General features: G+C 52.8%; 1 protein-coding gene across 3 annotated transcripts; it reads right to left on the bottom strand.

Annotated features, from left to right (window-relative positions):
• Window positions 1-14,486: 14,486 nt before the first annotated feature.
• On the bottom strand, window positions 14,487-68,813 carry KIT (KIT proto-oncogene, receptor tyrosine kinase). 3 transcript variants are annotated; one of them, XM_038769208.1, is made up of 21 exons: window positions 68,735-68,813; window positions 47,680-47,919; window positions 46,070-46,351; window positions 44,392-44,528; window positions 39,295-39,460; window positions 35,835-36,024; window positions 32,961-33,076; window positions 25,292-25,406; window positions 24,209-24,396; window positions 23,221-23,327; window positions 22,989-23,115; window positions 22,615-22,719; window positions 22,400-22,510; window positions 21,803-21,953; window positions 21,016-21,104; window positions 20,778-20,905; window positions 19,655-19,777; window positions 18,166-18,277; window positions 17,970-18,069; window positions 17,663-17,768; window positions 14,487-15,128 (listed from the first exon to the last, which is right to left on the bottom strand). In XM_038769208.1, exons 1-21 carry the CDS (start codon window positions 68,799-68,801, stop codon window positions 14,997-14,999), a joined length of 2,892 nt encoding a protein of 963 aa, XP_038625136.1. In that variant the 5' UTR covers window positions 68,802-68,813; the 3' UTR covers window positions 14,487-14,996. The 3 variants fall into 3 exon arrangements, with proteins under 3 accessions (XP_038625136.1, XP_038625137.1, XP_038625138.1); XM_038769209.1 differs by having other exon boundaries at window positions 24,221-24,396; XM_038769210.1 differs by lacking the exon at window positions 14,487-15,128 and adding an exon at window positions 16,093-16,250.
• Between the last annotated feature and the right edge of the window lie 2,298 nt (window positions 68,814-71,111).

Here is a 71,111-nt window from a genome sequence, read left to right as displayed (position 1 = left end):
TTTCCCTGGCTCTCGGTTGTGCCCTCATCCGTAAAATGAGGAGAACGGCCCTGCTCTGGACCGGAAGCCTCCTGTGGCACTGGGGCAGTCTCTGATCTGATATCCTTGTTATCTGATAACCAAGGAGCAGTGTGGCTCAGTGGAAAGAGCGTGGGCTTGGGAGTCCGAGGTCATGAGTTCAAATCCCGGCTCTGCCGCTTGTCAGCTGTGTGACTTTGGGCTTGTCACTTAACTTCTCTGTGCCACAGTTACCTCATCTGGAAAATGGGGATTAAGATTGTGAGCCCCACATGGGACAACCTGATCACCTTTTATCCCCCCGCCAGCGCTTAGAACAGTGCTTTGCACATAGTAAACACGTAACAAATACCAAAATTATTATTATTATTATGGTATGTACCCCAGCATTCATTCATTCAGTCATATTTATTGAGCACTTACAATGTGCAGAGCACTGTACTAAGTGCTTGGGAAAGTATAATACAACAAAAGAGACAATCCTTGCCCACAGTGAGAGCACCCTCATCAATACCATCACTATTATTATTAATAATAATAATAACTGTGGTATTTGTTAAGCCCCTACTGTGAGCCAGGTAATGTACAAAGTGCTGGGGAGAATCCAAGCAAATTGGGTTACAGTCCCACATGGGGCACACGATCTTAATTCCCATTTTACAGATGAGGTAACCGAGGCCCAGAGACTTGAAGTGACTTGCCCAAAGTCACACAGCAGACAAGTGGCAGAGCCGGGATTAGAACCCAGGTTCTTCTGGCCCGTGCTCTATCCACTAGGCCACAGTGCTTCTCTACCATTATTATTACCGCCGTTTCCGATCGCCCCATCCCGACCCCTTCGGTTGGCTGGCCCGGGAGCTTTGTGTAGGACCCCAGGGGATCAAGCAGGGAAGAAGAATTGGCCTTGGTGCCAGCTTGGGACTTTCTGGGTACTGACTACCAACTAAAGCAGTCCACTGGTCCACCCCACCTCTCTCCTTTCCTTCAATGCCACCATCTCCATCTGATTCCACCGGCCTACCGGTGGCCGAGGAGAGAGGCCCACCGAGCTCAGTACTGCCCTGCAACCGGGGGGCTGGATGCTGAGCCCCCAATTAACCTCTCGATCAATAGTATTGGGTCCATACCTGTAATTTATTTATATTAATGCCTGTCTCCCCCTGTAGACTTTAAGCTCCTTGTGAGCAGGGAATGTGTCTGTTTATTGTTATACTGTAATAATAGTAATAATGATGATGATGGTATTTGTTAAGCGCTTATTATGTGCCGAGCACTGTTCTAAGTGCTGGGAAAGATACAAGGTTATCAAGTTGTCCCGCCTGGGGCTCACAGTCTGAATCCCCATTTTACAGATGAGGTAACGGAGACACGGAGAAGTTAAGTGACTTGCTCCCAAGTGCTTAGTACAGTGCTCTGCACACAGTGAGTGCTCAATTCATTCATTCAATCGTATTTATTGAGTGCTTACTGTGTGCAGAGCACTGTACTAGTCAATCAATCAATCGTATTTATTGAGCGCTTACTTTGTGCAGAGCACTGTACTAAGTGCTTGGGAAGTACAAGTTGGCAACATATAAATAAATATGCTCAATAAATATGCTCAATAAATATGATTAAATGAGTGAGTGCTTACCGAGCACAGTACTAAGGGCTGGGAAGAGCATACACACAAAAAAAGCTGGATGTGTAATGAGCTGCCTTCTTTGCTTCCTTGGAACCAGGGAACTCTAGTCTGGCCAAGCCCCACCTCCCCCATCCCTAACCCTTTTCCCCCTTCTATGCCTCGTGGCAACGAACCTCTGCCTTGGTCCCCTGCCTGACGGGGCTGGAGAGGTGCCCAGAAGTCTCGGGGCTGCTGGCTGTCAGAACGGCGAAGCCCTCGGTAACCCCGGAGTCATAGATCATCTCATTTTCCCATCTGACCACAGCGTGCTCTCTTTCTCTTGGGAAAAGCCTGGGTTTTTCTCAGCAGTCGTCACTCAGCATGGCCTACAGGGTAGACCGCAGACTTGGGAGTCAGAAGGACCTACGTTCTAATCTTGACTCCGCCACTTGTCTGCCAAGTGACTTTGAGCAAGTCGCTTCACTTCCCTGTGCCTCAGTTACCTCGTCTGTAAATGGAGATTAAGACTGCGAGCCCCCTGTGGGACGGGACCTGTGTCCATCCAGATTAGCTTGCGCTTAGAGCAGTGCTTGAAACATAATAAGTGCTTAGCATACCATCATCATCACCCACTGTCCCTTTCCCCTTTGGCAGCCAGGATTGCGGACTTGTCATGTCCAGACCCCCATGGATCTCCCCACTGCCTCCCCAGGTGAGGAGTGTTCGGGTGACACTCTAAACTCCCCTCTAGACTCAAGGCACATCACCCCTCCCCTCCACGCTGCAGCCCAGACCAGATGGGATCCACATCCCGGTGGCCTTACAGGAAGCCCGGTTTCGGCCTGCCCTGGGGAGGGTGCATTCTGCTTGGCGGCTTACAGTCAGTGGATTGAGAAAGGGCTTTGGATGGCGGGGACCCGTTCCTTGGCTCCAAGGAAGCAGAGCAGTGGGTTTCGTGTCCCGCTTTTTTGTGTGTGTGCTCTTCCCAGCACTTAGTACAGTGTTCGATAGGCATGCAATAAATACTATCGATAATTTAATCAACTGGGGTCTCAGCCTCCAGCCCCCCGGCTGCCGGGCAGAACCAAGCCCGGTGAGCCTGTCCCCTCGGCCACCGGTTGGCCAGTGAGAGGAGTTGGGGATGGGGACACTGAAGGAAATGTCACAGCTGGGGAGACAAGACGGCTCAGACTGTGTCCACACAGGAGGAGGCAGAGGGATTCGGGCCTGGGCGCAAAGGCTATGTGATGTGTGTTTATCAATATGTACCCAAGTGCTTGCGGGGAACGTTTGGGCGATGCAGCCGGGGGCGGTGGGCTATTAATCAGGGAAGGCTGCCTGGAGGAGGTGGGATTTCAGCTTCAGGTGTGGGAAGTGCTGTGGACTGACTGGTGGTTGTGGAGAGGAGGGGATTCCAGGGTGGGGCAGAGGGCGTGAATCAGGGTCACCGAAGTGTCTGTGGGATCCTGAATTCTGCAGCTAATGCGACTCTGTAGTAATAACCTCTGTCTTGGTCCCTGCCCCCCGGGGCGTCTGCTTGGACTGAACCACTGAGGGTCACGATCTCCCCCAGAACCGGCCAGTGGGGTCACATAGCTGCCAGTCCAACCTTCTGGGCCTCTGGGGTTTCTGACGGCTAGTGAGCGCCTGAGTTATTCATGAGACAGACATTTCATCCTCCTGAGTTTGATCGGTCCCTGTTCATCTCAGGCCTTCCAGCCGGCCCTGGGAGACTCACACCTCCTCGGTGGCCAAGTGGGCACTGTGGGCCAATACCGGGCCCTGGGAAGTCATGGCCACTGGCTGGGCATAATAACTGTGGTGTTTGTTCAACACTGTGTGCCAGGCATTGGGCTAAGCGCTGGGTAGATACAAGCAAATTGGGTTGGACACAGTCCCTGTCCCACAAGGGGCTCACAGCCTTAATCCCCATGTTACAGATGAAGGAACTGAGGCCCAAAGAAATGAAGTGACTTGCCCAAGGTCACACAGCAGAGAAGCTGGGATTAGAACCCAAGTCCTTCTGACTCCAGTCCTGTGCTCTATCCATTAGGCCACACTGGTTCTCTACATCAAAGGGATCCCGTCGGCCACTGCACCCCCAACTCTCACCGCACGCTTCCTCCAGACGAAGGCAGAGGGGAGAGACCCAGATACCAGGGAGCAATGACTGACCCCCACCGGACCTATCTGCCTCTCAGGCTCACCCGAGGCCAAGAAGCAGCATGGCCTAGTGGTTAGAGCACAGGTCTGGGCATAGAGCAGTGGAATTTGCTGAGGGGTGCCGGGGAAGCCCCCCTCCCCCCCAGATGGGGGACGGCCTGCTGGGGCAGGGGGAGGAAGTGTAGATTATTGTGGGCTGGGAACGTATCTGTTTATTGTTTTATTGTGCTCTCCCAAGTGCTTAGTACAGTGCTCTTCATATAGTGAGCACTCAATAAATACATAGGAATGAATGAAAGGTGGAAAGGTTGGGAGCGGGAGAAGTCCCAGCAGCCACTACTGTCTCTAAGCCAACAGGTGCCATGGCTTCCTCGTCCCCCAAGGCTCCCCAACCTGCATAAGGAACGGCAGCTCTCTCTCTAATCACACCGCCACCTGTTTCTTGTGGGACAAATATTCTACTAGTCCTAGTGTACTCTCCAAGGGCTTAGTACACTTCGTTGCACACAGCACGTGCTCAAATACTATTGATGGATTAATGATAGTATTTATGAAATAATAATAATAATAATGTTGGTATTTGTTAAGTGCTTACTATGTGCAAAGCACTGTTCTAAGTGCTGGGGCAGATACAAGGTAATCAGGTTGTCCCACGAGGGGCTCACAGTCTTCATCCCCATTTTACAGATGAGGGAACTGAGGCCCAGAGAAGTGAAGTGACTTGCCCAAAGTCACACAGCTGACAAGTGGCGGAGCCGGGATTTGAACCCATGGACTCTGACTCCAAAGCCCGGGCTCTTTCTACTGAGCCATGCTGCTTCCACAATGCTTTCTCTATATAATGCTTTATATAATGCATAATAATAATATATTATTATATATTCTATATAAATATATATGTATAAATATATTTACAATATATATTTATACATATATATTTATATAGAATATATAATAATATAATATATAATAATATATAATTTATATAATTATAAATGCTTTCTCTATATAAAAGGACCATGATAAATGCACGATAACCAAACAGGCCCTCTCCCATGTGGGGTTTACTCCCTGAGGGGGAGGGAGCACAGGAATGTGAGCCTCAGTTTCCTCAGCTGTAAAATGGGGATGAGAGATTAATGACTTGCCACCCAGGACTCCTGACTTCCTGAGGTGTGCTCCACCCCTACGCTACACACTGCCTCCCCAGAGATGCTTAGTGTTCCCTGAGAACGGGATTGTGTCTCCACACCTCTTCATTACTTCCCTCTTTGTCTCCCTTTGGAATTGTCTGTGGCTGGCTGTCTCTGTCTCAGGTGCAAGTGGCACAGTGGGAGCTGGCAAGGGGGCAGAGGGTGATGCTGCCGGGAAATGAGGGGGTGGCGGAGAGGTGGGAGGGCCACCAGGGAGAACCAGAGCTGGGAATTAGGGCCGGAGTCAGGGAAAGGAGCTGAGCCCGGGCTCAGCCATCTGAGAGGAGAAGGGGAAGGGAAGAAGTCATTTGGGGTTTGCTGAGGGGCGGCGGGGAAACCGAGGCTTAGAGAGATAGAGGGAGGGGTAGATGCTGAACAGAGAAGGCTGGGGAGCTTCTCAGCTGGGCCCCCCAAGTTCTGTATTTCTGCTCCTCTGCCCAGACTCTGTCCCCTATGCCATATTACTTCCCTAATGGATAGAGCACGGGCCTCAGAGTCAGAAGGTCATGGGTTCTAATCCTGCCTGTGCTGGTCTGATGTGTGACCTTGAGCAAGTCACTTCACTTCTCGGACCCTCAGTTCCCTCATCTGTAAAGTGAGGATTGAGACTGTGAGCACCACGTGTCCAACCTGATTTGCTTGACCCACCCCAGTGCTTAGTACAGTGCCTGGCACATAATAAATGCTTAACAAATACCATAATTATTATTATTAGAGTAGGCCTTTGTGGAGAGTGAGCATGTGTGTGTGTGGAGTGTGTGTGTGTAGAGTGACTTTGTCGGGGTGGGTGGGGGCCAGGAATCTATGTGTGGGTCTGTGTGTGCCCATATAAATGTGTCTAAGTTTGGGTGGAGAGCCTTGTGCGGCGTCTGACTCTCTGTGCGAGACCAAGGAAGAGCTAAAGAGGACATGGCTGGAAGTTTGGGGATTGTAGGAAAGACTGGAAATGGAAAAATCTTCCCTCCAGACCCAAAGCCTTCTGGTCCTGCTCTCTCCAGCTGCTCCCTCTGGGACCACCCATTCCCTGGCCCCTTTCTAGGCCCAGTCGCTCCCCTCCTGCTAACTCTTCCCTCTCTTTCCCTGCTGCCTCTTGGATATTCTCCAGAGACAGACAGATGGACAGACTGATGGGGCTGGGCTGTAATGTCTTTAATAAGGAGGGTACAGATCGCTATCCTGCACCCTAAGGGTACGCAGGAGAGAAGGAGGGGGAAGGGGAAGTGGACGGCTGTAGGACAAAGGCCTGCATTTATCAGGGTTGAACCGGCCCCAGGGGTTCCACAGGGAATGTGGAACCCAAAGCCAAGCATCTTTTAGACTGTGAGCCCACTGTTGGGTAGGGACTGTCTCTATTTGTTGCCAACTTGTACTTCCCAAGCGCTTAGTACAGTGCTCTGCACACAGTAAGCGCTCAATAAATACGATTGATTGATTGATTGGGCCCTGGGCGGTGGCAATATTGTAGTTCACCTCATCACAGCACTAAGACCTGACAGGAGTCCACTGATGGATGGGTGGGCTGGATACTCATTAGAGGCTCGGCTTCGGCAGAAGTACGATGGGAGACCATGTGAGCGCATTTGGGCTCTCGAATGAGCTTTCTCTGTAAACACCCTGGAAGATTTGCCTCCTTAATGGTACATGTTAAAGTGCTTACTATGTGCCAGGCACTGTACTAAGCTCCTTGTCATTAAAAAATTCAATGGTGACAACAAAATAATCCAGATACACTCAACTATTCGGTGGGAGAAAGAATATTTTTCTAAAGAATTTGTCTATGAAATTGTTTAACATTCTTCCAGTTGGCTTTTCCTCATTTTTGCCTCTGATATTGGATCAATCAGTTGTATTCATTGAGCATTTACTCTGTGCAGAGCCTTGTATTAAGCACTTGGGAGAATACGATACAATATAATTAGCAGACGCTTCCCTGCCCGTAACAAGCTAACAGTCTAGACAGGGCATTGTAATATTGTAATATCTTTATGATCACTCTAGAAAACCCACAGTATTAGTGAGTGCCTAATGGGTGCAGGGTGCTGTATTGGTTGCCTGTGGCTCCAGGGAATTGTGCTGGATGCCTAGTGGATTTTGGCTCTGTGCTGGGTGCCTATTGGGTGCAGGCTCTGTGCTGGGAGCCTACTTGTGCAGGACGCTGTGCTGACAGCCTGTCCTAATAATAATAATAATAATGGTATTTGTTAAGTGCTTAGTGCCAGGCACTGTTCTAAGTGCTGGGGTAGGTACAAGGTAATCAGGTTGGCGCAGTCCCTTTTCCAAATGGGGCTCCTAGTCTTGATCACCATGTTACAGATGAGGCCCAGAGAAGTGAAGTGATTTGCCCAAGGTCACACAGCAGACAAGTGATGGAACCGGGATTAGAACCCTGGTCCTTCTGACTCCTGTGCTTCATCTATTAGGCTATGCTGCTTCTCTGATGACCAAAGAGTCATCAGCCTCACCGAGACCATTGGGTCACGCACCCACACTTTGCGGGACTCCTGGTCACCTCCAGCGCGTGCCTGGGATCTTCGAGGCCTCTGGTGGTCTTGGTGGTGTGGGGGAGAGGAAAGCCTCCCAAAGTCCTGCTTCAGCCCCACCCCTCTTCCTGGAGCCAAGGGCCATGGGGTTAGCCTGTCCCCAGGCTGGCCCCTTTGGGCACAGGGACCAAGCCCAGATTCAGTTATGCCCCGGTCAGTATTGAATTCTTTCTTCAGAGGCCCTTGTGCAATGTGGCATTGTGCAATTGTGAACAGTCGGGGCCCCCGGCGGGCACGGAAGCAAGGCCCTACCTTAGATAAGGGGGGGCTTTGAGGAGTGACAGCAGGGTGGGGTGGGGGGCGCTGGGCAAGGGAAGGCCCGAGCTGGGAGCGGCGGGTTCCTCCTCCGACGGCCGCACCAGAACCCTGCTTCCTGAGCATCTGTTGTCGTGGCGGGCCGGGAGAACGCCTCCTGCTTCCTCTGCCCATGGGTGCTGGGCAGACAGCAGAGACACTGGGCCATAGGAGGGGCAGGAGGGGAGGCAGGGAGGGGGCAGGCGATGCCTCACCCATTCCCACCATGTGGAAGAATCATACTAACGAGGCAGTAAGACCCAAGCCCAGCCCCACACCCTCATAGGTCCTCTCCCGTGTAGGGGCTGTTTGTCCGCCTGGATGTCTGGGGCTTTGATCCCCTACACCCGGCCTCTCTTCACCTTGGTTCCCGCCGCCGAGTGCCACACCTCAAACGTGGCACCCCCATTTGTGGGGACCCAGGTGGGGGGGGGGGGGCATCGAAGTGAGGGAGAGACACACACATAACACCCAACACACACGTAAACACCCCCCACACACACACTCACACACCCCCAGCCCCCTCCTCACACAAACCTTCCCCTCTCTCACACACACACACACACACCTTCTCACATTCACACACACACACACAAACACACCCTCACACATATTCACCCTTGGCAGTGCAAACCTTCCCCTCATACACACACACACACTCCCGCAAGCACACATCCTCACACTCACACACCCTCACGTTCACACACACACTAACATATTCTTACACATATTCACACTTGGCAGTGCCAGCCTTGGGGTGGAATTTTTTTAAAAAATCCCAAGCATGTTCTCTAAGAAAGCAAACTATCTAGAAATGATTGGCGATGTTTTTCCTTTCATGAAAAAAAAAATTGGACTGAATCCTAGAACTTACAAAAGCGACACCAGAAAGCTCGTTTCTTGGCAGCCTTCTTTCAGGGAGAGAGCAGGACTCTGGGGGACGACAGGGAGCCGGGTTTTCCAGTTCTCCACATCCGTGTGATCGCGCCAGAGCACTGTTCTGAGCACTTGGGAGAGTGAACGCTGCGTGCCGAGCACTATACTAAGCACTTGGGAGAGTACAATTCAATAGAGTTGGAAGACACGTTCCCTGCCCACAGTGAACTTCAGTAGTTAGTAGGTAGGATCGATGCTCTCAAGAGGCTTACAGTCCAGTACGGAAGGCAGATAGTAGTGCATATTGCAAACAGGAAGAAGTAACTAAATCTATAACATCTGTAAATAAGTGGTAAAGGTGGTTGTGAATATCTAAGACCTAGGTATTGCCCAAGGGTTGAGGAAGGAGTTGTTGGGTGGGAGGGAGAAGGGTACATAATAAAAGTTGGGAGATTAGAAATGAATCATCACCAGGGTATCCATCCAGGGCTACAACACCCAATGTTCTTTAGGAGCGATGAGGCAAATTGGAAAGAGGAGGGTCTGGGACGGCAATGGAGGTGGTGGTGGGCGGTCAGACTGTTTCCCTTGTTTGGGGTGCTTGAGATCTGGGGAGGCTGGGCACCCACATTTTTGTCTCAAGATATGATCCTGTTTCCCCAGTGCGTTTGTCAAATGCTCAGGGTAATGATTTCTCTGATTATCATGTTGGCATGGAGAGAATTATCAATCCATCAGTGGTACTTATTGAATATACTTACTCTGTGTGGGGCACTGTACTAAACTCTTGGGAGAGTACATTACAATACAGTTGGCAGACATGACCCCTGCCCTCAAGGAGTTTATAGCCTCGTGGAATTCAGAGGAAGGTCTTGCTAGACCTCTCAGCTTCCATCGACACTGTAGACCACTCCATTCTCCTTGAAACTGTATCAAACCTTGGCTTCACTGACACTGTCCTCTCTTGGCTCTCCTCCTATCTCTCTGACTGCTCCTTCTCAGTTTCTTTTGCTGGCTCCTCCTCTGCCTCCCACCCTCTGACAGTTGGGGGGAGTCCCTCAAGTTTCAGTTCTAGGACCCCTTCTATACCTACTTCCTTGGAGAACTCATTCACTCCCATGGCTTAAACTACCACCTCGATGCAGATGATCCCCAAATCTACATCTCCAGCCCTGACCTCTCTCCTTCCCTGCAATCTCATATTTCCTTCTGTCTTCAGGACATCACTACCTGGATGTCCTGCAGATACCTCAAACTAAACATATCCCAAGCTGATCTTATCTTCCCACCCAAACCTTGTCCTCCCTGTTCTTCCATCACTGCAGACAATACCACTATCTCAGAAGTCCATAACCTTGACACCATTCTCAACTCACCTCTTTCATTCCGCCCATATATTCAGTCTGTCACCTAATCCTGTCCATTCTACCTTCCCCATATTGATAAAATCTGCCCTTTCCTCTCCATCCAAATCATCACACTGATCCAAGCACTTATTTTATCCTGTCTTTACTGCATCTGCCTCCTCACTGACCTCCCAGCCTCCTGTCTCTCCCCACTCAAGTCCATACTCTGCTGCACAGATCATTTCCCTAAAAAAAAAGTTCACTCCATGTCTCGCCACTCCTCAAGAACCTCTAATGGCTGCCCATCCACCTCCGCATCAAACAGAAACTCCTTGCCATTGGCTTTAAAGCACTTAATCAGCTCGCCCCAACCTACCTCGCTTCACTGATGTACTACAGCCCAGCCTGCACAGTTCACTCCTATAGCGCAAGCTTACTCACTGTGCCTCGATCTCATCTGCTTTGCACATAGTAAGCGCTTAATAAATGCCATCATTATTATTATCTGCCTCTCCGACTCCTTTCCCACATCATCCTCCTAGCCTGGAACTCCCTTCCCCTCCATATATACGAGACCACCTCTCTCTCCCCCTTCAAAGCCATCTCCTCCAAGAGGCCTTCCCTGATTAAGCCCTCTTTACCCTGGTTCTTTCTGCGTCTCTGTATCTGTGACCTTTGGGCATTTGATATTTGCCCCACAGCACGTATACATGTCATTTATATATTGTAAATGATTTATTTATGTTAATGTCTGTCTTTCACTCTAGTCTGCAAACTCATTACGGGCAGAGAATGTGTCTGCACATTCTATTGTACTCTCCCGAGTTCTTAATACAGCACTCTGCACATAGTAAGCACTCAATCAATTCCATTGATTGATGATTTAGTTCAGGTGCTCTGCTGGACACCTACTGTGTGCAAAGTGCTGCGCTAAGCCCTTGAGAGGGTGCTATTGGCATAATCCCTACCCTTGAGGGGCTTGCACTCTAACAGGGGAGACAGACAAACTGAATTACAGGTAGGAGGAAGTGCTCAAATAGTAGAGTGGCCCGAATCCCAGTCCCTAGTTTCCTGCTTGGCCCCTTCCTCCCATTCCCAACCCAGCCCCTCTGTGCTTCCCCACCTCTCCCTCCCCTCCATGCCATCCTGTGCTCCTCCAACCCCGTCCCACCCCTCCCAGGCCTCCGGACAGGTGGGGAGATGGAAACCGGATGAGACAAAAGGACTTTGCAAACCTAGGCGCCAACAATCAGTCAGTCAATCGGATTTATTGAGCGTTTACTGTATGCAGAGTACTGTACTAAGGGCTTGGGAGAGGACGATATAACGATAAACAGACACATTCCCTGCTCAGGATGGGCTTACAGTCTAGAGGGGAAGTGGACAGCTGACCAGTGGGGGCCAGGGCCGGGGATGGATGGGCGAATGGTCCACCTGATGTCAGGACAAAACGTATCAAATTTACTGTTGGGTCATTTCTCCAAGGTGACCGTGTCGGCCACCAACCAGGCAAGGTCAGAGTGGCCTAGAGGAAAGAACCCAAGCCTGGGAAGCAGGAGCCCCAGGTAGAGAAGCGGCATGGCCTAGCGGATAGAGCATGGGCTTCGGAGGCAGAAGGTCCTGGGTTCTAATCCCAGCTTTGCCACTTATCTGCTGTGTGTGGTCTTAGGCAAAGTCCCTTATCTGTGCCTCAATTCCCTCATTTGTAAAATGGTGATTAAGACTGTGAGCCCTACGTGGATTATCTTGTATCTACACCAATGCTTAGGACAGTGCCTGGCATATAGTAAGTGCTTAACAAATATTATTATTCCTGTTAACTCAGCCCTGAACTGCTGTATGACCTTGGGCAAGTCACTGAATCTCTCTGGGCCTTAGTTTCCTCATCTGTGAAATGGGGATTCAATATCAGTTCTTCCTCCTCGTTAGATCATGAGCTCCATGTGGAGCACTGAACGTGGCCTGTTGGTGCACAGAGCTTGGCCTGTAGTAAGTGCTTAAACTCCTCAGTTATTGCTATTAAGTGTTATTCGGAAGGTTCAGGTGGGAATCGCTCCCGTCAATAGGAAAGGCGCGTTTCCCGAGGGACGGATTGTGTCAGCGCTTCTCTCTCCTATACCGCCAACCGCGTGGTCAGACCTGTGGTCAGCCTAGGGCCGTGGCAGGCAGCACCTATCTGAGCCCCATCTTATGAAGATCCAAGGTCCTTCTGGTGACCCTGGGGGCCTGTGGTGTGGGCTGACCAGCTCCTCAGACCCCAAGCCCCTCAGCGGGAGGGACCACAAATAGCTGGCATCTGCAGCAGAGCGCTCAGCGCAATGGAGGGGGAGGATGGAGTCGCCCAAGTGGAGTGATGGACGGGTCTCAATCCAGGATGGAGACCCTGGGCAGAGGAACCAATTCTGGTACAATCCCCACCTCCCTCCCCCAGCCTTTCTTCCAGAAGGCCATGGGGCCTGTAGCTGACCTCTTGTCCCCTTGTGGAGCTTGAGCCCTGAGTCAGGTCATGTGTCCTACTGTCTACTGAGTCACCGGGCTGGGTGCCGCCTTCCCCAATTCCCCAACAATCAGACATCTGGGTCATCTGAGCGCCCTGCCAGTGCCTTTGAGCGGTAATCAGACTGGTGTTTATTGAGCGTCTGCTGGGTGCAGTATACTGTACTAAGTACTTGGGAAGGTCAGTGATGTGACCTATTCCCAGCCCACGGAAGTGGAATATAGAGGAATGTAAGTAACTGAATGGCATAGATACAAAAGTGCTGAGTTTGTCTAAAAATAATGTAAGTGCTGGAGTGCCCTGCGGGGCCAGAAACAAATCTGGGAAGGCCTGTTGGAGAAGGTGGGATTTCAGGACAGCTCTGAAGGTGGGGGAATGCTGGGGCCTGCTGAGGTTGGAGGGGTGGGAGAGGGAGGGCTCTGGGCTGGGGAACTAGATAGGCAAGGAGAGATGAGGGCAACAGGTGAAGAAAGGAGACAAGTGAGGTGGGGTGAATTGGTGATGAGTCCTGAAGCCAAGGGAGGGGAGGATCCTTGCTTGATGTTGGGGCACCTGGGGGCCAGTAGAGGAGGGGCCTAGTGGGAGCTGATCCTTGTATTGACAGCAGACGGTGCGGGCTGGAGAGGGGAGAAGCTGGACGCAAGGCATCCAGCAAACAGGCTGATGATTCCAGTAATCAAGCAGTGAGGACCAGAGCTTGGACTAGTGTGGTAACTGTTTGGAAGGAGCAGATCTGGGAGATATTTAGGCCGGCAGGATTGACGGGAGAGTTGAAGGTCTGAGAGGAGAAACGTGGCCTAGCAGAAAGAGCCCAAACCTGGGAGAGGTCTGATCCAAGTTGGCTGCTGGGGTACCTTAGGCGACTGACAGCTTCTCTGTGCTTGTTTCCTCATCTGCAAAATGGGGACTCAGTACCTGTTCTTCCTCCTACTTAGACTGTGAGCCCCATGTAGGCCAGGGACTGTGTCCAACCGGATTATCTTGTATCTACCCCAGCTTTAGTACAGTGCTTGGCACAGAGTTGGCCCTTATATACCTCGATTATTATTACTACGGTGCCAGCATGCGATCTAGGTCGCCGGCTTCTGAGACGGTGAGGCCGGTGGGGTTATCGGCTGAGACCGGGCACTGTCGACAATTTGAGTTTGAGGTGCGGCCAGGTGGAGTGTCCTGTGGACTGACAGGTCATAGGTGAGAGGTCAGGGTAGCGGATTTAGGGGTCGCATCACGTCCTAAACCTACTTTTCGTGTTGGAAATTCCCCTCCCAGCAATGGCCACAGAGCTGGGAGCAGCCTTTAATTCTGAGTATTTACATTTTTATTAGAATGCTTCGGATCAGTCCGCTGCTGGACCGGGGAGGAGGGCGGGTCAGCAATGCCAGATACCCACACTGCCAAAACCCGTGCCACTTACACATATCCATAAACAAAGTTCCTACCAATATAAAAAAATAAGTTCTCCACATCCATGGGCTTGGGAATATTCCAAAGGCATTATTGCTACATTTCAATATTTACAGACACACCACAGAACAATTTTTAACATCCAGCCACTGACTGCAAAGTAACTTTCGATTTCCGAAAGGAAAAAAATAAAAAGAATTTACAAAAATATAAACTTTGGAGCAGGGCCAAGTCCCAGCTCCTTTCCGCGACTACGTACCTGTCCACTCTGGTTGGGGGGGGGACTGATGGCACTGGGGCAGTCAAATGTCACCAGCTCTTCTGTGCAGGGAGGGCACCCGGGCTGCTTGGGTCACGGGCCTGACCAATGTACAGACTCCCTTTTTTCCCAACGGTGCAGTGGTGGTGGGGGTGGGGGTGGTGGTAGGAGAAGGGGCACTGAGGGCCCGCTGGCACCCTGGTGGGAGCTTCTCAAGCTTGGGCAGGGGTCCCCGTGGCAGAGGAGCATGGATCCCTCCCCCCCCCCCCCCCCCCCCCCCAACCCTGGTGGTCCGTGGGGGCCACTGGACAGACACAAGACTGAGGCCCAGGGACTAGGCCTTCCACTACCATGGGCAGAGGCTTCACTGCATCCGGTGATCATCTCTGGGCAATGGGCAGGTGCGGGGAGGGAAGTGGGCAACAGTGGGCTAGGGCCCAGTACCCCAGAGTAACCCACTTCCCCACCCTAAACCGTTTGTCCGAGCCGCGGGGGCTGAGGGGCTGCTCCGACCCTGGGCTTCTTGGCTTGTGCTCAGAAGGGGTGTGGGTGGCCCAGGGCTCGGAGCCTGGCACCACCCCCTGCCCAGGTGATGTGGCAGAGAGGAGCCCGAGACCTGGAGGAAGGGCGAGTGGTGGCCCCGGGCCCGAATCATGCGGAAGAATCAAGCTCGGCTGAGGAAGCGGGAGGGACGGGCCCCGGAACCGGGAGATGGAGGGAGTGCTCAGTTAGGGGCTGCGGAACCTGGTCGGCTGGAGAAGGGGGGAGGGGGGCTCCGCCTACCACCCGGCCCCCTCAGCCCCTCACGCTTCGTCGTGGACCAGGAGCGGTTGGGTGGATGACGCGCTGCTGCCCACGGAGTTGATCCTCACCGAGTGGTCCACTGGGGCCAGGCTCTGGCTGGGGGGTGCAGACGGGCACAGGTTGCAGTAAAGCTGGAGAGAGCAAGGGGTGGGTCAGCGGGTGGGTGGGTGGGCGGGCTCCTGGAGCACACGGTAGGTCTTGGCATTCAGGGGGCTGCTGGCTGTGGCCAGGGGGACCGAACCGAGGGAGTGCTTGGGTCAAGGCTCTGCCTGACCCTGCCTCCCCAGGGGTGCCCAACTTTCACTGTGGGACAACCCTCCCTCACGAGGTCCCACTCGGGCATGGGGCGGGGCTGGCAAGGCGTGTTTCCAGGGTACTTGAAGAGTCTCCCATACTGATCCCATTTTGGTATCGTCTGCTCTGTGACCTTGGGCAAGTCACTTCATTTCTCTGTACCTCAGGTACCCCATCTATAAAATGGGGATTAAGACCGTGAGCCCCATATGGGACATGGCCTGTGTCCAACCTGATTAACTTGTTTCTACACCAGTACTTAGTACCGTGCCTAGCACATAGTAAGCACTTAACAAATACCACCAAAAAAAACTATTCTCCCCATTGTGCAGAGGAGGAAACCATCCTAGAGAAGTTAATGCATTCGACTTAGGTTGCTCAGCAGGTTGGGACTAAAACTCAGTTCCCTGCCCCATGCTCTTTCCACTAGGCCACAACTCAGCAGTCCGCAGGCTTTCCGACACTGGACAGGAAAGATGAAGGGGTGTCCACTGCAGAGACGGCCCACCCACTGGATGATGGACACAGAGCCCCAAGGGAATGCTCCATATCCCGGCAGAGAAGCTGCGCAGGACAGATACGATAGGAACCGGACAGGATTATGGACACCACGGTAAAAACTGGAATGGAGGGGGGGGAGACTGGGGTGTTGGATAATCTGTGTTGGGTAAGTCAGAGGCAATGAAAAGTGTGTACCGTTCAGTGTGAGGAAATACAGGGACAGAGAGGGAAGAATTAAGATGGGGGGGTGGGGGGGACAATCAGGGGTTTTGGATGGTCCTCCCTGGGAATCTGGTGGTGAGAGTCAGAGCTATTGGATGGTCCATGCTGGTTCCTGGGGGAGAGTCAGGACTGGAGAGAGAAGAGTCAGAGATGTTGGACGGTCTGTGCTGGGTCCCTGGGAAGAGTCAGGGATGAAGAGGGGAGAATCGGGGTGTTGGATGGTCTGTGCTTGATCCCTAGAGGGAGAGTCAGATCAGAAGGCAGAATCAGGGCGATGGAAGATTCCCGCTGGTTCTAGAAAGGAATGTCTGGAGCGTTAGCAGAGTCAGGAAGGGAGAGAGGAGAGTTTGAAGTGGTGAACGATCCAAGATGGGTAATTTGGGGGTAAGTCAGGGATGGGGAGGGGACAGTCAAGGGTGTTGAATGGTTGAGGCAGAGACAGAGAGGACGAGTTGAAGGGTGATAAGCGGTCTGTGTTAGGTCACAGGAGAGTGGAGAGTCAGGGGTAGAGAAGAGCATGGTAAAGGTGTTGGAAGGTCCAGTCAGATTATCTGGAAGGAGAGTCAGGGTCTGTGCTAAGTTACTGGAGGAGAGTTAGGAATGGAGCGGGGGAGAGTCAGGAGGGTTGAGTGGTCCATGCTGGGTCACTGGGGGAGAGTTAGATGTGCTGGATGGTCCAGTCTGGTTATCTGGAGCTGAGTCAGGCTCTGTGCTGGGTCACTGGGAAGGTAGCCAGAGATAGAGAAGAGTTAGAGGTGTTGGACAAGTCTATGCTGGGTCACTACGGGGGTGTTTCAGGGATGAAGAAAGATGCATACTTTTCAGTGGGTGGAAAATCATGGACAAGAGAGAGAAGTGTTGAGACAGTGTGGGGAGTCAGTAATATTGAATGGTCCGTGCCTGTTCCTGTGGGGAGAGTCAGGGATGGAGAGCAGTTAGGGATGTTGGATGGTCCATGCTGTGAACTGAAGAAACAGGCAGAAATGGCGAAGGGAGACATCTCTGTTGCATTGTACTCTCCCAAGCACTTAGTACCATGTTCTGCACTCAGTACACACTCAAATACCATTAAGTGATTGAGGCTATTGAAAGGGCTGGTCTGAGTCAAAAGAGAGTCAGGAAAGGGGAGGTGAGTATTTGGTCCGTCTGGAAAGGGGTCACATCAATCAATTCTGTTTTACTGTACTTTCCCAAGTGCTTAGTACAGTGTTCTGTACACAGTACGTGCTCAATAAACAGCATTGATTGATTGACTTTGTGTTGGGTCACTTGGAGAATAGCCAGGGATGGAGACCAAGAAGAGAATCAGGAATGTTGGATGGCCCATGTCTGTCACTGGAAAGTCAGGGACGTCAAGAGGAGAGTCAAGAATGGAGTGAAAGAGGGGAGATGGACGGTCCATTACATGTCACTGGAGGAAGAGTCAGCGATGGAAATGCAAAGTAGGGGTTTGGGATGGTCCAGGCTTGGGTCACCAGAGTGAGAATCAGGGATGGGGAGGGGAACAGTTCGAAGTGTTTGATGGTCCAGTCCAGGTCCCTTCAGGGAGAGTCAGAGATGGAGAGGAGAGTTACGGGGGTTGGATGGTCCCTGTTGGGTCACTAAAGAGAGATGATGAGGGGAGAGGTGGGCGCCGCAGACTACTCACATTGATGGCGCTGTCTGACAGCTGCTGTTCAAGGAGCTGGACGATCTGCTTAAACGTTGGTCTCTGCAGGGGATCGGCATCCCAGCAACTCTTCATGATGTCGTACCTGTACGCGGCGTGGGGTTAGGGTGGGCCAGGCGGCGGTCTAGAACCGAACCCAGTAGAACCCACCCGCCTCTCAGCCCCTGACGCGGTGCTCGGGGACAGAAGGCAACAAGGAAAATCCGGATCGGGGAACTGGGCCCAGGGAAAGGAGAGCAACCACCTCAAGGAATTCTGAGAGGGATCGGCTGCCTCCCGCCCTTACATTTCCACTGGTGCCCATTCGGGACTCAGCATCCGGTAGCCTTCCTTGATCATGCGGTAGAACTTGGAGTCCACAGGCATTCCTGGGTAGGGGCTGCTTCCTGCGGGACAGAAACGGCGCCCGTGGGCTTCTCACGGTCGGGCCCGGATGTGGAGGGAGGCCCCCGCCCACCCACCCATGCTCCTTCCAGCCATACCGAGAGAGAAAAGCTCCCAGAGCAGGATGCCATAGGACCACACGTCACTCTCGAACGTGTACACGCAGCCGAAGATGCTCTCGGGAGCCATCCACTTGACCGGGAGCCGGGCCTGGCGGGAAGACTGAGTGTGGGTAAAGTTCGCCCAGAGCCGGACCAGACACAAAGGCTCCCACAACCCCATGCTGTGGGGGACCAAGATGCACCATCTCCTGCTGCCTCCGAGTCCCTTGGGTACCCTCTAAGTTGAAGCAGAAGGGAAGGGGGCAGAAGTTAGCCCTGTCCCACAGATCAATTCTCCCTAATGGTGACCACACAGAACAGACGGTGGGAGGAGAGGGAAGGACCGATGCTGTCAAAGGCTGGCAAACCCAGGCTAGAAGGCCAGCTTCATTTAGCCATTTAGCAGGCACTTACTGTTGACAAATCCTGGACTGAGCACTTGGGGCCAGATTGGAGAGATTCCCCCATCCCATCCCAAGGTGTACTCAGTAGGTATTTGGGTGCAGATCTTAGTGTGGAAGGTAACAGAGTGCAGGAGATAAATACCTGGGTTCTAGTACAAGCTCTGACACAGATCAACACATCTTCCCACTCCTCCAATATCTCCCAGGGTGGCAGGGACCTCCAGACCATCTCTCTCCCTCCACTTATCAACTCTCTCCTTCCACTACACCCCAGCTCACACTCTCCACTCCTCCCTGTTCTCACCTCTCATGCAGGCAACCTCGCATGGACTGAGCTCTCCCTCCCACCAGGAACTCCCTCCCGCTTCACAACCACCAGACCCCAGCTCTGCGTCATCTTCAAGGCCCAGCTGAGATCACATTTCCTGGGGTCCAGGAAGACTTCCCTGATTGATTTCTAATCATCCTTGCTTCTACCCCCAACAACTGCTACTTCCAGCAGAGGAGCTGGGGAAAGCAGCTAAGCACTTATCTACTTTGGTGGTTCAGCTGTCAGTGAGTACCTGTCTTAAACACCCTATTAAACAAACACCAACTCATGACCATACCCATTTACCTTCTTTCGTGTAATTTAATGTCTCTCTCCCCTATTAGACTGTAAACTTCTACAGAGCAGGGATTGTCTCCCAAGTGCCAAGTATAGTGCTCTCTGCTCCCAGAAGGCGCACAATCAAATAATATTAATTGATTATCTCAGTGTCACTTAAATGCTGAGCCCACTTCCTCTTTGTGAAGGGGAAATGAAGCTGGGGAAGTGAGCACGCTTGCTCAGAGCCCTGGTGCAGAGCACTGTGCTAAGCATTTGGGAGAGTACCACAGATACTAAAATAAAATGGGTAGGGGGTGGCCACTGATTTAAAGCTAACATATGTAACTGTTATGAGGGTGGGAGGGGATTAAGCAGCCTAATGCTTCTAGTTCCCAAGGACATTCGATCCTTCTCCCTCGGTTACCACCTGCTCCCTGAAGCATATCAATCAGGAAGCCTGGAAAGACCAGGGCCAGGCCAGAGGGGTACTCACGTTGCCTTTGACGACGTAGTTGGAGTCGTTCTTGATGTCCCTGGCCAGGCCGAAGTCGCAGATTTTGGTTATCCGGCCGTGAGTGAGGAGAATGTTTCTGGCGGCCAAGTCTCTGTGAATGCACTGGAGGGGAGGAAAAGGGGGAAAGACATCAAGATCACTTTCTGCTGCCCGCTCCCCATCCCCAGATCGCCTGGGGATGGAGATCAATCGGTGTAGACTAGGCAGAGTCGGGGATGCAGCGTGCAACTGACCACTCACCACCCTGCCTGCCGCCCCAGCTACGGCCCACCTTCCGGCTTGTCGTACTCTCCCAAGTGCTTAGCATAGTGTGTCGCACCTACCGAGCACTTGGTGAAAGCACCTTGATCATCATCACTGTAATTCATGAAAATAAAGGCAATTTTTGAACCCAGTGGGTAGTGTCACTGAGGCTATTTTGCAGTTCGGTACGTATGTGGCAGGAGAAGGTAGTTCCCTAGCACCCCTGGTTCGTTACCATCACTGACTTTCCCACCTAAAACTATGGTCCAAGTGTGGTGTTCTCGCTACGTTTTCAGTCTCCCATCATCAGTGCCAATGGAAAAGTGGTATGGCCTGATGGAAGGAGCCTGGTCCTAAGAGTCAGAGGACTGGGTTCTGATCCTGGCTTTGCCTCTTGCGTGACCTTGGGCAAGTCACTGAACCTTTCTGTGCCTCCATTTCTTTGACATTTGTTGAGCACCCCTTGGGTTATATGCACTGTACCCACCGCTTGGGAAGGTTCAACAGAAAGTAGTCACATTCTGCCTTAGACCATGAGTCCCTTGTGGAACAGGGATTCAGTCCATCCTGATGAACTTGTATCTACCCCAGCGATCAGTACAGTGCTTGGAATATAGTGAACACTTAAATACCACAATCAGTCACTCATTAATTTTTTTACTGACATGTCCATCTCCCCTCCCCACTCTCTCTGAAGCCAAATCATCCCTGGTCAAATGCGGACCGCCCCCCGGGCCTCACTCACCTCAGGTCTTTGATGAGACCCAATAAGGTGACTCTCCAAATGGCCCATCCTATCTATCCGGCTGGCCCCACCCCCTGCCCTCCCCCAAATGGCGGTGCCACTGTCACCACTCACATTCTTTGAGGCGAGGAAGCTCATGCCCTTAGCCACTTGGTAAGAGAAGCTCAGCAGGTCCTCGATGTCCAGCGCCAACTCGTCGTCCTCCATGATGGCGGCGCCATCCTCCCTCTCAGCGTAGGAGCCTGTGGCAAGCGAGCAGAAAAGGAGATTTCCCCATCAGATTCCAGGGCTGCCCGGCCCGCAATGCCCTGGCCCAAGGAGCTCCCAGGGGCGGGTCCGGCGGGGTACCCACCGGCTCCCGCTGACCGTCTCTTGCCGGCCTTGGTCGGGACGACGTACGGAACACCCGGCTTCATGTCCATGTATTCGTCTGCGCCATCGCTGCAGGGGGTTTAGATCGTGGGGCAGAGTCAGTCGCTCATGGGACATGCCCAGCTCCAGGCTGACTGCCAGGGCGGGTAGGAGATAATCTGGTCAGACCCAAACCCCATCCTAACGTGGGATTCACAATCTAAGGGGGAGGGACAGCTGGGATGTCCATCTTGCACAGCAAGGATGGTCCGCGTGGCCACAGTCCCCCCCCCAGTCCTGGTCAAACGGAGTCTGATGACTCCAAGTGGTGACACCGGAGCTTCGGGCAGAACTCAGGAGAAAGCATGTCCGACTGGAAAAGACCAAACTCCACTGAACCATCCACCTCAAGGCAGAAACAACTTTCTGGGAATTGCTGTGATTTTTTTTTTAAATGTATTAAGCGCTTACTGTGTGCCAGGCCTAATTTACTCAGGTTGGACATAGTCCATGTCCCACATGGGGGTCACAGTTTTAATCCCCATTTTAAAGATGAGCTAACTGGCACTAGAATTGACTTGTCCGAGGTCACACAGCAAAGTGGAAGAGTTGGTATTAGAACCCACGTCATTCTTTCAGGGCCAGGCTCTATCCACTAGGCCACATCGCACATGTGATTCTCACATAAGCGACAGGACAGATGGAGCCATCTACCCGATGGAACTTCCCTGGCTCCGATCCAACCACCAACCCCTGCCCCCCTACCTTAGCCCCGATCCCATGCTCACCCCAGGACCTCCGCTGAGTGCAGAAGATTCTTATAGAGTGTCAGGTCCCCTTGAGCTTCGTGCTTGGAGCAGATAAATGAGTCCCGCTTTCTTCTCAGAAAATTCAGAAGGTCGCCATAGCAACAGTATTCCGTAATGACCAAGGTGGGTCCTGAGGACACAGAAACGGGGGTGGAGAGGGTCAGCGAAGGGCCACCGGACCGGGACAAGAGTCACTCTCTTGTCATCTGAGTAGCCCAGCCGTACAGCATTGGCCCTTTACTGGGCAGGAACCGGAGCTTTAGGCCCGGGGCAAATAGCCTGGGCTCCAGGCTCTGGGTTCTTTGGGCAAGGGTTCTGCTCTTTACACACAGAAAAGAGCACACACTCACATACACACACTGCTACTGCTCCTGAGATGTGGAAGGCCTACCTTCCGCTCAGCCCACAAGCACCGATTAGGCCGGCAGGTAGCCCTGCCCTAGGGCCCCTTCCCCCCCGCCGGGCAGGCATCGGACAAGGCCACAAGAGACACAGCATGGAACCCCACACGACAAACTTCCTTCTGTCGGGTCGGCCCTGTCGGGTCGGCCCCCGCCTGCCCCTTGCCCATCTGACCTCCGACAGTGCAGGCCCCGAGGAGATTGACGATGTTCACGTGGTTCCCGAGATAGCTGAGGACCTTGAGTTCGGACATCAGGGCCTCCCGCTCCGTCAGGTGGGCGCTGGCTGGAATCAGAGGTGGGTCATGTCAGTGGGTCTGGGGGAGGCCGGTGCACCCCCTCGGCCCTGCCTGCCCCCACCCTTCCTCGGCCCCCTCACAAGGAACTCACGTTTGAGCATCTTGACCGCCACGGTCATGGCCGCGTCCGACTTGAACAGGCCGTATGCCGTCGCCTCCACCACTTTGCCGAAAGCACCGGCTCCGAGGGTCTTCCCTGAAACCCATCGGCCACGGTCAGAGGAGACCCCGGGCTCCTCTTCTCAAAGGTCCACACCCTGTCCTGTCCCCCCAACCCCTCCCTGAGCCCAACCCAACCCGGTCACCCTGGCTGACGGGGTTCTGGGATGGGAACGGCGACCTTGGGAAGGTGTGGAAGCCGCCCCGAATCCCCACCCCACCAGGCCCCGGCTAAAACAAAGCTCCCGGTGTGGCAGGTGAGGACGGGGGGCGGTGGTCCCATGGAAAGCCCCGTCTTCAGCTCACCAAAACTCAGCCTGTTTCTGGGGAACTCCCATTTGTGGTCGTAAGGAAGCTGTGTAGGGTCTATGTACACGTAGCTGTTTCCATTGATCTCCTCCACCACTTTCCACTGGACTTCATACATGGGTTTCTGGGTGGGGAAAAAGGAGGCATCGACATCAGTCCAGGCCACCCGCTTCCACCTCCGTCCCACCGGCCTGCAGCCGGCCGTTTCATCCCTCCGTCCAGCCGTTACCTTAAAATACTTGTAGAGAAGAATCGAGATGATGAGGCTCAAGAGCGTAGCGGTGGACACGAGGCCGATGAATAGCGGCGTGAACAGGGAGTGGGTGCTGATTTGCTCTGGGAGGAGATCAAGCAAGGGCAGGGTCGGGATTTCGACATACAAAATGCTCCTGATGAATCCACTCTTTCTGACTCTTCCGCCTACTGGGGCCACCTGGGGACTACTTGGGGGTGGGGGGCGTGCGGCCAGTAACCAGAGCGGGGCTATCCGTCAAGCGCTCAGGGGGAGCCAAGCACTGTCCCGAGCGCTAAAAATAGTTACTGGACCTTGCTTACAATCTGGACTAAATGCTGTGCTAAGGGCTGGGGCAGGAACGAGTCAAAGAGGTTGGACAGAGCTCATGGTCAATTTCGAGACCCCTCTCTCCCGCTGGGGAAAGCTATGAGAAAGCAAAATCGGGCCGTGATGCAGCTTGTGTCCCCTCTAGACTGTAAGCTCACTGCGGGCAGCTAACGTGACTATCAACTCTGTTATACTGCACTCTCCCAAGCGCTTAGTAAAGCACTCTGCACACGGCAAGCGCTCAATAAATAATACGATGGATTGATGTGGCCAGTGTGGTGCCCGTCCTCTGACGGATTGATGCGGTGCCCATCTTCCCCGTCCCCCAAGGCCTGGAGCCCACCCGCACTTGGTCACAGAGGAGAGGGGGCAACTGAAGGTTGGCTCTCAAGAGTGGCAAAGAGACTCTAACCTCCCCTCCACCCTCCAACCAGCCCCCCGCCCCCATCCCCCCGGCACCCCTCCCCACAGCCCCCCACCGCAGCCCGCGGCAGCATGAGATGAGGTTGGATGGAGCAGAGGTGTGTCAGGTTACCGGAGATGAGATGGTCCCGGATGGCAGGGGCTCATGGGATGCGCTCGCATTCCGGCCGGGCACGGAGCGGGGCCGAAGGCCCAGGGAACCCCCGAAAATGGCATCAAAAAGGGAATATACCTTGACTGTTACCTTTAATAGCAAAGCTAAAATAGGCGGAGGTCCGGCCGACGCCGTTGGAGGCCTTACACTCCACCGTGCCGTTGTTCCTCAGGGCGCTGGGGTCCACCGTGCTCTCCACCACCACCTTCCCGAACCGGGACGGGCTCTTCACGCGCACATCAACAGGGGGGATGGACGCCAAGCACCTGTGGAACCAATGGCCCGGATGGTTGCTGGACTAGGGGGTGGCACGGACCCCCTCGTGTTCAGACTCCTCCAGAGTTTGGGGTGGGGCTCTTGGAAGTCACGTCCTTTCGCCCGGTCATCATCATCTGCACGGGCCACTGGCACACACCGGGCTTCTGGCAGGGCCCCCCATGCTAGAGCCGACAGGGACTGGCACCATGAAGAAGTCCGCCCGGTCCCGGGAGCCCTCGGGGCCCAGAGCTCAACATTGTTAATGGCAAGGACCACTGGGTGCCGGGAGCTACGATTCAGGTGCTACATGCTGGACTGGGCATCCCGGGACGCTCATGAGCACTGGGCATTGGACTGAGTAACCAGATGAAAGCACTAGGAACAGGTCCCTCTCCCTGGTATTGTCGCCCCTGGGAGGGGTGTGGGGCTGCTGGAAGAACCAGGAGACTGCCATTTAGATGCTCCCGCAGCCAGCAATGAAGGTGACCCAATGAGGACCTCCCTCTCCAGCCCCCCAGACATCTCCAGTCGCACCTTGGTCTAAAGTAAGGGCCCCCCCTGGAAAGTTGGCATTCAGAAATCACAGAGCCCTCTCCCCGCCAACTCTCAGCTCACTTTACCCCCCACGGTACCAGTTAGCTACAAAGGCCACACTACAAATAACCTCTATGAACACACCCACCGCATCCAGAGAAAGACCGACGGATGCGTTTTCTGAAAGCCAAATGGCCTGGCGGGCACCTATCTGGGGGTAGGATGGTGGCCGCCTCCTTCTCCGCAAGGCCAAGGAGAGACCTGAGCCGAGCCGGAGAAGAGCGGGCTGGGAAACCAGTCCTGCCCATGCCACCGTGCCATCCTGCCATCATTCCCCTGCTCTCATCCCGGCAGCGGTGGCGGTCTCACCTCTGTTCAGCCCCGGGGCAGAAATACCAGTCGATGGTGGGGGCGGGGAACCCAGAGGCGGTGCACTGCAGAGTGCCATTCACTAGCCTGTCCGTCGTCAGGATCTCCGGCTTCGCTGAGGACACACAGACAGACGCGTTCCATCCCAGCATTTAATACAGTGCCTGGCACATAGTAAGTGCTTAACAAATATCATTATTATTATTTTTATGGCCATCTGCCAATCCCTTCTTCCTTCCCTCTGCCCGGGGTAGTTACTGAGAGCCTCTAGGGACCAGAGCACCAGGCTGGGCACCCACAAGGAGCCGAGAAACAGTCGGTAAGAGGAGATGATTCGGTCCTAGCTCCCGAGGGGCTGATGCTCTAATGGAGGCGCTGAGTGGGCAGCGGATAGTCTGTTTGTTTGTTTAATGATGCTTATTCTGGGTCATCATCATCATCACCAATCGTATTTATTGAGCACTTACTATGTGCAGAGCACTGTACTAAGCGCTTGGGAAGTACAAATTTGCAACATATAGAGACAGTCCCTACCCAACAGTGGGCTCACAGTCTAAAAGGGGGAGACAGAGAACAAAACCAAACATACTAACAAAATAAAATAGAATAGATATGTACAAGTAAAATAAATAGAGTAATAAATATGTACAAACATATATACATATATACAGGTGCTGTGGGGAAGGGAAGGAGGTAAGATGGGGGGGATGGAGAGGGGGACGAGGGGGAGAGGAAGGAAGGGGCTCAGTCTGGGAAGGCCTCCTGGAGGAGGTGAGCTCTCAGCAGGGTCAGACACTGTTCTAAGCACTGGGGTAGGTACAAGTCAAATAGGTCAGATGCAGTCCCTGTCCCACATGGGGCTCGTAACCTTTAGTAGGAGGGAGAAGAGGTACTGAATCCCCATTTTACAACTGAGGCAACTGCGGCCCAGAGAAGTGTCTTGCCCAAGGTCACACGGCAAGCAGTTGGCAGAGCCGGGATTAAAACCCAGGTCCTCTGACTCCCACTTTCCACTAGGCTTTGCTGCTTCTGCTGAGCTGTCCCTGTTTCGGGCGCGCCTCCCGGGGCACAGCTCCGAGGGGGGCCCAGAGAGAGGGCCATCTTCCTCCTATCCACACCTCCCAGGACCCCAAGCGCTCCCTCCCCACCCCACTCAGTCAGGGCCGCGGCACCCCGTGGGCAGAGGAATCGCTCGCTCTCATTACCAGGGCCTCATCGCGGGTGATTTATTACTGGAGCGGTCGCGCTGCAGGGAGAGAGCTATAAATAGCATCCATGCCGGAGAGGACGGGGGAAATTACATGGGGCAGCAATTTAGAAATAATTCATTATTTAGCATTTCCTGAAATTGTTCCCGGGCATGCGCCTGCCCACCCCCAGCCCTGCTAAGAATCGGTCTCGGGTGGGCGGCTGAGTCTCCCCGTGGTCCCACGCTTTGGGGAGCATGTGGAGGGGAACCCCGGCCGATGGAAAGCCCGTGGGCTCTATGGCACGGGTGGGGGGATCAGGAGCTCAGTCGGGCATCCATGAAATGAAGCTCCCCACAGCCTGCCCCGGGCAACTTTTATGGACTGCCTCAACCAACCAGTCAATCGGTGCTATTTACTGAGCACTTCCTACGAGCAGAACACTATACTGAGCGCTTGGGACAGCCCAGTAGAGTAAGTAGGCCCTTGAGGAGTTTCAGTTTGAGCAATAGTCTCACCAAAGGGGTGCTGCCTCGGGGGTCGGAAGGGCGCCCTGTCAGGGTGTCCCCAGCCCTCCTTTCGTGGTTGGGGGTCGGGCTGGGCCTAGGCTCCCGTTCACCTCACTGGGAAGAGCCCAGTAGGTGGAAGGGATATGTAAACCTTGGGCAAGTCACTGGGATTCTCTAAGCTTTAGTTTCCCCATCTGTAAAATGGGGGTGAGAAAATGCTACAAGGCAGGGTGGGTGGCTGAGTCCCGTGAGGGGCCCGAGCTGACCACCTGGGGACTTGAAGCAGCGTAGCCTAGTGGATAGAGCCCGGGCCTGGGTTCTAATTCTGACTCTGCCACTTGTCTGCATTTTCACTTCACTTGTCTGTGCCTCAGTTCCCTCATCTGCAAAATGGGGATTAAGACCGTAAGCGCTATGTGGGACAGGGACTGTGTCCAACCTGATGATCTTGTATCTACCCCAGCGCTTAGAACAGTGCCTGGCACACACTAAGTGCTTAAAAAATACCATCATTATTATTATTATTACTTGTTCCGGCACCCCAGCCCAGCCAGCAATCAGGGGTCGATGCCCGGACCACAGCGGGCCTGGGCACTAGGCACTGTCCTGGGCGCTTGGGAGAGTTCAACGGGAGCAGGACACTAACTTCTAGCCTTCAAGGAGCTTGCAAGCAAACCAGGGGAGACAGAGTGAAACTACCAACAGAGAGTGAAAGCTGGAGGACGGACAAAGAGGGGAAAGCAGGGAGCAGCACGCTCACATCAGGACAGACCACCGAAAGTGGAGAAGGCGGCGGTGGGACCAGTGGTGAGTGAAAGGGGCTTAAAGGGGAGCGGGTCTAAGCAAGGGGGGCCTTGGGCCAACTCGATCCCAACTATCTCGTCGCTGACCCACGTCCTACCTCTGGCCTGGACCGCCTTCCCTCCTCACATCCGACAGACGACGACTCTCCCCGCCTTCAAAGCCTTATCGAAGGTCCGCCTCCTCCAAGAGGCCTTCCCTCTTCTCCCTCTCCTTCTGCATCACCCTGACTTGCTCCCTTCACTCAGCCCCACCAGATTTATGTACATATCTGTAATTTATTTATTTATTTATAGTAACGTCTGCCTCCCCATCTAGACTGTAGGCTCACTGTGGACAGGTAATGTGTCTGTTATATTGCTATACTATACTCTCCTAGGCATTTAGTACAGTGCTCTGCATACAGTAAGTGCTCAGTAAATACGATTGACTGACTGACCACGGTGAGTCACCGCTCACCCTTCCCCCAGTCTGGACTGGCCACCTGTGACCCACCGTGCTTTGCGGCCATTTATTATTAATAACAACAATAATAACAGTATTTGTTAAATGCTTACTCTGTGCCAGGCACTGTACTAAGCGCTGGGATAGATACAAGGCAATTGGGTGGGACACAGTCCCTGTCCCACGTAAGGCTCGTAATTCTAATCCCCATTTTACTGATGAGGAAACTGACGCACAGAAGTAAAGTGACTTGTCCAAGGTCACACAGCAGACAAGTGGCAAAGCCTATCCCTGCTTCGAGGTGTGTCGCAGGATAGAGCCAGGCTTGGGTCCTGCAGCCCCCACTGTTTGCCACCCACCTGTGGTCCTCACCCAGCAGGACTGGGGGGTGGAAGGGGCAGGATCATGTCTACAGGATCCGGATGAGCTGGGCACAGCACTTTTCTGCCTCTCTAGCAGCGTGGCCTAGTGGAAAAAGCCCATGCCCAGGAGTCAGAGGTCCTGGGTTCTAATCCCAGCTCTGCCACATGTCTGCTGTATGACCTTGGACAAGTCACTTAACTTCTCTGAGCCTCAGTTACCTCATCTGTAAAATGGGGATTAAGACTGTGAGCCCCACGTGGGACAACCTCATCCCCTTGTATCCCCCCAGCGCTTAGAACAGTGCTTCACACATAGTAAGCACTTAAATGCCATTCTATTATTATTTGCCTTCTAGATGACCATGGACAACTTCTTTAGACCTTCAATCTTCTCATCTCTAAAATGGGGGTTCAATACTTGTTCAAGCCGGTGAGCCCCGTGGGGGACAGGGACTACATCCCACATGATAATAATAATAATGATGGCATTTATTAAGCATTTACTATGTGCAAAGCACTGTTCTAAGCGCTGGGGAGGTTACAAGGTGATCAGGTTGTCCCACGGGGGGCTCACAGTCTTAATCCTCATTTTACAGATGAGGTAACTGAGGCACAGAGAAGTGAAGTGACTTGCCCAAAGTCACACAGCTGACAAGTGGCAGAGCCGGGACTTGAACCCATGACCTCTGACTCCAAAGCCCACGCTCTTTCCACTGAGCCACGCTGCTTACATGATTATCTTGTACTTTCCCCAGTGCTTAGTACAATGCTTGGCACAGGGTACACACTTGACATTTACCACAATTATTACTATTATTAACACCCCCGAGCCCCGCTCTCGATTGGAAAGTCAGGAATGCACCCAACCCCTCTCAGCAGCCCAAACCTTGCCATCCGCTTCCAAAAATAAGACCTTTCCGTGTGCAATCCTAGTTCCTGACCTTGAACGACGCCTGGACGGTGAGGTGGCCGGGAGGCAGTGTGGTCCAGTGGAAAGAGCAGGTGGACTGGGAGGCCAGAGAGTTGGCTTCTGTTTCCAGCTCCGCCACTGGCCTACTATGTGACCTTGGATGAATCACTTCACCTCTCTGCTTTCCCTCCCTCTTAGATGGTGAGTCCCCATGTAGTACAGGGGGTGCATCTGCTCGGATTTTATCGCATCTCCCCCAGTGCTTACAGCAGGAATCAGAGGGCCTGGGTCCTCGTCCTGGCTCTGCCACTTGTCTGCTGTGTGACTTGTCCGTATTTACTATTCTATTTATTTTATTTTGTTAATATGTTTTGTTTTGTTGTCTGTCTCCCCCTTCTAGACTGTGAGCCCGCTGTTGGGTGGGGACCGTCTCTGTAGGTTGCCAACTTGTACTTCCCAAGCAGTTAGTACAGTGCTCTGCACACAGTAAGTGCTCAATAAATCAATCATATTTATTGTATTGTAAATACGATTGAATGAATGAATGAATGACCTTGGGCAAAGTCAATTCACTTCTCTGTGCCTCTGTTACCTCATTTTTAAAGTAAGAACTAAGGCTATGAGCGTTTGTGAGACATGGGCTGTGTCCAACCCGATTATCTTATATCTACCCCAGCGCTTAGTACAGTGTGTGGCGTTTAGTAAGCGCTTAACAAATACTATTTGAGAAGCAGCGTGGCTTAGTGGAAAGAGCGCGGGCTTTGGAGTCAGAGGGCATGGGTTCAAATTCCGACTCTGCCAATTGTCAGCTGTGTGACTTTGGGCAAGTCACTTAACTTCTCCATGCCTCAGTTACCTCATCTGTAAAATGGGGATTAAGCCTGTGAGCCCCACGTGGGACAATCTGATCACCTTGTAAACTCCCCAGCGCTTAGAACAGTGTGTTGCACATAGTAAGCGCTTAATAAATACCACATTATTATATTATTATTATTTTTTTAAAAAAACCCATCGAGCCAAGGGAATCACGGTACAAATCCCAGGACATCCAGTGGCCCCATTTCTAAGATTATTTTTCCTACAAGAACAGTGTTTGGCACAACATTTAATAAATGCCATTATTATTATTACTACTACTTAGAGTGGGTGCCCCTGGTGGGACAGAGACTGTGTCTGACTTTTTTTTTTAAATGGTATTTTTTAAGCGCTTACTATGTGCCAGACTCCATTCTCCCAGGCCTGTGCCCTCTCCACTAGGCCACATTGCTTCTCCACAGCCCCTGCCCTCTTCTTCTTCATTCCCAGGTGACTTTGGCTGTTCTACTAACTCTCACTCTTACTGCTTGTCTCCTCCCCTTACACCATCAGTCCTTTGCTTGTGTTGTACTCTCTCAAAACAGTACAGTGCCCTGCATACAGCAAGTGCATACTTGGTACTTTCCACATGTACAGCACCGTACTGGGCGCCTGCCAGGTGCAGAGGGCTGTCCCTTGGGCAAAGCATCCCAAAGCATCTTCCTTCCCCCACTGAGGGAAGGAAGAGAAAGACTTAATCCTGCCCTTAAGATTACAGCCTTAGCGAGGAGACACAAAGATACTGATTGAAAATATCCAAAACAGAGAGGATGGATTTGGGTGAAACCTCTCTGACGCCCTCCAGTCTGAACCCCCCTTTTACTCCACAGACTCTCTCCTTGACACTCTCAAATCTGGACACGTCCTTTACACCACAGAAATTGCCCTAAGGTCACTAATTACCTTCTCTTCTTGCCAAATCCAACGGCCTCTACTCCATCCTAATCCTCCTCAGCCTCTCAGCTGCCTTCAATACTGTGGACTTCCCTCTTTTCCAACCTTGACTTCATTGACACCAGACCTCTCCTGGTTCTCCTCCTATCCTCCTGGCCGATCCTTCCCAATCTCCTTCACGGGCTCCTCCTCTGTCTCCCATCCCCTAACTGTGGGGCTCCCGCAAAGCTCAACTCTATTCTCCATCTACACCCACTTCCTTGGAGAACTCATTCGCTCACACAGCTTCAACTACCATTTGGGGAGGAAATGTGCCTTACCAACTCTGTTGTATTGTACTCTCCCAAGCGCTTAGTAGTGTTCTGCACACAGTAAGTGCTCAATAAATACCACTGACTGATTGATTGATTATTCTCAAATCTACATCTCCAGCCCTCTCTCCTTCTCTGCAGTCTCACATTTCCTCCTGCCTTCATGACATTTCCATTTGAATGCCTCACCGACACTTCAAAATTCAAACACAACTCCTCATTTTCCCACCCAAATCCTGTCCTTCCTTTTTCTTTCTGATCGCTGTAGACAGCACCGCTATCCTCCCTCTCTCTCAGGCCGGCGACTCCGGAGCCAATGTAGATGTTGGCTCCATCCCTACCGGACACTGGCCACCCTTGGACTGTAACCCCATTGGGTCCCGAAAATGGTACCTGAGGTCGAAACATCAGCAGAGGGAACCAATTTTCCCATTTGAACCCAGGGAGAAAAGGGAGACTGCTTCCTGGGGAAACCAAACCCTCCAGAATCGGGCCCAAGGGGTTCCACGGCTGACCTGCCGACTTTGACTTGACCGGAAGAGAAGTGGACGGTCTCTCCTCCCTGCTAACAATCAGGGGACGACTATTCTCTCTCCCCACCCTCTCCCAAGGCTCTCCCAACTTATCACCCCCCTGGTCAGACAGTCGTATTAAGTGCTTACTGTGTCCAGAGCATTGTACTAAGTGCTTGGTAGGGTACACAAGAACAGACACATTCCCTGCCCACAATGAGTTTACAGTCTAGAGGGGAGGAAAGACATTAATGTAAGTAAATAAAATGCAGCTTTGGACCTAAGTGCAGTGGGGCTGGGGGGGGAGGAGGATGAATAAAGGGAGCAAGTCAGGGGGACACAGAAGGAAGAGGGAGAAAAGGAAAGGAGGGCTTAGTCAGGGAAGGGCCTTCTACCGCCATCCCCACACCCCTCACCCAGCTCAACCCCGATGTGTTGTAACGCTAAAACAGGGGTCAACTTAGAAATGCTGTAAGCGGAGTCTGAGGTGACTTAGAACATCTCGGGCTGTGGGCGAGGTGAGGGGAGGGAGTTTCTGTTGCCCCATCCAATGCTAAAAATAGCTCAGGAGGAGCGAGAAGGCGGCTGATACTTGGAGACGCTGCAGGTACCAACATGCCCATTTTGCAGGCAGAGAAATTGAGGCCCTGGACTCTGTGGGATTTCTTTCATGGTCAGCTGAGGGGGTGGTGGTGGCAGGAACATTGTGAGTCTTGGACAAAGGAATGCTCTCAGGATCTTTGGAGTTCCTGTCCCCAGAGTCTGTCCTCTCCACCGAGATCCCAATCTCACGGGCACCCGTGCCCCACACAGTCCATCTCCATGAGAGTCCAATCCCACGGGCACCCGGACCACCCTGAGGGCCCCAGGGGCTTAGTACTCACTGTTCACGTAGACATGAAACACAGTCGAGGTGTTGACGTCAGAGTTAGCCACGAAAAACGTGTAGGTGCCTCCCTCCGTGCCCTTCAGCCTGGTGAGCGGCAGTTCACTCACGTACCTGCCGAGAGAGGAGCCCGCCGCTGCGTCACTGACTCAATCGAACTATGCCATTTATTGAGCACTTACTGCGCTCACTGCCATGTCACTTTCCCAGACCCCCCGGCCCACGGTCCCCTTGCCCAGGGCCCGGCAGGGTAATGAGATCAGGCCCGAAATGTCACCTTAGGGTGAGAGCTCCATTTTACTCACACATGCGTACGCTCGCATGCACATTAACTCTAATACGCATGCACACGTACACACAGGCTTGCATGCAGACACCTATATCCACACAGTCACACACACCCAGACACCTACGTCCACAAAGTCATACACATGCAGACACCTACATCCAGTCACACCTACATTTGTACTAGTCACACCCGCACAGACACCTACACCTGCAGACACACACACATCCACCCACACAGACGCCTACATCCACACAAATAGTCACACACACTTAGACACCTACATCCACACAAATAGTCACACACACTTAGACACCTACATCCACACAAACAGCCACACACAAACTCTCACCCACACCCTCCCAAGCCCCCTCACTCTCTCTCAGGCACTTTGGGGGCCTCCGTTACAAGCACAATTTTCTAGGGTGTGCTGTGGGCAGGTGCCCCCTCTCATTTGGGGGGCCCCGACCCATTTATACACCACCAGGGGAACCACCAGCTGACACTGTGACTAGATGCCTATTCTCGGCAACGCCCTGACTCTGACTCGGGGGCACACTGACGCCTCGCTCCCCAAGCCAGCACTGTTTGCTCTCCAGGTCTCTGTTGGGAACCCCCAGCTCCAAACCCCCAAGCCCCCGAGGGGGGCCAGGCACCACCGGGGAGGAAGTGGCCACTCTCCTGCAGACTTTTCTTTAGCACCGCCCAGCCCTCCCGACAAGGTGGCCCAAGTTCCCCTAAACCCAAGAGATTTACGGCTCCCACTTCCTGCCGTGGGCCCGGCACACAGAAACCGCCCCCCCCAAACACACACGACACCCCTCTCCTCCTCCTCCCACCGACTCCCCCAGAGGGAGGACCTCAGTCAACTAGTCAGTCACAGGACGGGGCGAAAATGAAGATGTATTTCAAGCTATCATCCACACTATTGATGGAACTGGTGGAATTTCTTGAGGACTTCATTCATTCACTCAATCGTATTTATTGAGCGCTTACTGTGTGCAGAGCACTGGACTAAGCGCTTGGGAAGTACAAGTCGGCAACATGTAGAGATGGTCCCTACCCAACAACGGGTTCACAGCCTAGAAGGGGGAGACAGACGACAAAACAAAACATACAGACAGGTGCCAAAATCGTCAGAACAAATAGAATGAAAGCTATACGCACATCATTAACAAAATAAATAGAATAGTACATATGTACAAGTAAAATAGAGTAAGGTCTGTACAAATATATACAAATGCTGTGGGGAGGAGAAGGAGGTAGGGCAGAGGGGATGGGGAGGAGGAGAGGAAAAAGGGGGCTCAATCTGGGATGGCCTCCTGGAGGAGGTGAGCTCTCAGTAGGACTTTGAAGGGAGGAAGAGAGCTAGCTTGGCAGATGTGTGGAGGGAGGGCATTCCAGGCCAGGGGGAGGACGTGGGCCAGGGGTCGATGGCGGGACAGGCGAGAACGAGGTATAGTGAGGAGGTTAGCAGCAGAGGAGCGGAGGGTGTGGGCTGGGCTGGAGAAGGAGAGAAGGGTGGTGAGGTAGGAGGGGGCGAGGTGATGGAGAGCTTGAAGCCGAGAGTGAGGAGTTTTTGCTTGATTCGTAGGTTGACAGGCAGCCACCGGAGATTTTTGAGGAGGGGAGTAACATGCCCAGAGCATTTCTGCACAAAGATAATCCAGGCAGCAGAGTGAAGTATAGACTGAAGTGGGAAGAGCCAGGAGGATGGGAGATCAGAGAGGAGGCTGATGTAGTAATCCAGTTAGGATAGGAAGAGAGAATGAATCAGAATGTGGAGAGCATTGTACGATGTGCTTAGGAGAGAACAATACAACAGAATTAGCCAGCACGTTCCCTGTCCATAACAATCTTACAGTCTAGAGTCTACAGCAGAGTGCTATAGTAGACTCTCACAACTCTGTGGGCCTGGTCACCTCGCCTCCATCACCTCGCCCCCTCCTACCTTACCTCCCTTCTGTCCTTCTCCAGCCCAGCCCGCACCCTCCGCTCCTCTGCCACTAACCTCCTCACTGGGCCTCGTTCTCGCCTGTCCCGCCGTCGACCCCCGGCCCACGTCCTCCCCCTGGCCTGGAATGCCCTCCCTCCACACATCCGCCAAGCTAGCTCTCTTCCTCCCTTCAAGGCCCTACTGAGAGCTCACCTCCTCCAGAAGGCCTTCCCACAATGAGCCCCCTCCTCCTTCTCCCTCTCTCCATCCTCCCGCCTTACCTCCTTCCCCTCCCCACAGCACCTGTATATACGTATATGTTTGTACATATTTATTACTCTATTTTACTTGTACATATTTGTTCTATTTATTTTATTTTGTTAATATGTTTTGTTTTGTTTTCTGTCTCCCCCTTCTAGACTGTGAGCCCACTGCTGGGTAGGGACCATCTCTATATGTTGCCGACTTGTACTTCCCAAGCGCTTAGTACAGGGCTCTGCATACAGTAAGCGCTCAATAAATACGATTGAATGAATGAATGGTCACAGAGCTGTGCCAGGGGCCCAAGGGACGCAGAGATCTAGAGACCTAATCCCTGCCCTTGAGGCGCGCCAATCCAATGGGGACACAACCCTCCGTGGCCTCATTACCGGATGTTGCCCTCGTCCTCGGAGCCGGGGCGATGCGTCCACCTGCCCGTCGACGTCCCATTCAGGCACACCCAGCCGTGGCGGCTCGGTTTCGGGTAGGCCTCGTATTCCACGACCAGGTCCACGTTTTCACCGGCGTTTACGGACAGCGTGGTGTTGGTCCCCGCGAGGAAGTGGATGAATCCCTTGTCTAGACCAGAGAGACCAGGGAAAAGAGGGGTTAGTTCAGAGAGGCCCCCACATCCTGGTCCCCGAAGGAGGAGAGCAGACCAAACTCTCCCCCCTTGTAGCTTTTATCCCTCCTCCAGCCCCCTGCCCGCTCTTCGCATTCAGGAGGAAGGACTGCTCCACCCAATTACAGACCTTTCCTGCAGCGTTTGGACAAGAATTGGGGGTCGGGGGATCGGGGACTGACATCTCCAGGAAGAAATAACGAAAAGGATGAGTAAAAATAGATCACACTGAGCACTTTGGTTCGATTCTGCTGCCGCACACATTTTTGAGGGTTGAACTCCAGCCATCGAGGCCCTGGGAGGACCAGAGACCCAGAGGGAAGTCTATCAATCGTTCAATCAGCAGTATTAACTGAGCGCTTACTATGTGCAGAGCACTGTACTAACTGCTTGGGAGAGTACAATACAATCAAGCAATGGTATTTACTGAGTGCTGTGTGCACAGCACTGTACTAACGTTTGGGAGAGGATAATATAGGGAATTAGCAGATACGTTCCCTGACCATAATGAGCTTAGTCTAGAGGGAGAGGCAGACGTTAATATGAAAAGGTACTTTATAAAATATATAATTTAAATTTACATCATTATTATGATAACATAGACTGTAGACTGTAAACTTGTTGGGGGCAGGGAACACGTCTACCTACGCTATCATATTGTCCTTTCCCAAGTGCTTAGTACAGTGCTCTGTACACGGTAAACGCTCAATAAATACCTCTGATTGATTGATTGATTGACTGAAGTCAACCCAAGGCCTACAGCTTCCCAGTCCCGAGCCCGGAACTTCTTTCTCTCCTCTCTCCCAGCCCGTCAATCATTATGGCTCAGGGCGGGAGAGCGGATCAGATGGGAACAGGGCTGAGACAACAGGGCCGACCCCATCCTGTCAATCACCTGAAGCTCGGCTGCTGCTTGTGTTCACTTCAGGCAAATTTCAAGATCCAGGATTTTCTGGAACACGGAGAAACGCCCAGGTTTTCCAGCTCACATCTCAGAGACTCGACTCGACGCCATTTGGCAAAATGTCTAGGAGCCTCGGCCAAGAGATTCAGCACCCCCACCAGCCTGTCTCCGCAACACCCTCGCCTTTTAACTCCCGGTACGTTCGCTTGCATTCAAGATGAACGCAAAATCATCAAACTTTTTTCTGAATCGCTGAAGTTGTTTTTGTCCGGGTGCTCTGGGGTCGGGCACGCTTACAATTTTAAATTGGGGAACTGAAAACCCGATCCAGATGACAGGATACCTGGTGGGCTGTTATCTTTACATCCCAATTGCTGCCCCGGGAGTTTGGTGAGGTGGGCTTTCTTTTCAAACATCTCTCACACACACACACACACACACACACACACACACACAAAACCACCCATCCACCCCCCCCAACCCTCACATACAAATATATACACAACCACTCACACTCACCCACACCCACCCACAACCACCCTGGAATTTCCTCAACTTCAACTTCAGGGGTGGGGTGTGTCTGGGGCGAGGGTCTTGGGGGTGGGGTGGTCGGGTCGGTTTCACCACTGCACAACCTTCCTTCTTGCTGCATTCTTGAAAAATCAATGGATGGATTTTTAAAAGAATCCGATCCCACACCAAAATGCGACCACAACATTTGGATTAATTGATTTCTGGAGCCAATCTCCCGGCAATGCAGTCCCTAATCAACTCAGTCAATTAGCACTTATGGATTTCAATATTGAAGATGCGCCTCCTTGCCTGAGAATGGGTAGTGGACTGGAAAACATGCGTGGGGCCCCCAGAGCCTTGGGCAAGACCCCATTGTCCCTTGGGTCCCTCCTCCTGAAGTGCCCATTGGCCCTGGCCTGGGATGCTAAATTTTGACATCACAGTGGGCAAGGGGGCTTCCACTCTTCAGGGCCAAAACAAACTTGCTCCTCCAGACTGCAAGTTCTTTGACAGCAGGGAATGTGTCTGCTTATTGTTCTATTGTACTCTGCCAAACACTTAGTACAGTGCTCTGCACACAGTAAGAGCTCAATAAATATGACAGAGTGGAAACCGAACTGAGAAGCACGTGGCCTCCAATGGCTGGCCTCCAGGATGATCCCCAGACTCCTGCTGATGACCACTGGCCTGAGGGCTCTGGGCGGAGATGCCAAGGGCCGGCTACAAACCATCCCAGCTGGCGGCGGCCTCAGCCTGCCGACTGGGCCACCTGCGGAAACGGACTCTGGAAGTCCCTGGAGGGCCCCGCGCCGGTGAGCCAAGAGGGTATCGCTCTCCTCACTTGGGATTTTTCTGGACTAGCTTGGAAGCGATGCTGCCAAGTTTTTGTCTCTTCCTGTCTGCCAGGGGAGGTCATAACCCAACAGAACACGGCAGCGGGTCAGGGTTGGCAAATCCGAGAAGAAGCCAGCGGACGGGGAAGCCTGCACGGACTCCCTTCAACCACAGAATGGAGTCCTGACCCCTGGCCTACCCAGCTTCTGAGGACCGGAGAAAAACCCCGGACCCTTCCGCCAAGAAAAGTGGTGTGGCCCAGTGGAAAGAGAACAGGGCTGGGAATCAGGAGACCTGGGCTCTGCCACTTGCCCGCTGGATGACCTCGGACAAGTCACTTAACTTCTCTGTGCCCGTTTCCCCATCTGTAAAATGGAGATTCAGAACCTGTCCTCCTTCCCCTTTGGACTGTAAGCCCCCTGTGGGAAAGGGACTGTTTCTGATCTGACTGTAGTCTACCTATCCCAGAGATTACCACTGAACAGTCACTTAACAAGTGCCACAGGCAGTTCTCGTTATTACCGAAGGCCCAAGTTCTGAAAACCAGAAAGGTACCAGACGTTTGCGTCGTCAAGTGGATACAGCATTGGCCCGGGAGTCAGAAGGACCTGGGATCTGATCCCGGCTCCGCCACTTGTCTGCTGGGTGACCTAGGGCAAGTCATTCACTTCTCTGTGCCTCAGTTCCCTCATCAGTAAAGCGGGGATTAAGACTGTAAGCCCTATGTATCCAACCTGATTATTTTGTATCTACCCCAGCGCTTAGAACAGTGCCTGGCACAGAGTAAGCACTTAATACCACAATTATCATCATTATTGTTAAATAAGGTTCTCCACCAAGTTCTTTGTGCCTAATTCTGTAGGGACTTCAGCAATCCAGCATCCACCGGCCACCTGGGGGAAGGGCAGAGGGAGAGATGCCCGGCCGGTGGGCACTCTCTGGGCCCCGGGGGGTGATGGGCAGAAGGCAGGCTTACCGATCACTTGGAGTGTCATGCTGGCATTTGCAGATCCAAATGAGTTATTGGCGAGGCACGTGAACACCCCAGAATCGCCAACGCACACAGAATCGATGCTCAGCGTGGATTTCTGTTCGTACTCATAATCACCGAAGTTCCTGCTCCGCGGTGCATGGCGGCTGGTCTGTGGGCGGCACGCGGGCGTGCACACACGTGCACACACACATATACAAACACACACAAACACATGCACAATAATTAACACCCAAAGCATATGCAGAATCCTTCCCCTATAAATTAAAAATAGCAGCAATTAACGGTGCCATATTAATATTCACGCTGTACCAAGCCCAGGCCGGGATGAGGAGGAGGCCCAGAAAATTTAGGGCTGGAACTTTGCCTGGTATTATTATGTTGAAAGGACTAATCGTTAAGGGGGAAGAGGCGGTATCAATTATTAATCATTAGGAGAAGCGGGGCCTGTGTGCATAGGGAGAGACCTTCCCACCAGGAAACTTTGCGAGGTTTTTGCGGAACCCACTTGAAATTGTGTTGGGGAGGGCAGACACAATGTGCTTGCCAGCCTCCCAGGGCCAAGAAGCCCAGCCTCGGGTTCCCTCTAGACTGTAAGCTCATTATGGGCAGGGAACGTGTCTGCTTATTGTTACATCATACGCTCCCAAGCGCTTGGTATAGTCCTCTGCACACAGTAAGTGCTCAATAAATATGATTAACGAATGGCTGCCCCCCCTGCATCCTCTGCTGCCTCCTTTGCTGCCACCTCCAGGGGCACAGGGAGAGAAATGGCACAAACCCGGATTTCCAGGGGCAAGCTGGAGGCTGAGTGAGGCCTTTCCCTGCCCATGAAAGGGGCAGAGGGAAATAGTTCTCTAGTCCCGCAGGGACGTCCGGTCTGGCTGACCCCCATCACCGGCCATTGGCCCTCAGGAAAGAAGCCACACCATCCTTGGCTTCTGTTGAGCCACCTGGCTCTGCTTCAGGAAGAGACGGGCAAGGACCAATCGATCAGGAGTCCAGGTGATGAAGGCCGGGTTGATTGTTCCCGTGGCCCTCCCCTGGTCGGGGATTTGGGGGGCAACGTTCAGGGTCCAGGTTCCAGCTCGTCTTCTGATCCCCAATGCTTTACACAACTGCCCGTCTGCCTTCCAGTGTGTGATTCAGCCTGTGTGTAGGACTGTGGGTATATACAACTGAGTTGTCAGTCTGTCTACTCTATCCTCCTTCCCCTTTTTCTTACTCCAATTGAACATCAAGAGAGTCTGCCGTCTCCCTCAAGAGATGGGAGTTTACTCCTCGAGGGCACGGATTGTGTCATTTTGCTGTACTCTTCCAAGGGCCCAGCCCAGCACCTGGCACACAGGGGGCACTCGGAAAACATTTTTCATCAACACCCAGATGTTCCAGTCACAACACTTCTACTACCACCACTCCAAGCGGCACTCATCCACAAACAGCCCCGGGCACTGATGCTACCTTGGGACCGGGGTTTGGGTAACGCTATGTCAGAGCCAGAACCAGGGGTGATGCATTTCAGAAGATTGTAAGGAGACCCCTTTCCCTGAGAGGGCCTCCTGGCCCTGGCAACCCCACCCTAGCCCCAGCTAACCCAAGAAGGGTTGGTATCTTTATTCCCTTTTCATTGCTTTTTCAAGAAAAAGGAAGAAGATATGTGAATCAAAATATTGCTGTTGGCGCCAGTTCCCAGCCAGGAAGGTTGCACAACTGCAGCCAAAGCTGTCGGGCTCAGTCAGAGGAATTAGCGATGGGTCTCCAGGTGATGGGGGCTATCCTGTAGGGTCCCGGGCCGCGTCTGGGCCGGGCCCCCTCCCTGGCCCAGATCTTCTCCCCAGGGCTGCGGCCCAGCGCGCCGGAGGAGTGGGGAATATAGGGAAGGGCGCTCTGCCAGCAGGTTCCTGATTTCTCCAGCCACTGAGGGGACTGGCTGGGAACCCAAAAGACACGACAAGGGGAGTAGAAACTCTCTGCCGGAACGTTTCCGTTGTTAAATACCGGGTTCCGTGGATGGGCCTTGCGGGCCAGGATAGTACCCCCTGTTGAGCAGGGGTCCAGCCTGGGGCATCTGCCCCTTAACCCCAGCCCTGAATACTGTGGGGGCTGGAGGTGCCCTGGCCCCTCTGGCAAGCTCAAGGGGAATGGGGCCGGGGGAGCTCTGGGTTGGTCCCTCTTCTAATCCCACGAGTGTGGGGAAACTCTAGGAAGATCAAGGGGAATGGGGCTGGGGGAGCTCTAGGTTGGCCCCTCTTCTAATCCCACGAGTATGGGGAGACATACTGGAACATATTGGGACTCTCACCAGCCCTGCTCAGTTGAACGGACCCAGGATCCAGCCCTGCTCACCCCCATAGGCCCTCAAAGCCCCGGGCGACTCTGGCGGAGCATTCGGACTGAAGGAGCATTCGGAGGCACCCCCAGCCCTGCCACCCACGGGTGGTGAGAATTGGGCAAGCAGCCTGGCACCTGTCTGCAGGAATCCTGCTACAATGCCTCGATTGTCTGGATCTCCATGGTGACCGACAGGTTCACAGGCCGGTAGGGAGGTCTCTGCCGCTTTCGGGGAGAGGGGACGCCGAACCAGAATCTCCCCGTTCCTCCATTTCTCAGGAGGCTTTTAGAGCCCGAAGGGAGCAGAGTGAGCACGGTTCAGTACAAAACTATTCTCGAAGAACAGGCAGATTCCTAACAAAGGGATTTCAGAGGTTGCAGGGCCTGGAGATAGGTTGGAGATTAAAGAAAAACAGCAGAGGGATATGCAGAGGGAATCAGAGGCTTTGTTCAAACGCAGCCAGGAACTAAGAACAAGCTGAAGTGGAGAGGAGGCTCTCGGAAGCAGGAGAGCAGGCTGACATTTGTCGTGTACCAAATGGAACTTAAGTGTGTCAGCACATTCAGAAGGGACAGAGAGGGGAGAGTCAGGAGGGTTGGATGGTCTGGGCTGGATCACTCGGGGAGAATTGGGGGGCTTGGGGGGGTTGGGTTGTCTGTGCTGAGAGACTGGGGGAGAGTAAGGTATGGAGAAGGGAGAGTCAGGGGTGTTGGATAGGCTGGGCTGAGGAGAGTCACGGGTACTGAGAAGCAGTTTGGTTTAGTGGCTAGGGCACAGGTCCTTCTGACCTGCGTTCTAATCCCAGCTCCACCACATCATCTGATGTCTGACCTCAGACAAGTCATTTAGCTTATCTGGGTCTCAGTTCCCTCATCTGTAAAATGGGAGTGAAGACTGTGAGCCCCATGTGGGACATGGACTGCGTCCAACCTGATTAACTTGTATCTACCCCAGTGCTTACAACAGTGCTTGGCACATTGTAAGCGCTTAACAAGTACCATAATTGAGAAGCAGCATAGCTCAGTGGAAAGAGCATGGGCTTTGGAGTCAGAGGTCATGGGTTCAAATCCCCGCTCCGCCAATTGTCAGCTATGCGACTTTGGGCAAATCACCTAACTTCTCTGTGCCTCAGTTACCTCATCTGTAAAATGAGGATTAAGACTGTAAGCCCCCCGTGGGACAACCTGATCACCTTGTAATCTCCCCAGCACTTAGAACAATGCTTTGCACATAGTCAGTGCTTAATAAATACCATCATTATTATTATAATCATCGATATTATTATTAAATAGTCCATGCTGAGTCCCTGAGGGTAAGTCAGGGATGTTGGATGGTCTGGGTTGGGTCACTGGAGTCAGAGCTGGAGAAGGGAGAGTCAGGGGTGTTGGCTGATCTGTCCTGGATCAGTGGGGGTAGGGACGGTTCACCCCCAACAACAAGGGTGGGTGCCCAGGAGGGCATCCAGCTCACATCGAAATATCCACTACCCCTGGCACAGGCAGTGTCTTGAGATGAAGTCAATCTGCTGGGTCCCACGAGGGTGGCAGCCCTCACTGGAAGAGCAACATATCAGGAAACAGGCAACTGCAAACCCTTGACCACAGGGTCAGCCAATTTACTGGTGGTTTTTAGGCAGTGCACACTGAGCCCTTGGAAGAATACCACAGAACCCATGACCACTGACCTCCAGGAGTTTCCCTCTAATGGATAAAGAGGACATTCTTCACGGAAAGGGGTTAGTGGCAGTTTCGTGCAGGGTGTTGTAAGCAAAACAACAAGGAGGGAAAGTCTGGAAAGCCTCTTTCAGTTCTAATCAGAAACCAGCCATCAATCAATTGATCTACGGGACTGACTGAAGACCCAAAGGCCAAGCACTGTGCTAAGCAGCGCTCAGAATTGGTGATCTGTTTTCAATCAGCGGTACGTACTGAACGTTTCCTTTATGCAGAGCACTGTACTAAGTGGTTGGGAGAGTACAATACAACAGAGTTGGTAGACGGGTTCCCTGCCCACAAGCTTGCAGTCTGAGGGGGAGATGGACATTAATTTAGCAATTTACATAATAATTTGATCCTGTAGTGACCAAATGGGACTTCAAGTCACTTTTTCACTCATTCTTCATCAGTCAAAAATCACCTTAGGCTCCCACAAGAAACTCTCATGCATTTATAACAATTTATAACAATTAAGACCGAGTCCCATGTGAAACAGAGACTATGTCCAACTTGATTACCTTGTATACAGCGACTGGCACATAGTAAGTGCTTAACAAATTCTATTAAACAAAAAAAAATTTCACTGCCTCAGGATGACTAGCACTGGCCCCATTTAAAAATCTGCTTTCCACCCTTCCTTGTTTTACAGTATTTATTATTTACTATGTGTCAAGTCCTGTGTCACTGGGGCTCCCACACGGTTCCTGTCCCACACAGGGCTCATGATCACAGAGGGAGGGAGAGCAGAGAATCAATCATCTCCCCATTTTATAGAGGACGGAATCTGAAGCCCAGAGAGGCTAAGTGACTTGTCCGAAATCACACAGCAGAACGGTGGCAGAGGTGGAACTAGAACCCAAGCCCCTGGACTCCCTGTCCTGTGCCCAAATTCCGCTATGCCATGCCACCCCTGCTTCTCAGAGTTAAGAAAAGAGGAGAAAAAGAATGCAACTCAACACAAAACAATCTACCTGTAGTAGGGCAGTGGTCCCAGCCGCCCTGGGTGGCCCAAGAGACGCAGGATCCCACACTCACCCGGTTGTTAGTGGTTATCCACTCCGATACCACTGAGCTGTCCACATCCTTTATGGTGCAGGTCACTCCAAATTTCTCCCCTTCCCGGAGGAGCTGGTGCGTCCTGGGCAGGATAACCACGGGTGGAGCCTTGCGAACTGGAAGACACCACGAAGGCCTTGATCAGGGCCAGCTCTCCACACTGGAACCGCTGACCGGGTGGAGGATTGTGACAGGATGGAGGAGTCCAGCTGCGAGTCTGGGATGCCCCGAAAGATTTATACATCAGAGCTGCCCGGTCTTTCCACCTCTGACCCGGAACCGGAGAGCTCGTGTTCGAGCAACGCCCCACCTAGGGCTGACAATCTGGAGGCATCAACAGTGAAGACACTGACTGCTGGGTCACGGGGGGCAACAGCACTGATTTAAAAATCGCTTGAGACTGCATCAAGGTAGATCGGTGGGATCTGGGTGTCCTCAGGGGGTGGCCGGCCTGGATGCCCTCGGGGGCAACCTGTTTGGATTGTGGACTGTAAACAGTTCAGCTCTACACTCAATCGATCAATCAATCAATCGTATTTATTGAGCGCTTACTGTGTGCAGAGCACTGTACTAAGTGCTTGGGAAGTACAAGTTGGCAACATATAGAGACAGTCACTACCCAACAGTGGGCTCACAGTCTAGAAGCCCAACGGACATTCTCCTTTTCAATGCGCTAAAGCTGTGGGCAACCTGAAAAGGCCAACGCTATTTGGATCGAAGGCCATGTACTTCTAAGGCACTCATGTCATCACTCACCCATAACCCTTCCCCACCACAGCAGATCAAACGTACCCTTGCCACCTGGATTCAGGCCCAGGCCACATGCCAATTCAAGATGGTGGCCACCCAAGATTCCAGAAATCTTCCAGTGGGACACCCTGCCTTGACCCTGTCTGTGGCTTCCTGACATTTCCTTTCTGTGTAACAACGATAATGATGGCATTTACTAAGTGCTAACTATCAGTCAGTCAATCATCCCAATCCCACCGGAGGCTCGTAATCTCTTTAAATGATTAAATGATTTTCCCTGTGGCCATTAAAAGAGCTGGAAATAAAGGCCCTCTCGACCCCTGGGCCACTGCCCTTCCATCTAGCCACGATCTTCCTCCCTTAACGATCCAAGTTTGGTTTTAGGAATGGGGTGGAATTCATGGAGGTGGAAGGCTCAGAATGAGTAAACCTGCTTGGATACTGGATTGCAGGCCTGGGGGGCGGCAGGGAAGGTTGGGGAGGGCAATACTAGATGAAAGCTTTCCTTAATGAGAACACAGCCTTGTGTCTCAGGAGCATGGGGCGGGTTCTACATCCATTTCCCCCCGGCAGTAGGGCATGCACATTAGGACCCTCCCTGAACCAGAGGCTCAGCAGATTCCCAGCCCCTCCTCCCTCCCCCGAGTAAAAGAGATGGTGAGCCGAGGTGCCCCTCATCTTTAAATGGGAAGCAGTTCCCTCAGTCAGAGAAAGCATCAGAGTTTGACCCTAAGTGCCCCAAAAATCTAGTCGAGTTTCAGCGGTGGCCCTTTCCCTTTCCGAAAAAGGGAGCCGAACTTGCCAAGGCCGCCCACCGGCGAGGATCGCTCTGAGGGGTGGGCGGTTGAGGAAGGGGTTTAGCCGTAAGTCGGTTGGGGTCTCAGTCTCCACCTTGGAGGACGGTTACCTGATCGCACTTTGAGCGTCATCTTTTCGGACAGCCTGAGGTGAGTTCCCTCGTAGGCCGCACACTGGAAGCATGCTTTGTTGTAGGACCGCTGGACGCTCTTTATGATGATGCCCTCCTCGATGTTGGAGACAAGCTTCAGGCTCGGAGGCAGAGGATTCCCATCGCAGCCGTGCAGAGTGATGTTGGATAAGGCCGGGCTGGTCACGGTACACTTGACCAGGATATCACTGTCCTCTTTCCCATACAGGAGAGAATCCACCAGGAAGAGGATGTTGGGATCTGTGGGAGGCCAAAGGGGTGGTAGGGAGGAGGGAAGAGGGGGTGGGGAGAGAAAGGTCCAGGAATGGGTTTTAGCTACCTACGGAAGGGAAAAGTAAGTGTCCAACTTGTTTCTTGGCCACCTTCACCATTTCCGTCAAGCCAAGAAGATTTGAAGAAAGCTTGTGGTGCGTGTTCTATTTCTTAACTTTGTACAGAAGAGCATCACGGGGCTCTAAGTTAGGCCATTTATGGATCAGACGCAGGGACAACCCAGCCCAGGACTCTATCTCTGACAGGGTGCCAGGACTCTTGGAGACATCCACTCGTGGTCAGGGAGGAACCATCCAGCCCTGACTCTTTCCCCATGTCACAGCCCAGTCCAACTCTCCACTCTCCATCCCTGACTCTCCCCACAGTGATCACGTGAACACCATCCAACACCCATGACTTTCCCCTTACCACACTGAATCTCTCCTCTCTACCCCTGCCACTCCCTCCAGTGATCCAACCCAGATGTGCCTAAACCCCTGACCCTCCTCTTCCCACCCCTGCCTTTCTCCTCTTCACTCTTGGCTCTCCCTCCAATAACCCCGCTCGGATCATCCGACAGGCCTGACTCTCCCCTTTCCATCCCTGCCTCTCCCACTAGTGACCCAGCACGGACCATCCAACACCCCTGACTCTCTCCTCTGTACCCCTGATGCTTCCCAACAGTCTGTTCTATTCCTCCACGGATCTACCCAAGTCCTTCTGGAATGTGCAAAGTCTCCTCGGTGGGCCCAATACTTGTGGTTTCTCCCCAGTCTGGCACCTCTCTCCTGATCATCCCATGCCACCCCGGGCTTCCGGCTCCCGAGTGGATTGTGCAGCTTGACACCAGGGGAGCCGGAAAATGCTCCCTCGCCCACACGCCCAGGGAGCAGCAGGGGCTTTGACCAGGTGTGTGTGGATGGGATTCTCCCAAGGTGCGACAACCCCAGATCCCATGAGGCGAAGGGCGCGCGTTGCCTGGAGGGGGAGGTCCTTCCATCAGGAAGCACGATGGATCAGTACCCACTCACTGCTGCCCGCAGGGGTGTAGCGAGTCTAGCTCAAGGAACTGGCACTTATGACTGAGACCACCAGCTCTCAAGCCAGGGCCCTGAGACCTCCTCTAGTGACTCTGCCTCTTCCGAGCTCCACAAAGAGCTTGGTCGGTCGATACCAGTGCAGATGTTAGAAGGTATCGCCGTCACATGGCAGGGGCCACTGGGATGCCTGTTGGCCAGCTGCCAGGCCAGACCCCCGCACCCCACTGTCCCCTCCCCACCCAGAGAGCTGCCACTGGCGCAGATGTGATGGGTTACCTTTGACGAAGACATAGACGGAGCTGGTATTCAGGTCTCTGTCGGTGCATGTGTACCGGCCCGTGTCATGGGCAGTCGCCTTCTTCTTGTAGAACTTGTCACTGATGACCTTCTTCTCGGGGGGCCAGTTCTGGAAACTCCACCAGACCGGGCTGCTGAGGTTGCATGACAGGTCGAGCGAGTTGCCGGCCTCCAGGACCAGCTGCGGGATGGCCCAACTGATGGTCGATTGAGGAGAGCCTGCCAGTGGGGAGGGACGAATATCTGAGTCATTCCGGTCCTGGCTTTCTCTGCTCCAAGACTGCTTGACCTCCCAGCTCGTCGGCGACCTCCCAACCAAGGCTCACGAATCGCTTCGGCCTCAGCTCCGAGTTTTCCCAACTGGGCCTCTCCAGGTCTTTGTGCCCTCCCCTCTGCTTCCCAGAGCTGTCCGGGGTCAGGACCCTCCTTTAAGACCCGGAGCGTCCAATCAATCAATCAATCATATTTATTGAGTGCTTACTGTGTGCAGAGCACTGTACTAAGCGCTTGGGAAGTACAAGTTGGCAACAAGGCAGTGCCCTGCTCTCCATGGGCACTCAGAGCATGCTCTGCGACCTATGAGCACCTGGGCACATTAGGCCTCTCCCAAGCATTTAATATGATGCTCTTAAAGCTCTTCGAAGACTGGAATCATGTCTGCTTACTCTATTGTACTCTCCCAAGCTCTTAATACAAGGCTCTGCATCCAGTGGGTGCTCAGTATGTACTATTAACAGATTGACTGTTAGGGCACCTTCAATCCAAGAAGCAAGAAGAGTGAAAGGGAGAAAGGGATGTAGGAAGTGGGGAATTCTTTCCTGATTGCTATCCCCTTTCCAAGAGACAGTGGAAGGTGTCCAAGCCGACTCATTCCTCGACTGGGCCGGGGATAAATCCACCTTCATTATCAAGGGCCTGAGCACCTCCTGAGTACAAAGCACTGTACCACTTGTCGGCTGTGTGACCTTGGGTAAATCACTTAAATAATAATAATAATAATAGTATTTGTTAAGTGCTTACTATGAGCCAAGCACTGTTCTAAGCACCGGGGTAGATACAACGTAATCAGGTTGCCCCATGTGGGGCTCACAGTCTTCATCCCCATTTTACAGATGAGGTAACTGAGCCCTAGAGAAGTGAAGTAACTTGCCCAAAGGCACACAGCTGACAAGAAGTGGCAGAGCTGGGATTAGAACCCATGACCTCTAACTCCCAAGCTCAGGCTCTTACCACTAAGCCATGCCGCTTCTTGCTGCTGCTTAATTTCTCTGTGCTTCAATTTCTTCACCTGTCAAATGAGGGCTCAATACCTGTTTTCCTTCCTACTTAGACTGGGAGCCCCTTGTGGAACAGGGACTGTATCTGACCTGATTATCCTGAATCTACCCCAGCGCTTAGTACAGTGCTTGATATATAGTAATCACTTTGCAAATGCCATAATTATTATTACCAAGGAGACAAGCACCACCAAAGCAGGGAAACTGGGGTTCTAGCCCTAGCTCTACCACTGGCCCGCGGCATGGCCTTGGGCAAGTCATTCCATCACTCTGGGCCTCAGTCTTCTCATCCGTCCATAAAATGGGGGGAATACCCTCTATCTCTCAGAGACATCATGAGGCTATAATGAGTTCACTGACAAGTATGCCCTTTGGAGAAAATGAAGAACGCTGTTCCAATACATGCTAATGAATGACTATTGCTCTCATCACCTTCACATGCTGCTTATTGTTAAACTGTACTCTTGCAAATGCTTAGTATAGTGCTCTGCACACAGTATGCGCTCAATAAATACAACTGACAGCTGAGGAATTTGCTGCTCGTCAGCAGTGCTGCAGGGAAAGCTCAGCGGCCACACCGGGCCCTGGGCGTCCCGAACCGGTCAATGCCCTGCCAGCTGGGCCACCTATCTGGCTCTTGCTGGGGCACAAAACTGTCTCAGAAAATCCCCATTCCCCAGGCCACCCTCCCTTCTCCCACAGATCCTAAAACCTGAGAAGCAGTATTGCCTAGTGGATAAATCACCAGCCTGGGAATCAGAATGAGCTGATTTCTAATCCCAGCTCTGCCACTAGTTGGCTGTGTCACCTTGCATAAGTCACTTTACTCACTTTACCTCATCTGTAAAATGGAGATTAAGCCTGTGAGCCTCATGTGGGACATGGACTGTGTCCATCCTGGTTAGCTTGTACCTAATCCCAACACTTATATCTGTGCTAAGTGCTTAACAAATACTATTTTTTTAAAACATGGAGATGCAAGCTAACTAATCAACAGGACGTGCCATCTTCCTGGGGGCAGGGGAAGAGTTGCCCACCAACCCCTCGGCCCTCCTTTCAGCCTTCCCCCAACCATCAATGCCTGAGAACCTACCATTTCCTCAAATCCCCCGCTACTGAGGTTCATCTATTCTGGGCCCTGCTTCGAATAGACACTCGTCAGTCAGCCAGTCAGTCGTATTTATTGAGCGCTTACTGTGTGCAGAGCACTGTATTTAGCACTTGGGAGAGTACACTCATGTGGCATCAGCCAAGTCTCTGATCTCTGGCACGTCTCTCCCTCTGAGCCAACTAATGTAGTTACTGTCACAAAAATGGTCATTGAAAAGCCTGTGGGAAACTCCCTAGGGGGAAGCTATTCTGTGGTGCAAAGATCTATGAGCAGTCCGGGGTGAGGGGGTGTCATCTGACCAATTCCTGCAGGATGTCTCCCTCACCTCCAAGGAGTGCCACTCAGCCCCTGCAGAGCCTTTGATCCAGGGCTGCCCTTTTGGGACTCCAGCTTCCTCCAAGGAAGCTGGGAATCTGAGAGGAGGGTGTGGCGAGGAAGCCCCAAGGCTGGCCCATGCCCACGAGAGAATCTCTCTGGCCCAGGGGAGGGCTCTAGGATAGTCCCAGAAGTGCCCGGGGCCACTTGTGGCCGTCAGAGTTCAGCTACGGCAGTTCTGACTTCCAAAACCTTGGCGTCTCAAAGCCGGAACGCCACGGCAAGACGGATTGGGGATTCTGGTGTCTGCTGAGCCTGGCCCCGCCATCTGGAATGTTGAGGTGAGAAAGCCAATCCAGGGTTTTTCCTTCAACACTAATCCCTTTATCTTTCCAACCCTCGGAACAAAAATGGAAAGGGAGGGAAGGGACGGCGCAGAATGCTGGACTCCGGGCACTGGACTTGATGCTTGTGGAACAAGTGACCGGAAGGAGCCAGACAAAGGGCCCATCCTCAAGGGGGATGCAAATCAGCCAAGAGAAAGTAGGTAAAAGAAACTGGACTCAAATATTAAACACAAAATTAAATACAACAAAGGAACAAGCACACACATGAGTGTGCGCAAGTGGCGATAGGTGACATGACTGGGGAGGTGGGGGTTAGTCAGGGAAGGCCTTCTGGAGGAGAAGAGGGCCATGGTAGAGCTGAGTGAGGGAGGGGAAAGCTGGAGGTGAGACACTGAGGGGAAAGAGAGCTGTGGAATAGGAGTCGCACGTGAGCGTCACATCAAGATCATAACCCACAACGGGGCTGACTGAAGGCCCGAGACCCGCAGCCCCACCCGAGCCACCGTCTGGGTCTGCGGTGGGGCCGACCCCCCTCCCGGTGGCACGGCTGAGGCCATGACAGCAGTTAGGCTGGCCCCTTCCCCCTTCCGGCTGCCAGGAAAGAGTGTCTGACCCATCCCCCCCCAGCCCCCCAATTCCCTTTCGAAATGTCGACATTTTGCAACCGTGGGGCAGGTGGTCTCCGGGCACAGAACAGAGGGCACGTGCTGAGTCTCCCGGGGATGAGGGGCAGGGGTGCCTGAGAGAAGGGTGAGAGTCACTGTCAGCCCGAGATCATGGGCATCCACACGATGCTCCGCCAGGCCAGGCACGGCCCGTGCTTCTGCACCTTCCCAGAGGTACTCCCACTGTTTGGCCCATGGTGGGGTGGTCAGAGCCATGGGTGCGCAAACTGTGCTCCCCCCGATTCTATTTTGGAGGACAGCATGGGGGGCTCCCCTGACCAACAGCAGCAGCAGGGATCCTGCTCTTCCTCCTCCCTCTGGAATGGGGGTCACAGTCCCCGAGCGGGAAGACATTAGACTTCCCAGCCCAATGTCCCCCTTGCCCTCCTGATCCTGCAGTCCTACCTCCACCCACCGGCCCCAAAGGGTCAAGCCAAGCTCAGGATGGGCCGGGCCCCCACCCCGATCCTGCCCAAGACCTGTGGGGGACAACTATCCTCCAACTTCGTTTCCTCTCCACATCACCACCCCTTCTTGCATCGTCCTCACCCCCCCCCACCCCCCATAGCCCTGCCCTCAGCCTCTACAGTCCCATGATGACCCCCTCTACCCCCGGCTCCTGCCCACAGCCCCCTCTCCGACAAACTTTATCAGCCACACGCACTCTTCCCATCAACCCGCAGGGTCGGCCGGGGCAGGGCTGGGGGAAAAGGCTGCCCGCCAGCGAGGCAGGTGGGTGGGAATTAATCCTGAGGCCCCTGTGGTTAAGGGCTGTTCAGAAAAGAAACAGAAACACTGAGAAACTTTCCCATTCAGCCAGGCCGGTCAAGAAGTCCAGGCCCTGCAGGACTCAGCAGCCGCCTGGTCACTAGTCACCAGACACCAAATGACAAGCCTTTTGATGGGTCATACCTGGGTTGGGGGGTGCGGGGGGGAGGAGAGGACAGGAGAAGGGCAGTTTAATATCACTACACCCTAATGGAGAGCACCCAAGGCTGGGAGCTCCAGGATATCATCCTAGCTCTGCCACTTGCCCACTACATGACCTCAGAACAGTCCCTGAACTTCTCTGACCCTCAGTTTCCTCATCTGTAAAATACAGAAAATAATCCTTGCCTCTCCCTACCTCACGGTTGAGTGAGAGACTACAATGAGACAACTGGTGTGGAAGCGTTGCCCCGACCCAGAGCGGATGGATTTTAATTATTATCATCATTAATCATCATTTTGCCTCCTCCAATCCAAGCCCACAAGAAATAACCTCACCCAGCCAATGTATCCTGGGCTCCAGGGATAGTGCTGGGTGGAAGGGGGAGCTGGGGGGGTGTTGGCAGGGGGAGAGAGCAATCAGGATGGGAGCAAAGCAGGCATCCCCCCAAGGACAGAGAAGCCGGGTCAGCTGCCATCCAGAACTGGCCCTAGGACGGTCAGTCTTCCGGTGTGATCCCAGCGGTGATGGTACAATTTCCAGCCGGTTTGTTCCCGGTCCAGATACAGCCCCAGTGCTTTTATTGTCAGCATCCAGCTTCCCTTTCACTTCCCCTCTGGCTGCCGGGTTCCACGCCTCAGAAGCGGCGCCCAAATCCACTGGGACCACAACTCTGGAGCGAGCGGGAGAGGCTCAGGTAGCCCTGCGGCGAAAGATTCCCACCAAATGGCGCCCATAATTACATCACGCTACCCCGCGTGCCTGGTGTGATGTCATACCATAACAGGAATCTGGGTGTCTGATGTCCACAAGCGCCACCTTTGACCGACCCAGCTGGAATAATAATTATAATAATTAATAATTCCGGTATTTGTTAAGCGCTTACTATGTGCCAACACTGCTCTAAGCACTGGGGAGCATATGAGGTAATAAGGTGGTCCCACATGGGGCTCGCATTCTTAATCCCCATTTTACAGATGAGGTAACTGAGGCACAGAGAAGTTACATGGCTTGCCCAAGGTCACACAGCTGACAAGTGGCGGAGCCGGGATTAGAACCCACGTCCTCTGACTCCCAAGTCCGGGCTCTTTCCACCAAGCCCCACTGCTTCTCCATTATGGTACTTGTTAAGCGCTTACTGTGTGCCAGGCACTGTTCTAAGCACTGGAATAGATACAAATTAATTAGGTTAAACAAAGTCACTGTCCCACATGGGGCTCACATTCTTAATCCCCATTTTACAGACGAGGTAACCGAGGCCCAGAGAAGTGAAGCGACTTGCCCAAGGTCACACAGCAGACACGGGTGGGGCCAGGATTAGAACCCTGGACCTTCTCACTCCCAGGCTGATGCTCTATCCCATGTACCCTGCCCAGAGCTCAGAGTCCAGCCCTTACCTCATCTTTCCCCCCCTGGCCCCGCCTCACCCCACCCAACACCATCTATGGCCGACCCCTGCACGGAATCCGATCCAGAGCGCGGCACCGGTTCTGTAGAGACTTGGCCGGCACGCTGAATCTCAGAAGTCAGTGCAAACAGATTTTTTCCTCCGGGAGGAGAGCCGATGCCTGGCGCTGGCACCTGCGATCTGGCCCGCGACCGGTTCTCCTACCAGACATCCGCAGGCCCGAGTTGGGAAGGGGCAGCTAGGCAGCATTCGAATGCTGCCTCGCACGGGGCCAGTAGGGACGGTGACCTCGCAGACCTGAAACCCATCCCGACCGGCAAGCCCCGTTAACAAAACTACTAAAGGTTCTGGCCCATGTCAAACGTGTTTCCGTTCGTGTGTAAGTTCCTTTTTGCCCCTGCTGCCCGTTCCCTGCATGCTTAGTACAGGTCAGTGTATTGCACCCTGGAAGCATGCAATGAATTAACCCTCTTTACCCCAGACTGCCCCGCCCCCAGTCTGGAATTCCTGTCTCAAGTTCCCACTCCTTCCTCTCTTCCCCTGTCAAGGGAAGGCAGCCAGCCATCTGAAGGAGAAGCACCTTGGCCTAGGTGAAAGAGCAAGGGCCTGGGTGTTAGAGGACCTGGGTTCTAATTCTGGCTTTGCCACTCATCAGCTGTGTGATCTTGGGCAAGTCATTTCCCTTCACTGCAGTTCCCTCATCTGTAAAATGTTGGGGGGGGGGGGGGTTAAGACTGGGAGCGCATGTGGAACAGGGACTCTGTCCACCCTGATTATAATAATAATGATGGCATTTGTTAGGCGCTTTCTAAGGGCAAAGCACTGTTCTAATCGCTGGGGAGGTTACAAGGTGATCAGGTTGTCCCATAGGGGGCTCACAGTCTTCATCCGCATTTTACAGACGAGGAAATCAATCAATCAATCGTATTTATTGAGCACTTACTGTGTGCAGAGCACTGTACTAAGCGCTTGGGAAGTACAAGTTGGCAACATATAGAGACGGTCCCTACCCAACAGTGGGCTCACAGTCTAGAAGAGGGAACTGAGGCACAGAGAAATGAAGCGACTTGCCCAGAGTCACACAGCTGACAGATGGCAGAGCTGGGATTTGAACCCATGACCCTCGATTCCAAAGCCCAGGCTCTTTCCATTGAGCCACGCTGCTTCCCTATCTTGATTATCTTGTCTCCATCCCAGCACTTTAGTACAGTGCCTAGTGCACAGTAAGCACTTTAACAAATACCATTTAAAAAAATGACATTTTTTAATGGTATTTGTTAAGCGCTTACTGTGTGCAGAGCACTGTTCTAAGCACTGAGCACTGTTCTAAGCGCTGGACAATGTGATTCTCAGCTGCAAGCAGGAGGCAGGGCTGATGGTAAGTGCAGCTGAGAGGAGGTACACATAGTATTTAAAAAACTGCACCTGTGGAGGGCAGATTGAAAGAGAGTCAGAGAAAGAAGTAGGCCAGTATCGACAACAGGGAACTAAACAGCACGGCACAGTGGACAAAGCAAGGGCCCAGGAGTCAAAAGGACCTGCGTTCTAACCCCTGCTCTGCCACATGTCTGCTACGTGACCTTGGGTAAGTCACTTCACTTACCCAAGGGCATCACTTACCTCATCTCTAAAATGGGGATTGAGACTGTGAGCCCCAGGTGAGACAGGGCCTGTGTCCAACCCGATTTGCTTGATCCCACCCCAGTGCTCAGTATAGTGCCTGGCACATAGTAAGTGCTTAGAACAGTGCTTTGCACATAGTAAGCGCTTAATAAATGCCATTATTATTATTGATAATAACAATAAATAATAATGATAGTACTTGTTAAGCACTCACTATGTGCAAAGCACGGTTCTAAGCGCTGGGTGGATACAAGGTGATCAGGTTGTCCCACGTGGGGCTCACAATCTCAGCGCTTTTTAGAACAGTGCTCTGCACATAGTAGGCACTTAACAAATGCCATTATTATTACCATCATTATTATTATTATTATTAATCCCCATTTTACAGATGAGGTAACTGAGGCCCAGAGAAGTGAAGCAACTTGCCCAAAGTCACACAGCTGACAATTGGCGGAGCCGGGATTTGAACCCATGACCTGTGACTCCAAAGCCCATGCTCCTTCCGCTGAGCCATGCTGCTTAACAAATACCACAATTTTTATTATTATTAAAACTGAGTTTAGCACTCACGTCTCTCTGGCCCCACTTCTTTTTGAAACTTCTACAGTTTGGACACCTGACTCATTCAGATTTATTCAGGCTCTGCTTCAGTACGAATTTTGGCCAGATTTTGCCAGACTCACTAAACCGACAACCCGGCCTACTCTACAGCATTCACATCAGTGAAAGAGAGCTAATTGCCAGTTAGTCATCAGCCAAGACAAACCTATCAAAAGTCCAACTTGACATTACTTGGGAGTGCTCTGAGATCAGACACCAATGTTTTATATTGCTAATCGGATAATTGCTCAGCCTCCCTACATTTGAATACATACGCAATAGCAATATTGAAACAATTAAGTTGATTTAAAAACACGTTAATGGATAAAATAAGTCTCTCCCCAGTTTAATCATTTCTTTATTCCATCAGAACATTTGCCAGTCAATTTGCTTAATGGGTTTCCACTTTCCTCCTGGTTTTTCTTGGTGGCATTTACTCCAAAAAAATGCATCAGCTTTCTGGCTGGTCTCCATCTAAACAACAACTTTTTTACGAGCAGCCCCGATAGGGGAATTGTTTCTCTTGTCTCTTTGTGGCACACGGATGGAGAGAGATTTTTTGGATGAGGATCTGATGGCTTTCTCCCCTTCTCCCATACTGGCTTCCTTCTCCCCAGATTCCCATTAGTTTGGAGAGGTTTTTCCCCTGCCCAAATGACCTCAGGGATGACAGAAGGTCCTATAAAAAGGCCAACCAACCTCAATCAACATCAGAACGTTTTCCTCTGTAATTTTCATCGATGCCCAATTGGAGCCAGCCCAACAGAGGAAGGAAATTTCAAATGTTTGGAAATGGGACTGAATACCGTGTCCGCTGTTGGCAGCGGGATGATCCAATCACCATGATTTGGGACACGCTAATAAGCGAATATGCCAACATTCCCCCAGAATCAGTGGGTGCTGGGAGCCCTGCTAGAGCCCCCAAATCGAGGACCCCAACGGGGTCCCAGACCCAGGCGACTTTTCCACATTCCAAGTGCTTGGCAGCAGGGCAATTCCCAATAAATCGTTGGGTGCTCAGAGGAGCCAAAATACGTGTCTGCTCCAGAGGAAGTTGGAATGCTGAGGAATTCGCCCTGGGTCTGCTCCGAGCGACTGTAAGCTTGTTGTGGGCAGGGAATGTGTCCCTTTATTGTTGTACTCTTCCCAGCGCTTAGTTCAGTGCTCTGCACAAGAATATGTGAAATTCAAAACCTAAACATCCAATGCAGATGGTTAACGTTCTATTAAAAATTATTTCCAGGCCTTGGGATTCTGAAAACTGCCTTGGTATAGTCTATTCCAGTGGTCTAATTATCCCTGGAACAAAGAAGTTCTTTCTTACGCATAACCAAAATTTTCCTTCAGTAGTGTGGCCTAGTGAAGTGAACACCTGTATATATGTTTGTACATATTTATTACTCTATTTTACTTGTACATATTTATTCTATTTATTTTATTTGGTTTACATGTTTTGTTTTGTTTTGTTGTCTGTCTCCCCCTTCTACACTGTGAGCCCGCTGTTGGGTAGGGACTGTCTCTATATGTTGCAAACTTGTACTTCCCAAGTGCTTAGTACAGTGCTCTGCACACAGTAAGCGCTCAATAAATACGATTGAATGAATGACAGCACTCAATAAATACGATTAAAAGAATGAACAAACGAACAACCGTTCTCTTCTGCTGGGGTCAGGGGCTGTGTCAAATCCAGGGTCTGGGAATCCCCAAGCTCCTTGCCCGGATTTTGGGTGGGTGGGGAGGCTCCTCTGTGAACCCAGGGCTCACCCATAATATTAATAATAATAGTATTTGTTAAGCACTTATTCTGTGCCAGACACTGTTCTAAATGCTGGGGTAGATGCTAATCTGGTCAGAAGCAGGCCGTGTCTCACACAGGGCTCACAGTCTTAATCCCCATTTTACAGCTGAGGGAACTGAGGCACCAAGAAGTGAAGTGACTGGCCCAAGGTCACACAGCAGGTAAGTGGCAGAGACAGAATTAGAACCCAGGTCCTTCTGATTCCCAGGCCCATGATCTATCCACTAATCCATGCTGCAGCCCTCTTTATGGGAACAAGGAAAGAAAAAAGCAGTGTGGTCTAACGGGAATAGCCTGAGATTGGGAGTCGGGAGACCCGGGTTCTCATCCTGGCCCTGCCAGTGGCCTGAAGCACAGAGAATCAATCAATCAATCGTATTTATTGAGCGCTTACTGTGTGCAGAGCACTGTACTAAGCGCTTGGGAAGTACAAGTTGGCAACATACAGAGACAGTCCCTACCCAACAGTGGGCTCACAGTCTAAAAGGGGGCTCACAGTCTAAAAGGGGGAAGTTAGGGGACTCGCCCAAGGTCACACAGCAGACAAGTGGTGGAGCCAGAACTAGAACCCAGGTCCTCTACGATCTAGCAGACCATCATCAGGCACTAAAAGTAGCATGTTGTAGTGGATAGACAAGGGGCCTCAGAATGAGAAGGTCATTGGTTCTAATCCCAGTTGTGCAACCTGTCTGCTCTGTGACCTTGGGCAAATCACTTCACTTTTCTGTGCATCAGTTACCTCATCTGCAAAATGGGGATTGAGACTGTGAGCCCCACGTGGGACAGAGACTGTGTCCAACTTGATTTGGTCGTATCCACTCCAGTGCTTAGTACAGTACCTGGCACTTAGTAAGCAGTTAACAAATACCATTATTATTAATATTATTATTAATAATTAAAAGCCACATTACGGGTAGGAGAATGCAATAAAGATATATGCAAGTCTGACCAGGTAGGGAAAGCAACAGAGAATAAAGATATGTACAAGTTAGCACACTGCAGAGTTCCTTAAATCTCACAGTCCTTTTAGCAACCTGTCGATGAATTCTCTCCCTTCCCTTCTCCTACTCCCAATTCCTCCTTGCATTTTCCTTCTTCGAAAACCTGAGGATTAGTGTTGTCTGACGCGCAGAGCACGGGACTGGGAGTCAGAAAGTCTTGGGTTCTAATCCGGACTCCACCACTTGGTTGCTGCATGTCTTGGAAACAGCACGGGCTTTGGAGTCAAAGGTCATGGGTTCAAATCCCGGCTCCGCCAATTGTCAGCTGTGTGACTTCGGGCAAGTCACTTAAATTCTCTGTGCCTCAGTTACCTCATCTGTAAAATTAAGATTAAGACTGTGAGCCCCACGTGAGACAACCTGATCACCTTGTAACCTCCCCAGCGCTTAAAACAGTGCTTTGCACATAGTAAGCCCTTAATAAATACCATTATTATTATTATTATTATATCACTCAACTTCTATGCGCCTCAGTTACCTCATCTGTAAAATGGGGATTAAGGCTGTGAACCCCGTGTTGGCTAGGGACTGTGTCCAATCTGATTAGTTTGAATCTACATCAGCCTTTAAGACAGTGCCTGGCCCATAGTAAGCACTTAATACTGTAACATGATAAAAAAATCCTCCTTCTCAATAAAGATGGCTTGGTCAGTTATTGTAAAATGATCCCTCTAGGCCTGTTCCGTCCCTTTAATCAGTCGACACAAACTGATTCAAGCATCCTGATTAAAACTTCAAATTTAATATTCAGTGAGGAATCCAATGAGTTTGAACAACAGTGGAGAAAGGCGTCAGGGGACCAGCTAATGCGTCTTTCCCCGACCGCTGGGAAGCCTGCCTGCTTTCTTCGAGCCCAAATGCCTCGCCTCACAAGCCCTCCTCAGGACCGCTCCCCCAAATCCCCAGACTCACTGCTAAGACCCTGAACGGCCGTTACGGTTTCAACCCAGAAACGATTGCAGTCCTCCGGCTCCAGTGACCTTTCCTGAGGGAGTTGCTGGGATGGGGTCGGGTCAGAGACGAGGCAAGTCTGTCTGCAGCCTGGGCAGATCCTGCTAAGGCTCACCAGCCTGAGGTCCTCTCATGGTGGAACACAACTAGAGGTGGCCTCTCCTTGGGGTGGGAAAACAAAGTGGGCAGGGGCTGAGAGCGGGCAGGCTTCAAAGTGCCAAGAAGCCGGGAAGCTACCATCTTGGGTCTTCAGAGCTCTGACGTAAAGGATGCCAGGACTCGGCTCACGCAGCCGTGGTGGGAGATCGAGGGGCGTATCACCACTCCCCTCCCTACCTTGGCATTGGCCGCCAGGGTGGAAACCACCCTGAGGAGAGTAGTATCCATCTGACCAGAAAATGACCACCCTGCCTTGTCTTCGGCATTTGGGAAAAGGTAAGTAAGTTTCCCAATGGGGGGCAGCGGAAACTGGGAATATCTGGAAAGATGTACAGTATGGGGAAATCACGCAAGGGTAGAGAGGCAGGATGAAACACAGCCCTTGTCTATCTTTTCTCCCTTTCTACCTTCCTCCTTTTCCGTGTCTACAGGGTCAAAGCTCCTTGAAAGCAGAGATTGTATCTACCAATTTTAATATATTGAGCTCTCCAAGTGCTTAAAACAGTGCTCTTTGGACACAGTAAGTGCTCAATAAATATCACTAATTAATTGATCATGTTTCTATTGTTCTCACCCAAGCACTTGGTGTAATGCAATGCACCCTGGGGGCACTTGGCACGCAGCACCCAAAAGCCGCTTTACCCTGTACTCCTCAATTTCCTCATCTGCAAAGCGGGGATTAAATACCTATGTCTCCCTCCTACTTAGACTGTGAGCCCCGTGTAGGACCGGGATTGTGTCCAACCTGATTACCCTGTATCTACCCTAGCACTCAGTACAGTGCAAGTATTATCAAATACCTCAACTATCATTACCATGGTTGGGGGCACTAGGCCCACACCCAGACTTATCCACAAGCATGGCTCCGTCTCACTATGGAAATAAGACCCCCTCCCTTAGGTGAGAAATACTGAAGGGACAGTCCTCCCCGTGGATCTGAGAGGGGCCCAGCTGCCGCTCCAGGGAATCCCACCAAACTGAGCCCACGACGGCTCTTGATTTAGGAAGCGGTTCGCGGAGACTGGATTGGCCAAACAAAATATCTCAAGCGGGAGGGGGGCTAATCAGTCATTATCATCACTGAGTCTTACTCTGTGCAGAGTAATAATAATAATAATAGCATTTATTAAGCACTTACTATGTGCAAAGCACTGTTCTAAGCGCTGGGGAGGTTATAAGGTGATCAGGTTATCCCACGGGGGGCTCACAGTCTTAATCCCCATTTTACAGATGAGGTAACTGAGGCCCAGAGAAGTTAAGTGACTTGCCCAAAGTCACACAGCTGACAAGTGGAGGAGCCGGGATTTGAACCCATGACCACTGACTCCAAAGCCTGTGCTCTTTCCACTGAGCCACGCTGATCAAAGCACTTGGGAGAGTACAATACTACAGAATTGGAAGACAAGTTCCCTATACACAGTAAGCGTACAGCCAACAGAATTTACCAAAAGCTTACTAGACTGTATGCACTAAAAACTTGAGAGAACAATAGAGTCGATGGACATAATCCCCGCCCTCAGAGAGCTTCCAGTCTGGCAGAGGGCAGAGACACTAAAGTATATCCCAGCTAGGGGAAGGAAGGAGGTTCTGGGCAGGAGTTAGCGGCAAGCAGCCGAGGGCTGAAACAAGCTCCAGCCGGGATCTCAGAGTAGCCTCGCCCGGGAAACACATTTGCTGCTCGGCTTCAGAATTGGCAGTCGGTCCGAGCTCATCCAAAACCATGGCAACCGAGCCTCTCTGAGTGGAACCTCTCCAGGCTGGGCCTACTCTAGACCAATAACTCACTTCTGGGCCCCTGAAGCGACTCGGGTGGTTCTCTCCTCTGTGGTATAGGGGCCTCCGAGTGTGTCCAAGGAGCATCTGGAAGTTGGGCTCTGCCAGCCTGCTCGGCGTTCCCATGGGCTACTTAGTTCCAATGGACCAGGTTTCCCTGCGTTTCACAATGAGGCTTCCCTCCTCTTCCCCCGGGGGTAGGGGAGGGGGAGCCGGAGTCCTGAGAACCCACCTCTTACAACCATCTACCTCACCCCATTCAACTTCCCCAAAACCCAAACTCAAGGCGACAGGGCCTCCCTGAGACAGCGGGACCCAAATGTACCCTACTCCCCCAGAGTGCAGGAAGGAAGGAGAAGCCAGCCTGACCCCCGGACAACACCATCACCTGGAGCCCAGTCTAGCGAGCAATTCCGGTGCGAATGTTCACAAGACTCCCAATCCCGACCTACGGGAGGGCTTAGATGCCCAGTTCTTGATGGTGACCGCACACCCATTCCCCAGACTGGGGACACAGAAAATTGCTGTTCAACATTCCGACCCTCTTTAAACCTCAAAAATGCCTTTAGACTCCCCCCTTCCCACAAGCCTCTCTCTTCCCAACTAGAGGAATGCTTTCTCCAACTCCACCGTATCACTCATCAGTCGAGGGCTCTGAATTGTGAAAACAACTGTGACTCCCTGCAATCCGAACATGGTACTCAGAGGGAGGAGGCAGGGTGGCCTGCGGGGAGGGAGAGAATGTTTCTTGGGTCTTCCATGCAATTGTCCTACATTCTGACATCTTTACTGCTGCTTAGACGGCTGTCCTCTAGGGCTGACTGCGAGCTAGCCCAGTGCCCACTATGACTCCCCGGATCGCTTCCTGCAGGTTTAGGACTAAGCCAGACCCTTCTCCATTCCTTACCTGCCCTTCTTAACCAGAGCCCATGCCAGCCCAAGAGATGCTGGGTGCGTAACTACTCCAAGATGTGCCTGCTTTCGGGTTGCCTGTGGACTCTCTGTAAGGACAATCGGGACAGAAATCAATGTTTTTCTCATTCTCCTTTACAGAGTCGGTGGACACAATCCCTGCCCTCAGGGAGCTTCCAGTCTTGCAGAGGAAGTAGACACTTAAGTACATCCCAGCTGGCAGAAGGAGGAAAGGCAGACAAGGTCAAAGAACTTTTCAAGGTCACAGCCATAGACACACTCCTGGAGTGATGAACGATTAGATCTGTCGGCTGGGGTGGATTTGGGGGCTTTGAATAGCCTTCCTCTTCCCTTCCATTTTCATAAAGGACCCCCTGAGCTAGCTGTTTCTCGCTGGCCTGTCCCACCTCTCAACCCCTCGCTCGCACTGTTTCAGTCTAGAACTCTCTCCCACACAAACCCAACTACCCAAAGATCTCCCTACATTCAAAACCCTCCTAAAATCCCACCTCCTCCAACAAGCCTTCCCCAGTTAACTCTCCCCTCCCCGCATAAGTCAGAGCAGCCTGGCAGGCACTTGTGTGTACCCATAAAAGCGATCATTCAATCATTTCCTCTGATTTCTCTCCTTGTAATGACTCTTATGTCTGCTTCCCCAACAGAGTGTAAGTTCCCTGTGGGGAGGGGACACGACCCAGGCTTCTGTTGTACTTTCCCAAGTGCTCAGCGCAATTCCCCACGCCCGATGGGAGGTCGGGAAATACAGCGACTACGAAGCCATCTGTTTGGATGGTTTGTTTCCCGGTGTCTCTCGGGCTTGGATTCAGGACTCCCACGAGGATCCTGGAGGATTCGCTGGAGGGGTGGGGGGTGGCTGTCCCAGGACCAGAGCTGCAGAACTCTGCCATATCCCCAGCATCAGCTGACCGGGGTGGGCTGCCCTTCCCTCGCTTCAAGACCCTCCCGGTCAGCAGCAGTTCCAAGGGGGTGACCCACAATGGGCCTTTTTTTGGATGGCTGAGATAGGGCCCGAGGGGGTCCACTGGGGGGGTCACGGGAGCCTCCAGTGAGGGTCACAAGACCAAAGCTGGAGAACCACTAAATGTCTGTCCTCGTTTCCTGCCTATTTCCAAGTAAAGACAAGGCATCGCCCAGGATGTGCCCACCCACCGGCGTGTGGGGGTGCCATCAGTAGGCCATTCTCTACCGCAGGACAGGCAGGCACCCCTCCACCACGGAGGAACCAGGGTGGATCAAACTGAGGCAATCCCCACACCTCGGTATCAGTCCAGAAAAATGGCTGGCTGGGAAGGGGTTAACCTTCACAACCGCGAGCAGACTGCCCTGACCTTATTCTGGGACAAAAGTGGCCTCTCTGATTCATCGCCAACCAGTCCATCAACGGGCTCTCAGCGACCCTCGGAACACGAGCCCGGGCAGGGGCGGCGGAGGGGGGATGACCAGTAAGGGAGGACCCTCCGCGTGGCCTCGAGGGGCCCACCGCCTGCAGACACCCCCGGGATGGCCCGCTGACCGGCGCGGCTCCCACCATCCCAGAGGGAAGAAGGACCCGGCGGCTGGGAAAATGAGCAATGCAGACACACCTCCATCTCTGGGACGATTCATTTTCCTGAACTAACACGGGCAAAGCTGAGTAAACACAATGGTCCCCTGCCTGCCGGATTCTGATTTCGGCCCATCCAGCTGCCTCTCTCCGCCTTCCCTTCCTTGTCCCCCCCACCCCAAGCCACCTGCTCACCGTCCCCTCTCCCTGCCCCCCTGCGTTGTGACCGGGAACGGGATCAGGACGACAGGAGACACAGTGTGGCCCAGGGTTACATCAGTAATTTACTTATTTCTATTAATGTCTGTCTCCCCCTCTAGACTCTAAGCTCCTTGGGGCAGGGAATGTATCTGTTTATTGTTGTAGTGTACTCTCACAAGTGCTTAGTATAGTGCTCTGCACAGAGTAAGGGCTCAATAAATAGGATCGACTGAATGACTGAGTCCTGGATCCCAAACCCAGCTCTGCCACTACCTGACCTTGGGCAGGTGACTTCTTCCTGCCCTTCATTTCCTCATCTGTAAAATGGGAGTGAAACTGGGAGCCCCGTGTGGGATAGGGAGTGTGTCCAGGCTGATTACCTATATCTACCCCAATGCTTGGCACACACCCAGCACTGGATGGATACCTCAATTATCATCACTACCATGGGATAGGGCTGAGCGCAGGTATTCCCAGGCCAAGGCAGGGTTCCGGAAGCGGCCCCATTCTGACCTGAGACTGAGCAGTTGTGGGGGGAGTCGGGGGGGGAGGGGTTCACCCACCTTTATAATAATAATAATAATGGCATTTGTTAAGCGCTATGTGCAAAGCACTGTTCTAAGCGCTGCGGAGGATACAAGGTGATCAGGTTGTCCCACAGAGGGCTCACAGTCTTAATCCTCATTTTACAGATGAGGCATAGAGAAGTTAAGTGATTTGCCCAAGGTCACACAGCTGACAACTGGCAGAGCCGGAATTTGAACCCATGACTTCTGACTCCCAAGCCCGGGCTCTTTCCACTGAGCCACGCTGCTTCTCTTTATCTAAAAGCCCCGACCAGGGGGCACTCGACTTCCCCAAGACACACCCGATCAGATCAAATCAAATCAGGCCGAGCAAGCAAAGAGAAGGATCTTGAGCTCGTTGTGGGCAGGGAATGTGTCTGTTTGTTTTTGTATTGTACTCTCCCAAGTGCTCGGTACAATGCTTGGCACACAGTAAGTGCTCAATACGATTGAATTCCTTCCCCTAGCACATTTTTCTCCCGTAGGCCGGCTCTACTAGCTAGGGCAAGAATGTCTTTCAGGATATTAGAAACCTATTTCCTCCGTGTCCTTTAATCAACTGGAAGAGACTTAAGGAAATGAGTCAAAATCCTGAAAGGAACGTCCGACGACGGCGAACAAACACACTCATCACAACAGGCAAATGTGTGTGAGGATGGGGAAGAGCCAAGGACAGGAAGACAGATTTCTCCTGAGAATTCTCTCAAAGTGAGGAGAGGCTGCAGCTTGCCTGACTTCAACATCACCCCCCCCAGCCCCGCCAAAACACGCCCCTCCCGGAGTGCTAAAGACAGCCGTTGAGGTGAAGTTCAGAGCACACAGGCATCAACGCCTGTGGGATCCTGACTTTTGGGGCTGTTGGTGCAACATGGTTTCCGGGATTCTTTTTCATTTTCAAAGCAGCTTCGAGAGTTCCTCAATTTGGCTCTGCCGCGCATCTGCCCTCTCGGCCATCACAATGCCCGCTGGTAGCACCAACACTCCTTGGGGCGGGAGTCCAGCCAATCCATCCATCAATGGCACTTAATGAGCACTTGCAATGCACTATACTAAGCACTTGGGAGAATACAATAGAGTTCATAGATCCGGTCCTTGTCATCCATCAGTGGTATTTACTGACCGCTCACTGTGTGCGAAGCACTGGACTAAGCAGCTGGGAAAGTTGGTAGACATAATCCCTGCCCTCAAGAAGCTCCTCTCCACATATCTGTCCCCAGCCCTGAGGTGAAGGAAGTGAGAAACCATAAGGCCGCCACATATATACTTAAGAAACAGAATGACCGGGTGCTTGGAAAGAGCCAAAAATCTGCCTGAGGTCTGACCCTGCCATCAGCCGGGCCTCAGCACTGGACAACTGGATGGCTAGAGGTAAGGGGGTGCCCTGAATTGAAGGAGCTTGGACTGTCTCTTGCCCAACACGGGCACCAACAGTGGGGATTTGATTCACTATTCCTGCCGGCTTCATCCAGTTTCTGCAAGGGGTGAGGAGCGACGGACACAGACACACAAACTCACGTGCATGCACGCACACACGTGCACACACGTCCCACTGACAACAGTTTGCCACAGGCTGGCACAGTTTGGGCAGGCGGGCGGTGGGGAGAGAATTCTAGAAAGAGGTAAACATAAACAAGCGGAGGAGGAAAGGGTCCCTCAGAAAGATGAGGGTTTGGGGAAGGGATTCCGGACTGTCTCATCCGGTCCGGGGCCTTTCCAGATGTTCATACAATGCCCTCTCCCAGGTGGACATCACCATTTCTCTTTGACGTCATCTGTGGCCCCAGAGAGGGTGAGTGACTTGCCCGCAGCCACACAGCCGGGGGCAGGAGAGGTGGGCAGGGAGAGGAAACCAAGGTGAGAGGAGGGTGAAGTGAAGGTTGGAGGGGCGGGAGGCCGGGGATACGGCAGGGTATTTGGGGGGACGTGAGGAATTTCTCAATCTGTCCTCAACCCATCACACGTGGGTGCCCCCTTTCAGCAATGACCTGGGGGTGGGTTTCGGGGTAGCAGATGCACCAGCCGGCCCAATAGGGCCAGCACCGGCCCACCCGGGCTCTTCTGCGGACACTGTGGCCAGTCCAGAGAGGATGCGGCCAGCTGCGGCAGACCCCAGCAGGGCCTACCGACCCCCACAGGAAGGACCTTCACAATGCTGAACAAAACATCGGGGACGAGAAGGGCGGGCTCTCGTTCCTTGGAAGAGGGAGGGAAGAAGAGACTCACGGTCTCCCGGGCTTCCTGTACCCCCAAACGGGGCCAAGGGCCTTCTAACTCCCGGCTCTGCCATTTGTCTGCTGTGTGACCTTGGTCACTTCTCTCTGCCTGTCACCTCATCTGTAAAACGGGGACTGACACTGTGAGCTCCATGTGGGACCGGGACTGTGATTTGCTTGTACAGTGCCTGGCCCACAGTAAGCACTTAACAAATACCACCATTATTACTATTATTCACTTGCTCCCCAACCCACCACGTTACACGTGTAAACTGAGTTGGGGGAACCCTCCAGGCAAATTTGCACCGCGGCGTCCGGTCGTGCATGCAACAAACGGGCGGCCCTCGGGGCAAATGCATGCTTACTGAGCGCTTACTGAGGGCGGAGCATCCACTAAGCGTTTGGAAGACTTTGTAGACGTGCTCCCTGCCCTCAAGGAGCTTCTGATGCAGACTTCTGCCCAGCCCCTCTCCCACCGGGATAGGTGTGTGGGGAAGCGCTGGGGAGGCGGCAGGCGTGTGGGCAGGTTGTGAGGCCCAGTCAGCCCCGGGTGGCACACCTGTGCTCCGGGGCACGTGGCGGGGCGGCGCTCCCAGGCCCCAGGCCCACGGGCTGCGGGGCTCCCGCTGCGAGGGGAGGGGCCGGGCGGCCTGCAAAGCCCCCACCCCTCTTCACCTCCCTTGTACCATTGTGCGCCGTCTCAAGCTCCCTACACAGGGTTTCCCCTCGCCCTGCACCCCCTCACGACCCCCTGCACCCCCTCCCCTGCACCCTCTCACGACCCCCTTAGCCCTCCCCTTCCCCTGCATCCTCTCACGACCCCCCTGCACCCCCTCACACTCACCTGCACCTCTCACGCCCCCCTGCCTCGCCTGCATGCTCTAACGACCCCCTTCACCTCCTCGCCTGCATGCTCTACGACCCCCTGCACCCCCTCCCCTCCACTTGCACCCCCTAACGACCCCCTGCTCCCCCTGGCCTGCATGCTCTAACGACCCCCTGCACCCCCTCCCCTCCACCTGCACCACCTAACGACCCCCTACACCCCTTCCCCCTCACCTTCACCCCCTCCCCTCCATGCTCTAACGACCCCCTAGACCCCCTCCCCCCGGCCTACATGCTCTAACGACCCCCTGCACCCTCTCACCTGCAGCCCCTAACGACCCCCTGCACCCCCTCCCTTGCATGCTCTAAGACGCCCTAGACCCCCTCCCCCTCGCCTGCATGCTCTAACGACCCCCTGCACCTCCTCCCCTGCATACTCTAAGACCCCCTAGACCCCCTCCCCCTCGCCTGCATGCTCTAAGACCCCCTAGACCCCCTCCCCCTCGCCTACATGCTCTAACGACCCCCTGCACCCCCACCCCTCCATGCTCTAAGACCCCCCTAGACCCCCTCGCCTGCATTCTCTAACGACCCCCTGCACCCCTCCCCCTCCCCCCTAACGACCCCCTGCACCCCGTCCCCCTCGCCTGCACCCTCCCACGACCCCCTGGCACCCCCTCCTCCTCGCCTGCACCCTCCTACGACCCCCCTGCCCCCCGTCACCCCCGCCCCCCGAAGTTTGGGGCTCCGAGGGAGGGACAGGTCGGGTGGGGTCCGCCCGGGCCGCTTGCTCTGACCTGTCCGGAGGAAGCCGGCCAGGACCAGGACGCCGAGGACCCCGCGGGGGCAGAGCGTGGCGCCCATAACGTAGCCACCGCTCCGCACCACTCCGCGAGCCTCCTCCAGCCCAACTGCGCTCCGCCGGGGCGCCCGCACGAGCTCCACAGTCCCGCCCCGGGACACGCCCCCCGACACTCAGGACACGCCCGCGACGTCCAGTACACGCCCACATCCATAGGCCACGCCCACACCTCTAGGTCATCATCATCATAATAATAATAATGATTCAATCAATCAATCGTATTTATTGAGCGCTTACTGTGTGCAGAGCACTGTACTAAGCGCTTGGGAAGTACAAGTTGGCAACATATAGAGCCAGTCCCTACCCAACAGCGGGCTCACACTCTAGAAGGGGGAGACAGAGAACAAAACCAAACATACTAACAAAATAAAATAGAATAGATATGTACAAGTGAAATAGATAGAGTAATAAATATGTACAAACATATATACATATATACAGGTGCTGTGGGGAAGGGAAGGAGGTAAGATTGGGGGGTGGAGAGGGGGACGAGGGGAAGAGGAAGGAAGGGGCTGAGTGTGGGAAGGCCTCCTGGAGGAGGTGAGCTCTCAGGAGGGCCTTGAAGGGAGGAAGAGAGCTAGCTTGGCGGATGGGCAGAGGGATTGGGGGCATTCCAGGCCCGGGGGATGGCGTGGGCCGGGGGTCGATGGCGGGACAGGTGAGAACGAGGCCCGGTGAGGAGATTAGCAGCAGAGGAGCGGAGGGTGCGGGCTGGGCTGGAGGAGAGAAGGGAGGTGAGGTAGGAGGGGGCGAGGTGATGGATGGACAGCCTTGAAGCCCAGGGTGAGGAGTTTCTGCCTGATGCGCAGATTGATTGGTAGCCACTGGAGATTTTTGAGGAGGGGAGTAACATGCCCAGAGTGTTTCTGGACAAACACAATCTGGGCAGCAGCGTGAAGTATGGATTGAGGTGGGGAGAGACATGAGGATGGGAGATCAGAGATTCATTCATTCAATCCTATTTACTGAGTGCTTACTGTGTGCAGAACGCTGGACTAAGCGCTTGGGAAGCACAAGTTGGCAACATCTAGAGACGGTCCCTACCCAACAGCAGGCTCACAGTCTAGAAGGGGGAGACGGACAACAAAACAAAACGTATTTATTCATTCAATCGTATTTATTGAGCGCTTACTGTGTGCAGAGCACTGGACTAAGCGCTTGGGAGGTCCGAGTTGGCAACATCTAGAGACGGTCCCTGCCCAACAACGGGCTCACAGTCTAGAAGGGGGAGACAGACAACAAGCATTTGTTAAGCACTTACTATGTGCAGAGCACTGTTCTAAGCGCTGGGGGGGGATACAAGGTGATCAAGTTGTCCCACGTGGAGCTCACAGTCTTAATCCCCATTTTACAAATGAGGGAAGTGAGGCTCAGAGAAGTGAAGTGACTTGCCCAAGCTCACACAGCAGACATGTGAGCCCACTGTTGGGTAGGGACCGTCTCTAGATGTTGCCAACTTGTACTTCCCAAGCGCTTAGTCCAGTGCTCTGCGCACAGTAAGCGCTCAATAAATACGATTGAATGAATGAATGTGGCAGAGGCAGAATTCGAACACAGGACCTCTGACTCCAAAGCCCCTGCTCTTTCCACTGAGCCAGGCTGCTTCTCATGCCCGCAGCCTCGGGCCTCGCCCCCAAACCGAGGCCACGCCCCTCACTCCCTAGGCCACGCCCACAAACTCATTCATTCAATAGTACTTATTGAGCGCTTACTGTGTGCAGAGCACTGGACTAAGCGCTTGGGAAGTCCAAGTTGGCAACATCTAGAGACGGTCCCTACCCAACAGTGGGCTCACAGTCTAGAAGAAGGGCAGAGGGGCAAATGGGGGGTGGTCTCTATGTGTTGCCAACTTGTACTTCCCAAGCGCTTAGTCCAGTGCTCTGCACACAGTAAGCGCTCAATAAATACGATTGATTGATTGGTCCTCACCGTCAGCCCGCCCCGCCCCCTGCTCAACCCGGGGGGACCCACCGGCCCCCTCCCAAGCCCTTTTTTCCCCCCCCCCCGCCCTTCAACTCGGGTTTGTAATTTCGACTTCCCCTGATCCCTTCTATCGTGCAGGTTGCAGGGGAGGGGCCGCCCCTGGTGAATTATAATAATAATAATAATAATGATGGGACTTGTTAAGCGTTTACTATGTGCTAAGCACCCTTCTAATTGCTGGGGAAGATTCAAGGTCATCAGGTTGTCCCACGTGGGGCTCACAGCCTTCATCCCCATTTTACACATCAATCAATCAATCGTATTTATTGAGCGCTTACTGTGTGCAGAGCACTGTACTAAGCGCTTGGGAAGTACAAGTTGGCAAAATA

This window comes from Tachyglossus aculeatus, chromosome X5, assembly GCF_015852505.1.
Source record: "Tachyglossus aculeatus isolate mTacAcu1 chromosome X5, mTacAcu1.pri, whole genome shotgun sequence".
Taxonomy (NCBI): domain Eukaryota; kingdom Metazoa; phylum Chordata; class Mammalia; order Monotremata; family Tachyglossidae; genus Tachyglossus; species Tachyglossus aculeatus.
Note: the sequence above shows the minus strand (reverse complement) of the source record. Positions and strands in the feature narration are given on the sequence as shown.

Coding starts and splice junctions, on each gene's coding strand:
- KIT (XM_038769208.1), bottom strand. CDS start 68,801: ATGGGCGCCACGCTCTGCCCCCGCGGGGTCCTCGGCGTCCTGGTCCTG. Junction 25,407..32,960: donor GTTTCATGTCTACGTGAACA/GTGAGTACTAAG, acceptor GTGTGTCCTCAG/CGAAGCCGGAGATCCTGACG. Junction 23,328..24,208: donor TATTAAAGGTAACAGTCAAG/GTATATTCCCTT, acceptor ATCTCCTCCCAG/AGCAAATCAGCACCCACTCC.